The sequence below is a fragment of the Chenopodium album genome, chromosome 18 (genome assembly GCF_948465745.1).
Source record: "Chenopodium album chromosome 18, dcCheAlbu1.1, whole genome shotgun sequence".
Classification (NCBI taxonomy): domain Eukaryota; kingdom Viridiplantae; phylum Streptophyta; class Magnoliopsida; order Caryophyllales; family Amaranthaceae; genus Chenopodium; species Chenopodium album.
This window is the reverse complement of record NC_137851.1, coordinates 33,800,520-33,872,608: the sequence shown is the minus strand read 5'-3', so window position 1 is coordinate 33,872,608 and position 72,089 is coordinate 33,800,520. Positions and strand designations below refer to the sequence as shown.

The 72,089-nt window shown below is 38.8% G+C and overlaps 1 protein-coding gene and 1 pseudogene across 1 annotated transcript; both read left to right on the top strand.

The window, feature by feature from the left end:
• The first annotated feature begins 38,615 nt into the window (after positions 1-38,615).
• LOC145592381 (uncharacterized) lies at positions 38,616-51,255 on the top strand. Its single transcript, XM_081648824.1, has 9 exons — positions 38,616-39,134; positions 39,989-40,148; positions 40,284-40,345; positions 43,788-43,882; positions 46,358-46,471; positions 48,280-48,345; positions 49,036-49,133; positions 49,258-49,673; positions 49,944-51,255. Exons 1-9 carry the CDS (start codon positions 38,702-38,704, stop codon positions 51,041-51,043), a joined length of 2,544 nt encoding a protein of 847 aa, XP_081504950.1. The 5' UTR covers positions 38,616-38,701; the 3' UTR covers positions 51,044-51,255.
• A 5,562-nt stretch (positions 51,256-56,817) lies between these two features.
• On the top strand, positions 56,818-57,630 carry LOC145592078 (putative mitochondrial protein AtMg00310 pseudogene; annotated as a pseudogene).
• Positions 57,631-72,089: the final 14,459 nt, after the last annotated feature.

Genomic DNA, 72,089 nt, shown 5'->3' with positions numbered 1-72,089 from the left:
AACGCTGCGCATGTATGTATGAATTAAATAATAGAATTGAAAACAAAAAAGCAATTCTTTCATTAATGGGCTTTTCATTTACAAAAATTTACAAGTCTCAGAAGTAGTACTTTTTCAAGTTGTCTACATTCCAAGTTCTTGGCAGCCGCCTACCGTCTGGGGTTTCTAGGCGGTATGTGCCGTTTCTTACTTCTTCATAGATCCGATAGGAACCTTCCCAATTAGGAGTTAGCTTTCCATGCACATTGGCCCTACCGGTTGCCTCCATTTTTCGTAGCACAAAGTCCCCAACTTTCAGGGGCCGTTTTTGCACGCTTTTGTTGTAGGCACGGGTCATTCTCAGACGGTATATCTCATGACTCAAGGCGGCATTGCCCCTGCGTTTCGAGAGCGAGTCCAATGCATGCCGCATGGCCTCCCAGTTTGCCTCTTCATCGTATAGCATGACTCGTAGAGTCGGCTCATAATGCTCAATGGGCAAGACGACTTCGGCACCGTAAACCATGAGAAATGGGGTTTCACCGGTTACCCCTTTTTCAGTTGTCCGGATGGCCCATAGGACATGAATTAATTCTTCAGCCCATAAACCCACCGGCTCTTTCACTTTTATTTTAGATGCCGTCTGAGATGAGTTTGTTGAAGGCTTCAACCTGGCCGTTTGCTTGGGGTCAGCTGATTCATGCAAAACAATGTGAGATCCCTTGATCTCCAAACCAAGTCTTGAGCTAAGGCGTTTCAAACTGAGGGCCATTATCAAACACCATAGACATAGGTACCCCATACCGGGTAATGATATTCTTCCAAATGAAAGAGATGACATCAGTTGTCTTGATGCTCTTAACCGCCTCTGCCTCCACCCACTCGGTGAAATAATCCACAACCACCAGAATATAGCGCTTTCCGTATAGTGCAGGCGTATAAGGACCTAAAATGTCCATGCCCCGTTTAGCAAATGAGACTGGGTTGTGGATTGCCGTCAGGTCAGTAGCCGGACGATGGATTAGCTTGCCAAATTTTTGACACTTGTCACATTTTTTTACCATCCTCATGGCGTATGCCCCATGGGTAGGCCAAAAGTAACCCTACCGCCTGGCTCTGATGGCCAAAGATCTGCCGCCTATATGGGAGGCGCAGTACCCAGCATGCAATTCTTCAAGAACTTCTTGCCCCTTTCTGGGGTTACACACTTCAGTAGGGGTTTCAGAAAACCTGCTTTGAAGAGTTCTCCATTTCTCATCTCAAAGTTTGTAGCACGAATCTTTAATACGGCTGCCTCCTGGGGTGAATCAGGAAGTGAGTCGTCTGTCAAATATGCCCGGATGTCATCCATCCAGGTAGAGCTTCGATCAAGTGCTCCAATGGGCTCTTCTTCAGATATACTTCGTTTTCCATAACCTCCCAGAAGACTGACTGAGGCGTACCACAGGAGGCGGAGGATGCCAATTTCGACAGAGCATATGCCTGATTGTTTTCAGACCTGGGCACTTAACTTAGATAGAATTCTTCAAGTGTCCCAGCCTCAGCTTTAACCGCTTGAAGGTATTTGATCATTGTCGGATGGGTGGGTTCATATTTGATCATATGGCTGGGTCAGAGTCCTTGACATCGTCTAAGTCTATTAGCTCCTTCGGCTGACCGGCTGCAGCAACCGTTGGTTTGACGTCTGAGAGGTAAAACTCCCTTACAGTCTTTTGATCCCCATTGAGGGAGCCAACATAGCTATCATCCTTTTCATACTTGAGCAGCATGAGAGCCGGGATGATGATGGCCTTGCACTCGTTCAGAGTGGGTCGGCCCAGAATGATGTTATAGGCGGTCAACTCTTCAACCACAAAAAACCGGACGATCATATGTTGCCCTTTCCCCTTCTGCCCCAACCGGATGGGTAATTCAATTTCTCCGACTAGGTGCACGAACCCTCCCCCAAAGCCAACAAGGGGATGAGAGACGTTGTGCAGGCTGTCCAGCTTATAATTCAGCTTGGACAGACACTTGTACTTGATGAGATCAGAGGAGCTACCAGTGTCTATAAGGATCCGTCCAACCAGCTGGTTGGCGACCTTACATTCAATGACGACCGGGTCGTCATGCGGTCGGCGGTCTTTGCCCCGATCCTTCTCAGTGATGAGGACATCTGAGAATGTACCGCTCGGTGGACACCTGTCCATCATCAACTGAGTGGATCATCTTCTTCATATGATCCTTGGTGCCCCGGATGGTCGGGCCACCACTTGCGAATCCGCCTGCTATAGTGTAGACCGGATCCTTATCGGTATCCGAACTACTAGTAGGCTGGACAGTCTTAGACGACTGCCCTGGATTCGTCTTGACAGTCGTTTTGGACTTCAAGACATAGGATTTCAGCACCCCCTTGTCAGCCAGACGATCCAACGTCCGCTTGAGGCTATAGTAGTCGTTGGTGTCGTGGCCGACTTCTTCATGGAAGTGACACTATTTATTTTTGTTCCGTGACTGGACGGAACTCTTCATTGGATTCGGCTTCTCAATGGTCAACCGGTCCTTTGTCTCCATGATGATAGAGTAGCAGTCTTTATTAAACTCATACCTCGGGACGTACGGTTTGAATTCTTTCTTTTTCTTTTTGGACGGCTGATCAGGCTCATCAACCGCACAGACTTCTTTTCTCTTTTTGCTCTCTTCAGCTTTCTGAGCCGGCTGAGTAGACCGACTCTATTTTTGTTTGTCAGACTTCTTGGAGTCTGACTGATGGCTAGACGAGCAGAGGTCGATAGCTTGAATAAAGCTCTCCGCCTCTATCAACGCCTCTTGGAGGGTGAATACCCTCTTTCGGACGAGGTCAAACTTAAAGGTTGACCCATCCTTCAGACCCTCGAAAAAGTCTGTATAGGCTCCCTCGTCGAACAGCCCTTGAATTTGGATTCTCACCAGATTGAACCGTCTGACGTAAGAGCGAAGTCCTTCTCTCTCTCCCTGCCGTATGGTGCTCAAGTCGAGACTTGTTTTCTTGGCAGGGATGTTCATCAAGAAGTTTGAGCCAAACAGGAAGGCAAGCCTCCTAAAGCTATCAATGTACCCGGCTGGCAGGTTGCCGGACCATTGCTGGGCTATGCCCTTTAAGGTAGCCAGGAAACATCGACACCACATAGCGTCCTCCAACCCCTGTATGTGCATGAGGTTGGCGTAGGCCATGAGGTGATCTTCAAGGTTGGAGGTACCATCGTAGGCACCAACCAACACATTCTTAACCTTGGCCGGCTGTGCTGCCTCGGTTATCTCCTTGGTGAACGCAGAAGTTTGTTCACTAAGTTTAAGCAGATGGAGCTGCTAGTCCAAAGGTTAGACATGATATGCCGCCTGTCCTCCAAAGAGGATCGGCAACATGAAATGAGGGGTGTACTGCCCATATGACATCTGAGGCACATACGGGGCATTCCCAATCATCTGAGGGCCAGTATGGACGGACTTGCCGCCTGTATGGCTCTCGTGCGTGGACTGGGAATTCCTTGCAGATGTATTTTTGAATTTGTTTTGAAAGCTCGAGGTAGAGGCTGACTCAGACAGCTGCTGGCTCCGGTTGTGCTCGATGATGTGTCGAGCATCGGAAAAGGTTTTCTTGCTGCCATCCAGCTGAACAGCTCGGATGACCTTCCTTTTGCCCATCTAGGGCAGAAGGATCTTAGTCCAATCAATGGCAGGCGTAGTCTTCTCCTTAGGATGTGGAGTAGGTTGCATGTCTCTGACTGACTTTCTCCTCTCAGCTTGAGGAGTCTTCTTGGCCGACTGACCCTTGTTAGAGCCAGTCGTTCTCTTATTGATCAGGTCCTTGATTTCACCCTTGAAACTTGTCATGTATTTCATGAGTTCATCTCGGGTTACTGGAGCCTAATCTCTTACAGCCTGGGTGTTACCAGACGGCGGTCCAGCAGTCTTGCTGGTACCAGCTTCATTGTTGACTCGTTCCAGCTTGTCCCTGGAACGGATGTGTTTAGCAATGAGTGACCCGTCAGGGGCCACATATGTTTTGACATCCACATCGTGGTCGTCTTCATAGTCTGTAAAGACCTCCCCATCAACTGTAGGACGGCTGGGGTCTGGCGGCGGTACAGACTCTTGAACCATCTTTGAGGTACTCTCCCCACAGACGGCGCCAAATGTTTTGGGTGTTTTTATCCCTCATGAGAGTTACAGCTCGAAGACTGGTCCGGTGACGCCTGCACCTGCAAAATAACGGAGACTCCGGGTGGTGGGAGTCCCGCCTCCGACGATCAAGTTACAACGCGTTGGAGAATGTGAAAAGGTGCGGAAAGTAAAGTGAGATCTTCTCGGATTCCGAGATCAGGTGTTTTCTCTGATGTGAGAGAATGTAGGGTAGTGTAATAAATGATTGTCGTTGGTCCCAAAATGGGGGAAATCTCCCTATTTATAGGGTCATGGGGATATGTGCTCATTAGGTCATTCTGACCTAATGGTTGCGCCGTTTTGCGGCTTTCTTGGGAATTGTGCCTTAAAGGCCACAATTCCAGCTGATATCTGAGGCTGACACGTGTCAGCTGGTGAGTGGCCCATATGGGACTTGTCTAGGCTTGACATGTGTCCCTCTCTGATTAGGCCACGTGTCTCGGGTATTTTTACCCTAAACAGTTATGATTGAATTGAAAGTGATTTGTGTCTTTGACATATTTTATGATTAGCGGGATTATAACTATGATTTGTCTGAAATCTTTCCCTGAAATATTTGATTATTTTTTGAGAAATTACAAGGATACTGTAATGATGAGTTTTACGGTACAGTGTAAATATTTTATAAAGATATTTTACTATTTTACAAACACTCTAAATAACTGGAATTTCTTTATCTTCTATTAATTTATAAGAAATGTAAATATAATCTGATATGATTGAGCAATAGCTTCCCTAAGGGCACTGACCCATTCTTTTTATGGAGCACTGGCTCCCCCTATATGGAGCACTGGCTCTTCCTGATAGTTGGAGACGTCCTACCCCTGTTATATGTATAACGATTATAATGATTTTATTAAAAAAGGTTATGAATGAAGGTTTATTGAAATGATGTTTTATTACTTGTTTTAATATATTCTACTCTCTCTGATTTATTAACTACAATGAATTGAAATGATGTTATGCTGCTAGAGTAGTACGTTACTGAGTCTTCAGCTCACCGTTTTTATGTTTTTCTGTTTTAGGTACTGCTGGAACAAAGGGAACGCATAGTGGCAAGGATTTTAATTACCTTAAGAAGCTCACTAGTTATTTATAGTTTTAAGATGATTTATTAATTAGCAAGTAAGACTTTAGTAAGTTTACATTAAAATAAGATATTTTATTATTGAAGTAGGATTAATGTCTGTATTGGATAGATTTCTATATTTTATGAATTAAGGTTGTTAGGTATGAATGTTGCCTTGTAACTCTCGTGAGGGAGTTACGGCAACGACGTCTCGACCGAATTAGGTTAATTCTGCTGCTTAGATTACCTTAATACCTGAGTTAGAGGTTGGGGCGTTACATATACTCTCTCGAGATTAGGTGTAGGAGAAATGTGTGGAAAACCAGTCAGGGACGGCTGCGAATAATCGCTAAGCTTGCGAGGTAGAGGTGCAGTCATCTCTAATTCTTGATCTGTACTAAACAAAGAAATATGAGAAACTGTCCCAAAGAACTTGCGTTCTCAAAGACGAAAAAAAATAATCTAGACTCTGATAACAACTAGAAATAAAAATAAAACTGTCTCCCTGACAACAACGCCAAATTTTGACAGGATAAAGTCGTATCACCTAATCAAAAGTAATTCCTAAAACCACTAATTAAAATAGATAGGGAAGTAGGGTCGAATCCACAGGGAAACAATGTTCTTTTATTTCTAATAAATTATTATAATCTAAATTATCAAGTAACAAACATGAATTTATGTAAATTAATCTAAGAGGACTAATTAAACTAAGCAAATAAAACTAAGGGAATAATCAATAATAAAAATCCTAGGGTCTTAGGTTCACCAATAATTAATATTTCGGGATGGAACATAACAATCAATTATCAATGCATAAATTAACCACATTATTAAAGGCTTTCGCTACGTATATATAATCACATAATTAATCTATCAGTATTAAATCGCATCTCTCGAATCTTGACTTAAACATTTATAAATTAACATGCCTATTGAAACTAAGCCTAAACATCAATTCTCATCTCTCGAATCTCGAATCAATATTGCATAACTCATACAATTAAACCTGCGCAAATCTAATTGCATAGCATTATAACAATCAATAGGAAATTAACCCAAAATATTAACAATCAACAATTAGAAATCATCCCTTCGTATTATTCATGGATTTCCAAGAACCCTAGAAATAAACTACTCGTGCATAATTAAAACTAAATTAATCAAAGTGACTAAATAAAGCATAATTAAAAGCAAGAATTAAATAAAGCAATAATAACAACAAGAATTAAATAAAGCAATAATAACGAGAAAACTATAAAACTAAAAACATACGAATTAAATAAACAAAACAAAAATTAAGTATATGACAAAAGCTTAAAAACTAAAACTAAAAGAATATAAGATAAAAAGCTAAACCAAAAACTAAGGGTGTGTTTGGCATCATTGCCGTTTTTGGTTTTTTTGTTTTTTTCTCCCAAAATAAAACAAAACAATGTTTGGTAAAATAGCTTAAAAAACAACTTTACACTAATTTTGGAGAAACTAAAACAGAAAACCTAAAATATCTCAAAGCAGTTTTTCATGTTTTATTTTTTAAAAAATTAAACACTATCAAAACCTGCGTTCATATCTCCTTCAATATTTCATCTTTCTTCCTCAAACCCTAAGAGCAAGCAATTACAGAGCCTTTTCTCTCTTTTATCTTAATTTCCTTTGTAATTACCATACGTTTCTCCCCATTGTTCTTACTATGTTTTTGTTGGTGAAATTGAATTTCTTTGATCAAAATTGTTTATCTTTGTTCTTAAATTTTTCTGAATTTATAATTGTTCTTTGTATAATTTTTATACAATTTATTTTAGGTTCTTGTATTTGGGTTCATGAAAGTTCAGTCCTATCGTCATTGTATAAAATTGCCTAAGTGGTGATGAGATTTGGTTCTTGATAAAGTATGAATTTTTAATTTCATCACCATGGGAAATTTTTTATAGTTGGTACTATCGCCATTGTAAATTTTTGGATACGGGCAATTTTTTAATCTTCTTACTATCACCATTGTTAATGGTGATTGAATTTTATTGAGGAGAAGGACTGAAGAGAGGATAGAAAATGGTGATTCTGCTTTTGTAGAGAGGGTAATAGTTGATTGAAGTAATACCTATAAATTAGTAAGTAGTATAAGAGTTAATTGCAAACTCAAAACTTGTGGAATAGAAACAGTTTTAAAAAACAAAGAATCAAAAACTGAAATCAGTTTTCAATTTTTAAAAAACAAAAAACTTGAAACAGAAAACAATGCCAAACGAACCCTAATCTAATCTACCTCACCTCCGTAAAGAGCTAATACCCTGATTATATAAGAAAGAAAGTCAACTCCCTAATCCCACTCAAACTCAAAGTATTATAAAACAATCAAAAGCTTACAAAACCTATCCTAAAAGCTAGTACAAGAAGATAATTTTTGCTCCTTCTATCACATCATTTTGCCAATATTTGAACTTTGAAGACCGACTTAAATAAGACAACCCCAAAAGAAATTGGACCCGCTCACATTACGCCCAGTCTTACACTAAAGTGCTTTCCATGTTCGGTATAAAAACCACCTATCATGCCCAGTAAAGTTGGCAGGCCTAGTGGTATTATCCTTTTGGGTTTGCCTTAAACCCTTAAACCTTGGACCTAATGTCCTTCTTTCTCACTTGGACCACACAATATGTTGGACTTCTTCACCAATTGAGCCCTTAATCACCGAACCAAATTTCTTTAGCTTGGTATTGGCTTCAAATATTCGATCATAAAATACGATCCGACTCTAATATCTTTGTAGTGGCTAATAATCTTGGGAATTATCATAAATCTGCAAATTCCTACAAAATAATATCAACTCTACAAAAGCACTAGAATACATATAGTAGTAATAAAAATGGCTCCATAGAGCTCAAATAAGCACAAATATGACCGTGGGACGGGGAATAAAAATACATATAAAATAGACTCATCACTAGCCACCGGCCACCGAAACCCAGCAACCCCTTCTCCTCTCCACTGGAATACCCACACCACTCATGTAACACCCCCAAATCTCCCTCTATAAAAATATTAGTATAATACGTATAATTATATCTTAGAGTTAGAATTAGGAGTGTTACCGCCGCGTGATTACGCAAGGCTACTCAAAATACTTAACTCAATAATAAAACTTGCAGCAGAAAACTTAACTTTCTTTTATTAATGCTTATAAAAATATTAACATTGTTATGAGTATTCAAAATAAAGACAAAACCAACATTCCTAAATAGGTGAAGCAAATTCGGGCCTCCCATATGCTCATTCATGACTCTACCTGAAAATAGTCAACACTATTTACCATTACGATATACAGGGTGTGTCAAAACAAATAGGAAATACGGATTAGCAAAATATGCTAAGTACGTGTAGGGAATACTTCAAGCATCCTGCACTTGAGTCCCACTGTGATCATGCACTTAAGTATGGTGGCGTCCAAAGGGAAGGAAGCTAGAGCAAAAGAGTCGCCAACAAGTTTTAGGAACTTGTAAACCCTTCACAGGGTGAAGGTTACACCCCTTCATGATCCATGAGATCACAAACTCCATAGTGGTCTAGAACCATGACTGGATATTCGGGGATGAAGGTACAAATCCAACCTAAAAGAGATTAAACCTGCCCTAATAATAGGCCTCTACTTTATTCTTCTCATATCCATGTGCGCTTTCTGACTAACATACAATCAATAGATTAACCCTAAACCTGTTTAATCTATGTTGGTTGAATTTAATGCACAAACAAAACTATTATTGGCGATCACTTGAATTATAATCATATTAGCCTAAACAAGATTATTAATTATCTTATTAAGCGTGATTATAAGTACAAATTCCCTTTAATCCTGCAAGAGAGTGCGTGATCAAGCACTAACAATAATATATATCAAGCAACATAAAATAATCATCATCTTAATAATCTCAATAAAGCATAATAATATTAGCAAGATCCTAGGCATGATACTAACAAGATTAATAACAAACCCTAGCATGTCATTAAACAATAAAGATCAAAGCTTTATCCCTAACATGATACTAACATAATAGAAGGAAAGAATAGGAAGCATCATACATGATATTAGAAGTCTTAGTTATTACCCTAAACATGATACTAGGAATCATAAAGACCTCCTAACATGATACTAGTATTTTGACCACAACTTCCTCATTATTACCCTAGTATTTTGACCACAACTTCCTCATTATTCATCGGAATTGGGCTTATAATATGTCGTTGGAAAGCTCTTTTCGGGCCTGATCCAACTACACTATTATTGGACCCTTCTCATGGACCAAACTAAACTGTACTGGCTATTTTCATAAATAGAGTAATAAAATAAATGTTTTCAAAAACAGAGTGAGAGATATTTTAATAAAAACAACCACATCACTAGACTTTTCACACTTTCACTTCGTTCGATAATCAAATGACGTGAAAGGTATTCATCACTGGGTTGGGTTTTTGGGGAGACACATTTGGGTGTCTACAGAAGCCCCCACTTTGACTGAGTTTGGAAAAACGCAAGTTTCGAAAACGAAAGTCAAAGTAGCGATAGGGATGGAGAATGATTCAAAACGTTCTGCGATCCTAAATCATTCTTGTAATGCCGATACCTGCAAACTAGCATTAGTTAAACAGATAAAAGAGTTAAGAAATGCGTATCTTGCACCGTCGAGCACACGTCTCTAGAGTAACCAATTTTGTTGCATTTTTGTTGTGACGACCTCCACATTGCCTCGTGAACGCCATCGTCGAAGATCGCTGCTTGTAGTTATCCTCGATTGTTTGTGAAAATCCTCCACAGTACCTCGGGAACATCGTCGAAGGTGACTGCTTGTAGCCATCTTCAGTGCTTTGCTTGAATATTTGTTGTGTTGATGCCTTGGGGGTGATGACAATCCTCTCTTCTTTAGGAATAGTTGCCAACATAACTCTTGAATAATGTACGACAATTCGATTTAGGGAAAGTTGTCAATGCCACATAATAATCAATCCTAGGAAATGTTGCCACGATGAAGCGACAATCCGTATCTCGGAAATTTTGCCAAAATATAATTTTGGGAAAAGTTGCCAATGCTTCGTAACAATCTGTCATAAGAACCTTGCTACGGTCGACAATCCATGTCTTGGAATATAACTCTTGAAAGCAATCCACCTTGGAAATTTTCCAATATTATGCGACAATCCTTTTGGGAAAATATTGTAACAATTGACAATCCGCGTCTTGGAACATTTGCAAAAAAGAGTCTACTGACAATCCATCTCGGGAAAATTTGCCACTACTAAAATGAATGACAACCCACGTTAGGGAACCTTTACCGAAATGTTAAGATGAATAGCGACCTACGACAATCCTTTGGGAATTTTGCCATAGGGAACTTGATGCATGACAATCCAATCTCTGAAATATTGCCAAGGATTTAATTAATGTATGACAATCCAAACTTGGAAAAACTTGCCAAATAGAGAAGGAGCACGACAATCCATGCTTGGAAACATTGCCAGTTTGAGATGACAATCAAAACTTAGAAAAATTGTCGAAGATTTGATGAATGTATGACAATCCGAACTTGGAAAAACTTGCCAAATAGAGAAGGAGTACGACAATCTACGCTTGGAAACATTGCCAAAGGGGACAATCCAATCTTGGAAAATTTGTCGTTGAAGAATGATGCTTGACAATTCACTTTTGGAAATATTGTCGTTTTGGTGATGTGCTTGCTTTTGAACCAATGCCTTGGTGCTTGTAATGAGCCAATGATTAGGCGCTTAAGCTAAGTGAGATGATCGTCGTCAGGCTGATCACTGATTGCGATTGTAATCGAGCCGACTATTAATCATGTCAATTTGCTTATAGGGGCTAACTGTCGTACCAAGGAACCCAATCAATCAATATGACCATTTGACTCTAGTTGATTTGCTAAGTTGTTTGCGTCCTTTTGCTTCAAAATTTTTGTAAAGATCACCTGTCCGTTTGGGACTTAGTGTGCTTGCATTTATATTTTGGACTATAGGACTTTGCTCATGTTTTTCTTAGGGTTGACCTAAGGTTTGTTATACTTGACTCATCGTGATTGACTGACTTGAGGTTGACTTAATGTGTTTGGACACGACATGACTCAATGTGCATGACTCGCGTTTGCATTGTATTGTGATGTGTTTGACTCAAAATGCAGAAAAGCAAAAAATTTCCATCATTTTTTTGGAGGGTACCGACTTTCTCCCAAAAAAGAAAGACACAAAAAAGAATCGAAGTGGGTGTTTGAGGTGCATGTTGAATGACCTTAGTTAAATGTATATGTCGATGTTGTATCTCATATTGCAAAGATTAGTTCATCCTAGGCTATCTCAATTGTTGACTCGATGATGAAAGTATTTGGGTAACTTAGGCACGGAGGCTAAGTACTTCATACTTTGTGATGCAATAAGAATTATGATAATGAGTGATCTTGATATGACAAGGCATGCTTCATCGCTGTGTTAAGATTTCATGACAAAGGGTTCCTATGTGGAGGATTATTTGTCTATGTATCTGTGATGTGTGTGAAAGTGACACTAAAGCTAGGCTGCAAAGGCTAAGGGTATGGAATATTTTTTTGAAAAGAGTCAAATAGCGATGACTCTTAGGCTAGGTAAGTTAATAATGTAGGGATCAAGCCCCCAAGTCTAGCTCTAAATGGATAGGGATGAGCATTAGAGATCCCTTGATATGATCATGTATGAATGTAAATATGAATGTGAATGAATGCATTTTTATTATGGGCGCACCTCAATGTGAGGTTCCCTACGTATCCGTTAGGAATCAGGCCAAACGTAGCTCTAGCCGAACCTCGCACAAGTGTGTGTATACCTCAAAGAGGTCTTTGAAGGGTTGTAACGTGGTTAGGCTAAAGGTTAGAGAAGAAAGGTGATAAAGGCTTAAGACCCTAGATAAGTCCCCAAGGTGTGCAATCTTGCATTTGAAATCTTTATATTCGTATGCTTGAGATTTCCTCAATTTTGAACTCTCTTTTGTTTATATTTACTCTCTCTCTTTTTTTTTTGCTTTTGCATTTTTTTTTTTTGATAAGTGTGGGCAATCCCGATCATGCGTTTTATCACTCACTTGGCATTCATGTTTCTCAGGCACGGTACCTAGCACTCGATAAGAGACGCAATCTGAGACATGTTCTTATCAAAGATATATTCATATCAAAGACATTGGAACACTTGCCCTTTTGCACACTTTTATTATTTTTGCTTATTTTAATTTTTTGAAATTACTCAAGCTTTTATTCTTTGAAAATTGCATAAGTTGCACACCATCCCATTCCAAGGTTAGGTAGATGTGGGTCGAAGAAAGAAAGGCCTATCGTTAGACGAGGCTCAAAGTGGTTTATCAAGAAAGGATTGTATATTTGAAGGGTGAAAGGTAATATGATATGGCTACAAGAGGTGCCTCTAATCATAAGTATACCTTGTGCTTAGTTCAACATGGAATTTTTTTTTTTTTTTATGCAATGCAATGCGATAATCATATGCAAGAAAATAAATGCTCATTTTATTAAAGGGAAAAGAAAGATCCTACAAAATACATCTAATGGAAAATAAAAGGTGCCTATGCTAGACTTATTGGGGAAGGGGTTGAAAAAAGAAGAAAAATGAGGTCACGAAATCTTGTCGTTGAAGCTCGCCTTGTGTCGTTTGCTTGATCATCACCTGGTCTTCTTGCTAGCTAGAGGCAATGGGATCTTGTTTGCTTCTATGAGATCTTGAATGAGATTTTGAAATCTGTAACATTCATCCGTGGTATGACCATTTCCTTGATGGTACTTGCAATAAGAGTTGGGATTCCATCTTGAAGATCGCCTTTCTGGCGTTGGATCTTCAGTAGGGCCAATAGGTTTGATTAATCCTCGATCATGTAGATGATCGAAAGCAACATCATAAGTCATTCCAATGGGCGTGAACTCTCTTTTTGGTTTCTTTTTAGATCCTTGATTATCCATAGCTAAGACATCATTTAGGTCAAAGGTACTAACATTGTTACTAGAGTGGGTGTTTTCAGAAGAAGAAGGATTGTCATTCTTCTTTCCTTTCCAGCCACGGTTGTTGCTATTGTTAGTAGCTTTTTTCTTTGCAAGGTCATCTTTGATTTCAATACCTATGTCGTAGACGGCCTTGAAAGTATTCAAATTATGTTGATATTTCAAATGCTTCAAATACTTGTCTTGAAGGTTCTTGATGAACATCCTTGCAGACTCCTTTTCAGTAGAGACCTCGACCATATTAGCGGAAGTTTCCCTCCACTTGTTAAAGAAAGAGGTGAACCCTTCATTTTCTTTTTGCTTTAGCATCTCAAGTTGTCTATGGTATTTTTCAACTTGAATGTTGCACTTATATCTATCAATGAAAGCGTTTATTATTCCATCCCAAGTAGAGGTCTTCTCTTTATCAAGAGAAAAGAACCCATGTTGACAAACGGTTTCTAGAGATAGTGAGAACAAAGAGTGAAAAATATTCCTATCAATTCCCTTAATGTTCATTATAGTTTCAAAATCCCTTAAGTGAAAATAAGGATTGTCAGTTGGCTTAAACTTAGGGATGTCATTGGCATTGAACTTCTGCGGAAGACGCTCCTTGTCCACTAAAACCCCTTGTGAGCTAATGCCCTGGAACCTATAGTCATTGGAGAGTTTGCTCAAGATTTCTTGCATGAGCTCCATTTGTTGTTGCTTCACAGGGTCATTGATTTGAAGAGCCATAGCCTTCATCATTTCAGTTATGTTAGCCACGTCCTTCCTAAGTTCGTTGACTTCTTCCTGAGACGCCGTTATCTTCTTAGCTTTTCTCTTTTGTCGAATCGATTGATCAAAAAGTAGTACTTGGACAAAAGTGTTATCCTTGATTAAACGCCCTTCTCTCCTTGACCAAGTGCTATGGAAAGGGAAATTGGGAGTAAATTTTATTTTTGACTTCAAGCTCTACTCAACATGTAATAAATGAGAAGAGATCATGGAAGAAAAAGAAGAATGATATGTGTGAAAAAAGTGATGTTGATAGAGAAATATGGGAGAATTAGGAATAGAATAGGCCCCCAACTCAAATGACGGAAAAAACGACACATGCATGAACCTAAAACATGGTCATGGTGACATATACACAAAGTGTGTGCTAAGACTAGTGAGTGACATGCTTTGACTCTTGTGTGAGACCATGGGACTATGTGCTTAGACTGAATTAAAAACATGATTACTGTTATTAATAGACTGGTTAAACTGATTAAGAAAACTGATTAGTTAGACTCGTCATGAAGACTCGAGCAGAAAACTGGACTGTCGCCGGAGCAACAGGACTGTCGCCAAACGCTAAAGACTAGCGCCAGACGACAACATTGTCGCGTGGCGCTACAGACTTTTACGTCATTGCTGGAACATTGGTCTGGGACTGTTTCCAGTATTTTACTCTAAAGGGACAAGCCTAAAGTCGTACTAAGTCAAGTTCGATCAATTTATTTAGACTTTAATCATTTATATTAATTGATTAATTAATTTAGCAAAGTCCTTAGTCATTAATTAGTTCATTTATACTCATTCACAAGTCAAACAAACGGCTAGTGTAAACACATATAAGTTATGCACAAACAAATAATGCACAAGTAGTCAAATAGTCACAATATGATGCAATGAGTTTACAACCTAACCATGGCTCTAGTTCTCTAAAGTTTAAGGATATAGGTTAGTCAAAGAGGGTCCATGGTTATGAGTCCGGATGCATCGCGCGGAAGCCTTACCTTTGGAAGGGTTGGCGCAAGTGGATGGGACCCCGCGAATTAAACTCGCTTCCTCGGTTTGTTGAGTTCACAAACTCGGATGTACCCTTCGTTGCCAGGAGCGTTCGATTGGGTAAATGGAGCGTGAATTCAGAGAGGGTTATGGCCATATGTAGAACACATATGGGTTTCAGAAAAAAGGGAAAAAACTTAATCAGGAAGTAAAATCGAGCAAACAGTACTAGAACTCGTTGAAACAAGAAAGTAGATTTCTGGCTCGGTATGGGAAGAAATCGGCGCGAGACAACAGTTCCTGTCGCCAGACTATGGCACTGTCGCCAGGCGACAGAGCCATCGCTTGGCGATGGCGTTGTTTTCTCAGCGCTAGTTCCTACATGCCTCAGTAGCTTTCTGTTCTTGAATTTTTCAGTTTTTCGCAGCGTTATTTCTATTTTAGTTGTGAAAGATATTTCCCTAATTTCCTACGTGTAAGATCCTATGTTTTTAACGCATTACAAATGGTCTTTCCAATGCGGACCTTTTTATGCATATGCCAATAATGTTAATCAAAATTACGCACATGAAATACTTAGAACTTTTCGAGTCCCATCTACTCATTCTAAATTATTGCCAAAATAAATTTTAGGAATTAAAATAGAAATCTTCCCCACTGGAGTCGCCAAAAAACTGTAGGGAATACTTCAAGCATCCCACACTTGAGCCCCACTGTGATCATACACTTAAGTATGGTGGCGTCCAAAGGGAAGAAAGCTAGAGCAAAAGAGTCGCCAACAAGTTTTAGGAACTTGTAAACCGTTCACAGGCTGAAGATTACACCCCTTCACGATCCATGAGGTCGCTAACTCCATAGTGATCTGGAACCATGACTGGATATTCAGGGATGAAGGTACAAATCCAATCTAAAAGAGATTAAACCTGCCCTAATAATAGGCCTCTACTTTATTCTTCTCATATCCATGTGCGCTTTCTGACTAACATACAATCAATAGGTTAACCCTAAACCTGTTTAATCTATGTTGGTTGAATTTAATGCAAAAACAAAACTATTATTGGTGATCACTTGAATTATAATCATATTAGCCTAAACAAGATTATTAATTATCTTATTAAGCGTGATTATAAGTACAAATTCCCTTTAATCCTGCAAGAGAGGGCGTGATCAAGCAATAACAATAATATATATCAAGCAACATAAAATAATCATCATCTTAATAATCTCAATAAAGCATAATAATATTAGCAAGATCCTAGGCATGATACTAACAAGATTACTAACATTCCTAGCATGTCACTAAACAATAAAGATCAAAGCTTTATCCCTAACATGATACTAACATAATAGAAGGAAAGAATAGGAAGCATCATACATGATATTAGAAGTCTTAGTTATTACCCTAAACATGATACTAGGAATCATAAAGACCTCCTAACATGATACTAGGAATCAAAACTGTTTTGGGTAATTTTACCCATGCCACGTGGGCCAATCAAGTCCTGACACGTGTCATACTTTGGTTGGTCCGAATTGGACCAGTCTCCATTTGACACGTGTCCCTCCTAGAGCTTGGGAGAAAAAAGCGGCCTTCAAGGGCCCAAATCCCGAGAAAGCCATAATACGGCGCAGCCCAGCAGAGCTAGGTCAGAGTGACCTAATCAGGGGCACATTTCCCCATGACCCTATAAATAGGGAGATTCCCCCATTTCGGGACAGAAATGAATTATTGCAGCAGACCCTACATTCTCTTACATCAGAAAAGCACCTGATCTCGAAATCCGAGAAGATCTCACTTTTCATTTTCCGCACCTTCTCCTACCAACATTCAAGTACTAACTTGACTGTCGGAGGCGAAGCTCTAAACACCGGAGTCTCCGTTGTTTTGCAGGTACAGGCGCAGTCGGATCAGTCCTCGAGCTGTAACTCTCCCGAGGGACAAAAACACCCAAAACATTTGGCGCCATCTGTGGGGAGAGTACCTCAAGGATGGTTCAAGAGTTTGTACCGCCTCCTGACCCCAAGGCTATCCAGGCGAAGGTCTTCACAGATGATGAGGATGATGATCCTCAGGTTGAAATGTACATAGCCAAAGATGGCTCTCTCATCACTAAGCGCATCCGTCCCAGAGAGACACCAGAACGAGGCGAAAGCCAGGCGGGTACCAGTAAGCCCTCTGGTCAGCCGGAAGGGGAAACCTAGTCGGCAAGAGGTCAGGCTCCAATCACCAGAGACGACCTCATGAAATTCATGACGAGTTTCAAGGGTGAGATCAAGGATCTGATCGAAAAGAAAACAGCTGGCTCTAGCAAGAGTCAGCCGGCCAAGAAGTCTCCTCGAACTACGAGGAAGAATCCAATCAGGGACAGGCAGCCAACTCCGCATCCAAAGGACAAGGCAGCCGCAACCCTTGACTGGTCCAAGATCCTTCTGCCCCAGAAGGGTCCAAGAAAGCCAGCCGGGAGCAACAATCGGTGGGTAACAAAAATTCTACCCCTGACGCTCGACAAATCATCGAGCGCAGGAGAAGTCAGCAGCTGTCTGAGTCAGCCTCTACTTCGAGTTTTCCAGACAGCTTCAAAAACACATCTACAGGGAATATTTAATCCTTGCATGAGAGCCATACAGGCGGTAATACCGTCCATTCTGGCCCTTAAGTGATTGGGAATGCACCGTATGTATCCCATATGGTCTACGGTCCGTATTCTCCTCACTTCATGCAGCCAGCCCTCTTTGGGGGTCAGGCTGCATATAACGTCCTACCCTTGGACTGGCAGCTCCGTCTGCTCAAACTTGGTGAACAAACTTCTGCGTTCACCAAGGAGATAACCGAGGCGGCACAGCCGGCCAAGGTTAAGAATGTGTTGGTTGGTTCTTATGATGGTACCACCAACCCGGAGGACCACCTCATGGCCTACTCTAACCTCATGCACATTCAGGGGCTGGAGGATGCTATATGGTGCCGGTGCTTCCCGGCTACATTGAAGGGCATTGCCCAACAATGGTTTGGCAACCTGCCAGCCGGATGTATCGACAGCTTCAGGAAGCTTGCCTTCCAGTTTGCCTCCAACCTCTCAATGAACATCCCTGCCAAGAAAACAAGTCTTGACTTGAGTACCATCCGACAGGGAAATAGAGAAGGGCTTCGCTCTTATGTCAGGCGGTTCAACCTAGTGAGAATTCAAATCCAGGGGCTGTCTAACGAGGTACCCTATACAGACTTTTTCAAGGGTCTAAAGGACGGGTCAACCTTTAAGTTCGACCTTGTCCGAAAGAGGGTCTTCACCCTTCAAGAGGCGTTGATAGAGGCGGAGAGCTTTATTCAAGCCACCGACCTCTGCTCATCCAGCAACCAGTCGGACTCAAAGAAGTCCAACAGGCAAAAGGAGAGTCGGTCTACTCAGCCGGCTCAGAAAGCTGCAGAGAGCAAAAAGAGAAAATAAGTCTGGGCGGTTGAGGAACCTGATCAGCCGTCTAAAAAGAGGAAGAAGGAATTCAAATCGTATGTCTCACAATATGAATTCAATAAAAACTGTTACACCATCTTTACAGAGGTGAAGGACCGGCTAACCATTGAGAAGCCGAATCCCATGAAGAGTTCCGTTCAGTCGCGGAACAAGAATAAATACTGTCACTTCCATCAGGAGGTGGGCCATGACACCAACGACTGCTATAGCCTCAAGCGGATGTTGGACCGTCTGGCTGATAAGGGCTTGCATAAGTCCTATGTCTTGAAGTCCAAAGCGGCTTCTAAAACGAATCCGGGGCAGTCGTCAAAAACTGTCCAGCCTACTAGTAGCTCGGATACCGACAAGGATCCGATCTACACTATAGCAGGCGGATTTGCATGCGGTGGCCCGACCATCCGGAGCACCAAGGATCATCTGAAGAGGATGATTCACTCGGTTGATGATGGACAGGCGTCCTCAAGTGGAACATTCCCAAACATCCTCATCACTAAGAAGGACCGGGGCAAAGTTCACTGATCGCATGACGACCCGGTCGTCATTGAATGCAAGGTTGCCAACCAGCTGGTTGGCCGGATCCTCATAGACACGGGTAGGTCCTCTTATCTCATCAGCCACAAGTGTCTGTCCCGGTTTAATTACAAGCGGGACGGTCTGCGCGACGTCTCCCACCCACTAGTTGGCTTTGGGGGAGGAGTCGTGCACCAAGTCGAACAAATTGACATTCCCATCTGACTGGGGGAGAAGGGACAAGGGGGGCACATGGTCGTCCGGTTCCTGGTGGTTAAAGAGCTGACCGCCTACAACATCATTCTTGGCCGACCCACTCTGAGCGAGTGTAAGGCCGTCATCATCCCAGCCCTCATGCTCCTCAAGTATGAAAAGTATGATGGCTCTGTTGGCTCCCTCAACGGGAATCAAAAGACGGCAAGGGAGTGCTATCTCTCAGACTGCTGCTGCAGCCGGTCAACCGAAGGAGCCAACAGACCTTGAAGACGTCAAGGACCCTGATTCACACCCTCCAACAGCCGCAAAGAAAAGAAAAATTGAACAGCTGATGGAGGTGAAGAAGGAGAAGAAATAGCAATCACTGACCGGGGAACGGTCAGATGATCTCTGTCCCCAGCCGGCTGGTGAGCACATTAATATTCCTCTAGACGACAGCCGTCCAGAGTGGACTATTAAGGTGGGGACAGCTGCCTTTGAAAGGCTTGGTGCAGACTTGCACCTTCTGCTGAAGGAATTCAAAGACATTTTTGCCTTTGAAGTGGAAGAGATGCCAGGCATCAGCCCGGATCTCGCTATCCACAAACTCGCCATGGATCCAAAAAAGAAGCCCATCTGGCAAAAGAAAAGAAACCACGGCGAGGAAAGAAGTCAGGCGGCAGTTGCCGAGGTCAAGAAGCTGTTAGACGCTGGGTTCATTCGGCCATGTAACTTCCCTGATAGGGTTGCGAATGTGGTGCTTGTTAAGAAGCCGAATGGAACTTGGCGCATGTGTGTTGACTACACTGACTTGAACAAGGCATGTCCAAAGGACAGTTACCCCCTTCCAAAGATCGATAGCCTTGTCGACTCTACAGCCGCGCATGCCTTGATGAGTTTTATGGATGCCTACTCCGGCTTCCATCAGATACCCCTGTGGAAAAAAGATCAAGAGAAGACGGCCTTCGTCACTAATCAGGGGTTATTCTGTTATACTGTGATGCCGTTTGGCTTGAAGAACGCGCCGGCTACTTTCCAACCGGATGATTAATACAGTCTTCATTAATCAGATTGGAAGGAATGTAGAGGCGTACATTGATGACATGATAGTCAAATCCAAGCTACAGACGGATCACCATGCTGATCTCCGAAAAACCTTCACCACACTCAGGCGGCATAAGGTCATGTTAAATCCCAAAAAGTGTGTTTTTGGTGTTGAGTCTGGGAATTTTCTCGGATTCCTGATTGACCAAAGGGGGATAGAGGCTAACCCCGAGAAGATACAGGCGGTGATACCGGTTGCCTGGCTGCACTTGGGAGATTCCTCAACCGATCAGGTGACAAATGTCTTTACTTCTTCTAGGCAATCAGGAAGAAGAGTAGATTTGAATGGGGAGATGATGCTGAGGCGGCTTTTCAGAAATTGAAAGATTATTTACACTCCTTGCCAAGGCTTGTTAGCCCTCTACCAAAGGAGACTCTCTTCATGTACCTAGCCGTCTCAGATCATGCCCTCAGTGCTGTTCTCCTTGCTGAGAGAGACGGCAATCAGCTCCCAGTCTATTTCATTAGCCATGTGCTCAGAAATGCCGAACTCCGGTACCCCATGGTTGAAAATTTTGGCCTCGCTCTTTACATGGCTGTTAAGAAGTTAAAACCATACTTCTTAGCACATCCGGTGGGATCTACACAGATCAGCCCCTCAAACGGCCAATGACAACCCTGGACTCATCCGAAAGAATGCTCAAATGGGCTATTGAAATGCAAAGTCTTGAAATCACCTACGAACCAAGAAAGGTAGTGAAGGGTCAGGCATTTGCCAACTTCATTGTCGAAATGACAAGGCCGGTTGCTCCAGATAAACTTGATCAGGTTCGGAAGGTGCATGTAGACGGGAGCTATACTATGAATGGTTGTGGTGCAGGCATAATCTGTGAATCCCCGGAAGGGGACAAATATGAGTATGCACTACGGTTCAAGTTCCAAGCCTCAAACAATGAGGCGGAATATGAAGCCCTGCTAGCCGGTATCCGCATGTGTAAGGCGACAGGGGCAACAAAAATTGACGCCTGCTCTGATTCTCAGTTTGTCGTTAGTCAATACCATGGTGAGTATGAAGCCACCCATCCGGCTATGATCAAATATTTGCAGGCGGTCAAGGCTGAAGTTGGGACACTTGAACAATTTCATCTAAGTCAAGTGCCGCAGTCCGAAAAAAACCAGGCGGCTGCTCTGTCTAAGTTGGCATCCTCCGCCTCCTACGATACGCCTCGGTCAGTCTTTTGGGAAGTAATGGAAAAGCGAAGCATATCTGATGATGAGCCCATTGGAATTCTGGACCGAAGTTCTACTTGGATGGATGGCATCCGGGCGTATCTCGTAGACGGCACGCTCCCTGATTCACCCCAGGAGGCAGCCGTGCTGAAAAAGCGTGCAGCAAACTTCGAGATAAGAGAAGGAGAGCTCTTCAAGGCGGGTTTTCTGAAGCCCTTGCTAAAATGTGTTACCCCGAAAAAGGGGAAAGAAGTTCTCGAAGAGTTGCATGCGGGATACTGCGCCTCTCACTTAAGCGGCAGATCCTTAGCCGTCAGAGCAAGGCGGCATTATTTCTGGCCCACTCTGGAGTCAGATGCCATGGAATTTGTTAAAAAGTGTGACAAGTGTCAAAGATTTGGCAAGCTCATCCATCGCCCGGCTACTGATCTGACGACAATCCACAGCCCCAGTCCCGTTTGCTAAATGGGGCATGGACATTCTATGTCTGTATACGCCTGCACCAAGCAGAAAACGCTATATTCTTGTGGATGTGGACTATTTCACCAAGTGGGTGGAAGCAGAGGCGGTCAAAGGCATCAAGACAAAGGATGTCATCTCCTTCATATGGAAGAACATTATCACCCGGTTCGGGGTACCTGTGTCTATGGTATTTGATAATGGACCTCAATTTGAGACGCCTCATCTCAAAACTTGGTTGGAAGATCAAGGGATCTCACATTGTTTTGCATCAGTCGGCCGACCCCAAGCAAACGGCCAAGTTGAAGCCTTCAACAAACTCATCTCAGACGGTATTAAGAAGAAAATTGAAAGAGCCGGTGGTTTGTGGGCTGAAGAGTTGATTCATGTCCTATGGGCCATCCGAAAAACTAAAAAAGGGGCAACCGGTGAAACACCATTTCTCATGGTTTACGGTGCTGAAGCCATCTTGCCCATCGAGCATTATGAGCCGACTCTACGAGTCATGCTATATGATGAAGAGGCAAACTGGGAGGCCATGCGGCTAGCATTGGACTCACTCCCAAAGCGCAGGGGCAATGCTGCCTTGCGTCATGATATTTACCGTCTGAAAATGACTCGTGCCTACAACAAGAGAGCGCACAAACGGCCCTTGAAAGTTGGGGACTTTGTGTTACGAAAAATGGAGGCAACCGGTAGGGCCAATGAGCAAGGAAAGCTAACTCCTAATTGGGAAGGCCCCTACCGTATCTATGAAGAAGTAAGAAACGGCACCTACCGCCTGGAAACTCCAGACAGCAGGCGGCTGCCTAGAACTTGGAATGTAGATAACTTGAAAAAGTACTACTTCTAAGACTTGTAAATTTTTGTAAATAAAAAGCCTATCAATGCAAAGTTGCTTTTCGTTTTCAATGTTAATTACTTTTTATATATACATGCACAACCATAATGCTACCGCCTGTTGAAAACACAGACGGTCTATTGAATAAATAAGCTAGGTTAAAAACAAAGCTAAGTTAAGAGACTTAGTGGCTAAAATAACATTCAAACCGAGGCCAATGGCCGGATGCAAACTTATTTTATAAATTCAGCTGCTCCTATTTGAGTATGGCGTCCGACAACGCCCCTCCGGGTGTTATCGTCGCAGAGGGCATCCTATCGTTTGCTCTACAAGCATATGCAGACAGCAAAGATTGAACGAACAAATTGGTCAACTCATAGCTGTCTGACCAAAACAGTCTAAAAGAATGATTAAGCTTAACACCGGATGTCAAGTGACATCAGCCGGTTAATTACTGAAGTTCTCTGTTAGGTTGTTCAACGAAATTGTACCAGTCACCCCAATGGGGCAGACGAATCGGGTGCAATGGATTGCAGGTATCCCAGATGGCCATTAAGCTGTCCGGGGTCTATCAGGCATGCGGACTATATGTTCCTTGCTCCACTAACTGTCAGGCGGCAATTTCCCATCTGGCTCACAAAGAAGTTATATACGAATACCCGGTTGGGTAAAACGGCTGTGTACTTGGTTTGGGGCAATAACTATTGTGATTGATTGACTTAGGAATATTTCATACTCTTTAAAGTATCAAGCATTCTAAAGTCAATCAATCAAAGTACTGAAACCAACCACACAGCCGCTAGGGGCAAGAGTAGCTGGTATACTATATGAATTGCCGCATGCTTTAAAAAGTTAGGCAAAAATTCGAAAATTGAAACAAAATAGCAAATTCATCAAACCGTCTCACTCGGCAAATTTCATTCAAGCCGGTAAAAACCGAATACTAATGTTTATCGGATAACATCCGGGATAAAATAAAAATTTTCACCTGACTCCTCAGTCGGTAAAAATACACAAATACTTGGCACATAGGCCGGAAAAGCATAAATTTGGCATACTGCCGCAGAAAGTTCAAGGCTGGGCCGCCTGGTTCTCCTCTATGGGATTCTCCCCATCAGATTGAAGCTCAATGGCTTCTCCTTCTTCGGGAAGCTCCTTGGCAGGTTCCTCAAGCTCAGCGTTTGCTCAGGCCTCGAAGGACTTGGGCTCCGGCTCCCCCTTCTCTCTTAAATACACTACATTTTCAGCATATTGAAAAGCCAGAGCCCACAAACCATAGTCCTTGTTGGGGTAGAGAGCTTCCCAGGCGATCTTCATCCGGGCGTCGGAGTCCGCCTCATTTTCAGCAATCAGACGGTCTTGCTCCGCCTCGATTGTTACCTTGATATTCATTTGGACTAGCTCCGCATCCTTCTTCAGCCTCTCAACCTCCGCCTTGAGCTTTACATTCTCCTGGGAGGCACCCTGCAAGGCCTCAAGGTCTTCCTCCGCCTTCTTGAGGCTGGTTTCAGCCGTGTGGGCCTTCTCCTTAGCCTCATCCAGGCCTTTTTAAAGACCCTTGATTTGTTCCGCCTGTTGCATCAATTCGGCTTTAGTTTCAAGTTCATTAATTGTACATTGATATTCAGCAACATCTTGAGAATCCCTAGCTGATCTAGTGGCTCTCTTTACCTCCTCCCTCTTCCGGGCATATGGCCGTTTGAGTCCATCAACCCTGAGCATGGCCTGTAGACACAAACGGTGTCATTCATGCGGGAGAAATTATACTTAGTTCTAGCAAAGGGGAATAAGGTATACCTCAGACAGGAGTGCAGTGATACGTTCAACATTAAACATCTCAATGTCCGGGATGGCATCCTTTTCCTTCTTGGGAACGGCTGCCAGCATGGACCGGGCATGCGCCTGGACATTCGGCCATCGGGGGGATTGATCTGCACCATATGTGAAAGGGGGTGAGTGAGCTATATAGGCGGCACCAGCTTGATGCCGGCTGTCAGACGAAGAAGTCTATTGGGAGTGAGATTTCACTCGCAACGGCCATCCCAGCTCAGGCGGGGATTTGAAGGGATTGTATTTACCTTCAGGAGCTTGGGGGATTGCACCACCCCCATGCGCAGAGAGGCCTGATGGGACCATATCAAAGCCCACTCCAAAGCCTCCAATGGTGACATTTCTCCCCCCGACGCGGAGGCGGGTCCTCTCAAAAGAGCCTTCAGGGCCCGTCTTACCTGAAGCCGCTTTGGCGGATTTTGCAGGCTTGGTTTGGGTGGAGACGGTCTCGTCCCGTCCCCGTTTAGCTAAGTTCTTAGTAAAGGACCTAGGTGCCTCTCCACCCTACAACTAGCGAAGTATTAAATATACAATCGGCAATGTCTGTTGGAAACAATAGTCCAAGGAGTTAGATGGTTCTTACCTCGGCCTTCAGCTTGGCGGCTTTAGCCTCCTCCAGGTCCCTCCGGATTTGTGCAGAGGACCGCTTGGGAGTCTTTTCGTCAGCCACCATGTTCAAAGCGTTGCAAAAATAATGAACGCATGATTAGTGCAAAATCATAATTGGCTAAAAATAGTACAAGCGGAGTTAAACCGGATGTATATCAAACATACGCTTTGGAAACATCATGCTAAGCCCACAGGCGGATAAGAACGCCTCATCTATAAACCATGCGCACATGGGAATCCAATTATTATGGACCTTTATTACGTCCTCGGTTGAGAGTGTCTCCGTATGGAGCTCAAAAAACTTGGTTTCCATGATAGCGTCATAGTCGTCCCCTGGAATCCGGGGAAGGGCACATTTGCGACCTAGTAGGTCGGGCTTTTTATTATACCGGCGCAGCTCCCGGTTCTCTCGACAGGTTGGGGCAGACAGCAGATAGAAACGTGTTTTCCAACTGTCACATTTAGACACTTTATCCAATGTCATTTTGTACTGAGGGAGAGTGGTCAAGGTGTACCACGCCCTCCAACCACCTGGGTTGCGGCTGAGATAGTGCATGTGAGCAAAAGCCTCCCAACTGGGATTCAAGTCTTGCATCTCACAGGCGGCAACATACCCTAGAATATTAGCCCATAAATTCGGGGAGAGCTGCCAAACGCCCAGGCCATAACCCCTGAGTATGGCTCTCACAGCATGGTGAAGCGGGAACCGGAGGCCTGCCAGGAATGCCGCCTCATAGCATCCAAAGTAGGCGTTGGCATTCTCCTGGTCATCTTTCCAGGAGATGGTTCCTAGCTCAGGCGGCACCTGGATAGTATATCCATTTCCCAGAGGTCGTTTCTGTACAAAGCTTTCAATGCCTATTAGCATTGCCCGCCTGTCTTTAGCGGAGATATGGATCTGAAAGGGATCATCCTTTGCTTCCCATTTTTTCCTCTCTTCGGCCTCACTATCCTCAAGCAGGGAAAAAGAGGCATCACTATCATCCTCAAAGCTAAACCCTGAGGCGGACCTTTCGCCGTCTCCCGTGTTGCCATCTGACCCCGATGCAGACTCTTCCCCGTCTCTATCTTCAGGGCCAGTTTCATCAAGGTCCACCTGGGAGATGGCTCCCTCCCCGTCTCCAACCTCATCGTATAGGATTGTGTCACTTGGGGTTCTAGGAATCCCAGATGGGGAATACTCCCCTGAGCTTTCATTGCTCTCTGACCCCTCAACCGGGGTTACCTCATCAGACGGCACTTCCAAAGTACCATCTCTTCGACGCCTTCTGGTGGCTGTCTGTTTAATTCTAGCCATCGTGTCCTGCACAGACACATAGATGGTCGGTTGAGGAGTATAAAATTGCTCCATGCACCCAGAGCCGGCACTCCCAGTCCTAGACTCAGTCGTACCACGAGACCGGCTGACTACTGTAGACACCCAAATGTGTCTCCCCAAAACCAAACCCGGTGATGAATACTTTTCACGTCGAATCATAATCGAATGAAGTGAAAGTGTGGAAAGTCTAGTGTTGCGGTTAGTTTTTATTTCTCTTCTTTCTCTCTGTTTTCGAAAACCTAATTTATGAAAATAACCAATCCAGTTTAGTTTGGTCCATGGCAAGGGTCCAATAATAGTGTAGTTGGATTGGGCTCGAAAAGAGCTTTCCAACGATATATTATAAGCCCAATTCCGATGAATAATGAGGAAGTTATGGCCAAAATACTAAATTGGGCCCGGTTTGACATTTATATGCGGCCTAATGATCTAGAGGAGGGCCTATTATGATTCCTAATGCAATTAGGATTGATTATAGTCTTCTAGAATCTTCTAGAAGGTTCTTTTGAATCCTAATGTGATTAGCATTGATAATTGAGTTTCTTGAGTTTTATTTAGAATAAAAGAAGTGTTTTAAATAAAATTACAGTTTTACCCCTCGTACGCTTAATTTTATCAGAAATATGAAAACGTGTGGAAAAACTGCCTACAGCGCCGCACCACAGGCTGTTTAAAGGGAATTTGTACTTGTAATCACGCTTAATAAGATAATTAATAATCTTGTTTAGGGCTAATATGATTATAATTCAAGTGATCGCCAATAATAGTTTTATTTGTGCATTAAATTCAACCAACATAGATAAACAGGTTTAGGGTTAATCTGTTGATTGCATGTTAGTCAAAAAGCGCACATGAATACGAGAAGAATGAAGTAGAGGCCTATTTAGGGCAGTTTCAATCTCTTTTAGGTTGGATTTGTACCTTCATCCCCGAACCCTATTTGGTTCAAGACCTTTTGGAGTTGACGATCTCATGGATCGTTAAGGGGTGTAACTTTCACCCTATGAACGGCTTACAAGTTCCTAAAACTTGTTGGCAACTCTTTTGCTCTAGCTTCCTTCCCTTTGGATACCACCATGCTTAAGTGTATGATCACAGTGGGGTTCAAGTTTGGGGTAATGCTTGAAATATTCCCTACCATCTAGAATTAGGAGATTGAGGACAGTGTATTATATATTGATGGCATGTGCTAATGTAAAGTCAAGCTAAAGTTTATCTCTTTACAGTCCCTCCCCTCCCAAGGTTAGTCTATTACACCTATCTAAGTGGTTAAGTTATTACGGAGTAGTAACATTTAAGAAAAGGAGCAGTTCCAAAATATGAAGTAATGTGCTTTGTATTCCCCTTTTCATCCATACGCTATAACCAATAACTAACAGAATTTAATTACAAACTACAACAAGATAATTCAACATAATTAATTACAAAATTGCAAAACCCTCAGAAAATCAAATCAGTTGTTTATACTTCTCGAAATCAAAAACTTTAAAACACAAAAAATAATTGTGTCAATGTATCATCTTGATATGTCAATGTATCATCTTTTCGGGTGGCAGTACGAAGCCAGCATGTTGTCGCCTCCTTTTATGATTGTCAAAACCAGTACAACAGATCGGCTGTGGGGGGAGGGCACGGATGTCGATCAAACAAGTCTTCTTTCTTGCTTCATTGTACTTTTGATAACCCTCCTTCAATTTTCTCTTAGTGTTGTCCAATTTTGCTGTCAGTAGTCCATTATTATTATTTTTGGCGGAGTCAATGCAAGAAGAAGATTTCTTTGATGTGCCGTGCCGTGTGTGTTGGTGATGAGTCCATTTATTGAATGAATTGAAGCAAATGTAAATGAGCTGAAGGGAGTAGAGGCGGTACCTTACGTTTGTCTCTGAAAGGGGGGCAAACGGTGCTAAAGTCGACTTTGCTTGCTTGGGGCACAGGCGGTTGTAAACCGGCTAATGCAGGCGGAAAAGGAACAACGCTTGTGCACGCGGGCAGACGGCAGATTTTCTCTCTCTAGGATTGGTGATTTTCTCTCTCTAGAATGTTTTGGAAACGTCCAAAATGAGGGGGGTAAATTGTGTATTTATAGAGGGGTAAAACACAAGGGCATCCTGGTAATTTCCCCGGAATGTAAAAGGTTAAATTTTCACAGTAAAAAAAATAAAATAAAATAAAAACTATTTCCTATGGCTGAGTGACATGCGTCACAGATGCCACGTGGCACGCCACGTCACATCTGTGAGGGGCAAATATTTTGGGTAATTTTACCCATGCCACGTGGGCCAATCAAGTCCTGACACGTGTCATACTTTGGTTGGTCCGAATTGGACCAGTCTCCATTTGATACGTGTCCCTCCTAGAGCTTGGGAGAAAAAAGCGGCCTTCAAGGGCCCAAATCTCGAGAAAGCCGTAATACGGCGCAGCCCAACAGAGCTAGGTCAGAGTGACCTAATCAGGGGCACGTTTCCCCATGACCCTATAAATAGGGAGATTCACCCATTTTCGGGACAGGAATGAATTATTACAGCAGACCCTACATTCTCTTACATCAGAAAAGCACCTGATCTCGGATTTGATCTCGGAATCCGAGAAGATCTCACTTTTCATTTTCCGCACCTTCTCCTACCTACATTCAAGTACTAACTTGATTGTCGGAGGCGGAGCTCCAAACACCGGAGTCTCCATTGTTTTGCAGGGATCAGTCCTCGAGCTGTAACTCTCCCGAGGGACAAAAACACCCAAAACAAAAACAATCAAAGCATGATTTCTATATCAAAATAATAACAATTAAATTACTTACTTGGATGCCTCATATCTTTTTCTAATAACAAAATACACACGTTAGTAACTTCAAAGAAAATAATAAACAAACAATTAAATCAAATAATTAAAATAAAGATTTGGGACCAAACCCTCAGAAATTATCAACCTTTTACGTCTAGGGCGAAGGCAACTTCGAACTTGGCTAGGTGTGTCTAGAATTTGTGAATGTGGAATTTTGTATGAAGGGAGGTTTAGAAAAAGAAGAGAGAGAAAGCTTCTAGCTTTTAAGAGAGAGAAGAGAATAGATGATTGGTGATTGTTAGTGAATGAAAACGGGGAGATACGACCCCTATTTATAGAAAAATAGTCCGAAAACGATAGAAAATACTTCAAGTTCTATACGGAATAAAACTGGCATCTGTCGCCAGGCGACAGACGTTAGCGCCAGGCGACAGACTCTATCGTTTGGCGCTAATTAAAAGATAAAACGCGCTTTATACGCGGAATCCTTTTCTTAATATGATTAAGCAGCAAATTCCGTGTTTATCAAATTAAAATCGGATTTATCACAAAACACTTATTTTATTCCAAATAAAACTCTTTAAAATATAAATAATTATCAATCCTAATTACATTAGAATTTAAAGAACCTTCTAGATTATCCTAGAAGATTAAAATCAATCCTAATAAATTTAGGAATAATAATTAATAGGCCCTCCTCTAGATCATTGGGCCTCATATAAAATTCATTTCGAACCCAATTTAGTATTTTGATCACAACTCCTCATTATTCATCGGAATTGGGCTTATAATATATTGTTGGAAAACTCTTTTCGGGCCCGATCCAACTACATTATTATTGGACCCTTATCATGGACCAAACTAAACTGGAATGGCTATTTTCATAAATAGAGTAATAAAAGAAATGTTTTCAAAAACAGAAAGAGATATTTTAATAAAAACAACCACATCACTTGACTTTTCATACTTTCACTTTGTTTGATAATCAAATGACGTGAAAGGTATTCATCACTGGGTTTGGTTTTTGGGGAGACACATTTGGGTGTCTACAGTACGATAAGTGCAAGATAATAAAAACTCAATTTATTCACAAACATGCTTTTAAAACCAATTTCAGTAATCAATCCAATAAATTCTAAACTCATGATTCAAAATCAATTCTCAAATATTCTCAAAACGATTCCAATAACTCAATAATAATGATTAATAAAATCAATTATTTTCAAAAACTTTATCTTCTCTCTAAGTGTGCACACTCCCTAAGCTAGTATCCTACAATTTCAAGGCTATTCTTGGAGAAAGACTACGTCATACAAAGTCCATAGTCTTCAATGAATCTGCATAGTGTGATTAATATAAAAATCACGCTTGTAAAGCTTTTATAAATAATTCAATAATTCCTCATAAAATTTCTCTTTGAATAAAATCAACCTTTATAATAGGTTAACTCAAAACTCCTTTTTATTTAATTCAACATGTTTTCAAAATCAACCTTTTAATAAATACTTGAGAATTAAATCTCATATAAATAACTTTTCAAAATCAATAACTTTTCCTTTGAAAAACCTTTTATTCAATTCATCAACTTTTCAAATCAACTCCTTTATTTAAAAGTGATAAGTGATTCAAACCATAATTCAAAACATGATATTAAAATCAATCCTTCAAATACATTTAGTAATACAAATATTAAAATCAATACCTCCAAACATAATTTATTTCATAAATCATAATTCAAACCAATATTGTTCAATCACCAATAAAATCATATAAAACATGTTATTCAAACCAATCACTTTTAAAGGTATCTAGCCACCTAAACGTACCTTGATTCCAAATGTCAATGAACACTTCGCACTTTGAAAGTTCAATTACGAATACACCTTGCAATTAACATAACTATAAGGTCATCACAACATCTTTAGACATAAACTCAAATCTAATGTGCATGGACTATAAAACTCTTTTAAGAATAATACTTTAATATAAAATTATAATTTTGAAATAGGTATTTATATTTTAGAAAACTAATCATGAAGAAAAATAAAAGGAATAGGATTAAGGAGATTTAGATTTGCGTTGGAAAGAATAGGCAGAACTTGCAGAGGTCACAACTTCTTCAATATAACTTCGAATTGGGTGATTCTTGAGCAAGGATTTTTTGAGAGGAACAATCTGTAACACCCCCAAATCTCCCTTTACGGAAATACTAGTATAATCCGTATAATTATACAGTAGAGATAGACTTAGGAGTGTTACCACCGCGTGATTACGCAAGGCTACTCAAAATACTTAACTCAATAACAAAACTTGCAGCGGAAACTCAACTTTCTTTTATTAATACTTATAAAAATAGTAACATTGTTATGAGTACTCAAAATAAAGACAAGACCAACATTCCTAAACTAGGTGAAGCAAATCCCTAGACTCCCATACGCTCATTCATGACTCCACCTGAAAATAGTCAACACTGCTTACCATTACGGTAAACAGGGCAAATCAAAACAAATAAGAAATACGGATTAGCAAAATATACTAAGTACGATAAGTGCAAGATAATGTAAACTCAATTTATTTGCAAACATGCTTTCAAAATCAATTCCAATAATTAATCCAATAAATTCCAAACTCATTATTCCAAAATCAATTTTAATGATTCAATAATCAAAATAATTAATAAAACCAATTCCTTTAAAAATCCAATTCCTTCATTATGAACCAATTTCTTTTAATCCAATTCCTCACCCAAGTGTGCACACCCCCCAAGCTAGTCTCCTTGTATTACAAGGCTATTCTTGAGGGAAGACCCGGTCATACAAAGTCCAAGGCCTTATCAATAAACCAAATCCGCATAGTGGGATTACCAACATGCTTATAAAACATTAATAATAATAATTCAACGGTTCAATAAATCCTTTTAATGAATAATAGTTCCAATATTATTCAAAATCCTTTTTATTAATTCCACATACTTTCAAAATCAAAACCTTTTAATTAGATACTTGAGAATAAAATCTCATATTAATAACTTTTCAAAATCAATAACTCTTCCTTGAAAAACCTTTTATTTAATTCAGCAAACCTTTTAAAATCAATTCCTTTATTTAAACACGATAAGTAATTCAAACCATTCAAAACATGATTTAAAAATCAATCATTCAAAATACTTTTATTTAAAAATTATAGCTTTGAAATAGGTATTTGTATTTTAGAAAACTAACCATGAAGAAGATAAAAGAATAGGATTAAAGAGAATTGAATTTTCGTTGGAAAGAATAGACAGAACTTGCAGAGGCCATAACTCCTTCAATATAACCCCGAATTGGGTGATTCTTGAGCCTAACCTCAAGTATTTTTTGAGAGGAACAATCTTCTGTGAAACATCAATACCCCAAAAACTGACCAAAAGTGCCCGAAAACTGGTTTCAAAGGTATACGGGATAATATTTGTATAAAAAGAGGAGAAGAAAAGTATGAAAAGGTTTAGGAAAAAGAAGAATAAGAGAGAAGAAGAGAATTGGGTTTTTGGTGTGAAGAATATGAGAGGTATGAAGGGGTATTTATAGGGTAGCTCATGCAAGAATTATGGCAAGAGAATGTGGGAAAAATTATGGTAAAAAGAATTAAGGAAATTACTTGGAGAAGTGAATAAAGAAATATGAAAACTTTTGATATCAAGATGATTAAGAATAATAGAATTTAGGATAGTGTATTTGTCATGAAAATAATATGGCAAAAGAGATTGCATGGGGAATAATCAAAGATGAAATAAGGTAGGAAAATAAGATGATCAAACCTTTGTGAGATGGAAAAATAAAATTAAGAAAAATAAGAGATTTTAAGGAAATAATTAAAAATACAATTTAACAAAATAAATCACCCAAAATCCAATCAAAGTGGCCGAAAATTTTTGAGCTTCCATAGCTCCAAATTTTCGGACCATATTAGTAGTGTTTAGGAAATTATTTTGCTAGATTTTAGGCTTAAAAATAATTGTGTAAATAATATATTTTGTATAAAATAATTAATTTGAAAAATACCAATTATTCACTAATTAATTTAACTAAGAAAAATCAGAATTTCTACTTAGAAAATCCGAATATCTTAGTTAATTAATTAGGGAAATTTGGCCCTTTTAAATTAAATAAGAAAATATAATTTTTTTATTAAAATATTCGAAATATATATAAATAATCCGGTTTTTAAAATAAATTAAATGGATAATAAATCCTATCCAAAATCCAAAATATTTACTAAGTTTTAAAATACTTTTGGCACCAAAATTCAAATATCATTTTGGCTCCAAAATTCAAATAGTAAAATAAATTACTAAAATACCCTTTTAAAAAAAATACTAATTAATACGTTTCAAAAATACGGGGTATTACACAGTCTTCTGTGAAACATCAAAACCCCAAAAACTGACCAGAAGTGTCCGAAAATTGGCTTCAAAGGATACGGGCTGATTTTCTTTTAGAAAAGAGGAAAAGAAAAGTAAGAAAAGGTTGAGGGAAAAGAAGAACAAGAGATAAGAAGAGAATTGGGTTTTGGTGTGAAGAATATGAGAGGTGTGAGGGGGTATTAATAGGCTCATGAATGAAAGAATTATGGTAGGAGAATATAGGAAGAATTATGATAAAAAGATTTAAGGAAATTACTTGGAAAAGAGAGCTAAAGAATTATGGAAAGTTTAATATTAAGGTGACTAAGAATAATTAATTTAAGGAAAGTGTGTTGTTATGAAAAATAATATGGCAAGAGGGATTACTTAGGGAATAATCAAGGAAAATATAAGGTAGGAAAGTAAGATGATCAAATATTAAGGGGATGGAGAAATAAAAATTAAGGAAAATAAGGGATTTTAAGGAGATAATTAAAAATACAATTTACCAAAATAAATCACCCAAAATCCAACCAAAGTGGCCAAAAATTTTGAGCTTCCATAGCTCCAAATATTTAGACCATATTAGTAGTGTTTGGAAATTATTTTGCTAGATTTTAGGCTTTTAAATAATTGTGTAAATAATATTTATTGTATAAAATAATTATTTAATAAAATACCAATTATTCACTAAATAAAATAACTAAGAAAATCAGATTTTCTACACATAGAAAATCCGAAAATCATAGTCATTAAATTAGGAATTTTTGGCCCTTTTAAACAAATAATAAAATATAATTTTATTTAATTAAAATATCAAATGGATAATAAATCTTATCCAAAATCTAAAAATAATAATTAGGTTTCAAAATACTTTTGGCGCCAAAATTCAAATATTATTTTGGCTCAAAAATTCAAATAGTAAAATAAATTACTTAAAATACCCATTTTAGAAAATACTAATTAATTAATTAATTAGAAAATATGTTTCAAAAATACGGGGTATTACAACTCTTCCCGCCGACCAGCCGCCCCTACACTGTAGCAACACACGCTACACGCAATCACCAATTTGCACCCATAATCACAACCCAAACACCCTCACGCACAACCCACAACACCAAACAACCACCATCACCACCAACCCAAAACTTTATAATTGAACAACCCATCACAACCACCATCACCACCAAAACAAACTTTATACCACCATCACCCGCACGCAAATCCCAATAGATTTTCAAAACAAGATACCAACAATCTATGGTGGTTGGTGGGCTTCGAACACGATCGTTGAAGGCGACCTTGAGGGAGTAGGCCAATTCCGTCCAACATGCTCCAACACTTTCAATTGTCTTTTTTCATGCCCTACAACTTATTCATCACTAAAATATAGCCACTGCAAGCATATACGTCACATTCATCATCACATTGCCACAAATGAATCACTCACACCAAGAGAACAAATCGAAAAAAGATGGTTTTTTTTGGTGGATTCTCGTACCAAGAGAATAAAAAACACGGTTGTTTTGTTTGGTTTGGTGGTTTCGTCTTGAGGTGAAGGTGAGGTGGTGGTGGTTTGGTTTTATTTGGTAGGGTGGCAGTTGAGGTGGTGACGGTTGGGAGGTGGCTAGGTGGGGAGGCGAGCAGGGGCTGCGAGGTGGGTTGTTGTGTGGTGCCGAAATTGGTGGCGCCGGTCGTTGCTACTTGTTGTTTTCGTTTTTGAGAAAAGAGGAGAGAGAAAGAGGAGGAGTGGGAAGGGAAAGTGAGAGAATTAAAAAAAAAAAAAAAAACTTTTTAACTTGTTTAACATGTTAAAGATCAAATGGATCTATTGGAGAATGTGGGGTATAAAGGTTGGATTTTTGAGAAAAAAAATGAAGGTTGGATTTTTGAGAAAAAAATGAAGGTTAGATTTTTTTAGATAAAAAAGTGCAAAGGTGGGATTTTTAATTTTCATTTTTCCAAAAAGAAAAATCATCTTTTTTTTTTAATTTTTTTTTATTTAAAGGAAGAAAATCATTTTGTTTTGGGTTTTTATATATAGTAACCCTGTATATTACACTTTTCTACGTGGTGCCCCAATATATATCACTTTCTATACTGTAATCCAAATATACATTTTGTTCCCATACGGTAACCTTGTCGTTATCCCGCCGTTAAAAATTCCATTGGTGGGCCCACTCTCTATTTATTAATATTTTTTTTATCGATTTGCGCATTGAAAAATGTTTCGTTAAAGGTTTTGAGGGCTATTTGAACTCTTAAGGGTCCAAATTGAGCTCAGATTTCGCAAAAAAATGACTTAAATGCCTTGTTTTGCTTCCCTACCTTGTAAAAAGTTCAAAAGAACTCTTATGAATAGTGTGATGCCTTTTTTACCCCTAAAACCCATTTATGTCATATTAACTTATTAAGTGCGTTTATGGCCTTTATGATTCCCATACTTGTTTCTCCTCTTTAATCTTCCTTCCCTTCCAACTTCCAACCTTTTCCTCTCTTTTAAACACCCTTTTTCTCTCTCCTTCCTCCTTTACTTCCCTACTCTCGTTCTCTCCTCTATTGAAGCGAATGAATCCTCCATTAAAGCGCCTGCTGATGGATAAAATCCACTTTGTTAGTATTTTCTTAAATTTAAAAAAAAAACAAAAAACATTCACGCACACGAACCCATCGAAATCACTCCCACTGTGTTTTACTTACCTCATCACCTAATTAGACATTTTTCTTTTGAAACGTTCTCCGTTAACTTTTAGTTGTAACATTTTAACTTTCACGCTTGTCAATGCATAATTTTGATCTTCCGTATCTCTGATTATAGACGTGTAAAAATTCTAAAGATTAAATATTTAAAACATATATATAGAGATGAATCTAATAAGATCCCACATGACTATTTTGCCCAACAAAAAAAAGTCAATAAAAATAAAGATCAGTCATAAAATGTGAATAGTGTATATATATTTTCAAGTGTTGCAAATAAAAGTGACGGAGGATATATATTATACCTCGCAACCCATATTACAACACAAAAAAGCTTACAACTAAAATATGAATAGTGTATATATATTTTTAAGTGTTACATTTCCGTATCTATGTAAGGCTATGATTGTCAACAATTTATTTCTTAGTATATACATTCATAAGCCTAGCCAATAATTTTTGGGTGTCATGACAAGCTATTACAACTCAATCATTTAAACTAATTATGTCGCGCGCATCGCGCGCGTAGGCTCCTCTAATATCAAGAAATGAGAAGGTATTGCGTGTGTACAAACGCACGAACTGTTTGGTGCGGGAGAGTTAGCTAATATATTTTACTCATTGGCTTATATGTTTTATATGTTGGCTGATATGGTTTTTTTTTATTGGCTAATATATTCCTTTTGTTGGCTGATATGTTTTATTTTCCTTTTGTTGGTTGATATTAGACATAATTTGGCTTATATGTTTCTTTAGTTGGCTGATATATTTATTTTGTTGGCTGATATATATATATTTTAATTGTTGACTTATATGTTTCATTTTATTGGCTACTATGTTTATTTTGTTGGCTTACCTGTTGTTTTGTTGGCTGATACACTTCATTTGTTTGCTGATACGCTTCATTTGTTGGCTGATATGTTCCTTCTGTTGGCTTATATGTATATATTTTTTGTTGGCTGATATACTCCTCTTGTTGGCTTATTCATTTGTTGGCTGATACGCTTCATTTGTTGGCTGATATGTTCCTTCTGTTGGCTTATATGTATCTTTTGTTGGCTGATATACTTCTCTTGTTGGCTTATACAGCTGATATACTCCTCTTGTTGGATTATATGTATCATTTGTTGGCTAATATGCATATGATATATTTTTGTTTGTGTTCTCTCTCCTGTTTCCCCTCTTCCTCTCTTTCTTTCTCTGTGTTTCAAGTGAGAATCCATTCTCATTAAGTCATTATCAACAAATAAAATCTTCATGCCATCACAAAATCCACTTACTGCTAACCGTTACTAATACAGGTTCTTTGGTTTTTGTAATCATTGGATTAACTTGGAGCAATATTCCACTATCTTATTCCATTAGTTGTGAATTTGTGATCATAGAAGTACACACATTATGAATGACCAACAAAAGGGGAAAATTAAATTTCCTTACTCTAACTTCATAATTTCCACCTAAATCCAAGATCTTTACTAGCTTCGAAGGCGAGAACATCAAACCATAATTGTAATGCAAATCAAACATACTCATAACTTTCTACAAGATCTAACCACTAGATTTGATACTCAAACGCAATAATAGCCACCATAATTGCCACCCAATTGCACCCCCAAATTCACACCACCTCCAACCAAAATCACACCACCTCCAACCAAAATTGCAGCCCAAACACCACCTCCAACCAAATCGCACCACCTAAAAATCGAACCATTTGAAATCGCAGCCCAAGCGAACTAAAATAGTAGATCGTTCATCGTCATCTTCGTCCACCGTCCATCGCAAATCGCACTTCGTCATCTTCGTTTTGAGGGGTTTTCGATTCAATTAGTAAATGCTCTTCGATTTGGTTGCCTAATTTAAACATGATGATCTTTGTTTTGTGAATTGTGAGCCCTAAAATCTCAATTTTCTTTGAGAATTGAAATGAATGGGTAATCTGTTTGAAGGGAAGGGTTGCCGCAGGAACTGTTGGATGTGTTAAGAAATGTCTCGATTTACATGTTCACGTTTTAATACGCAAAATGAGACATTTACGTTATTTTTTTTGTGAAATATGAGTTTAATTTGATTCCTTAAGTTCCAAAATAACCCCAAATGCCTTAAATTGAACATTTTTCAACGCACAAATCGAATAAAAAATATTAATTAATTGAGAGTGAGCCCAATGAAATTTTAACGGCGGAATAACGGTAAAATTACCGTGTAGAAACAAAATGATGTATCTTAGAGTTACCGTTAATAAGACAACAAAATTCGCTGATCAGTTAAGGCCAACCCTCCTGCTATTCGTCCTTCCAATCCTCGTTCCCCTCTTCTCCAAACTGCTCACAATGTCAAATCGATCGTCTAATCACAGGCATGAAAACCCCAATTTCACCGGCAACAGGGGTTTTCGTGGCAAAACCCAGAAGCAATTCGTCCCCAAAACTAACCATAATTCAGCAACATCAACCCCTCAAACCAGTAACCCTAGTTTCTCTGCTTCTGTGCGTCAATCTCAATCCTCAAATTCAGCGTCATCCGTTGCTCATTTCAAGGGTGGCAGAGTTCAATTGGGCGGTAATGGTGAGTGGGTTTCCAGTAGCAACAATGGTGGTGGGGGCAATTTCGTAAATTACCTTTCTCAGGATGAAGCTGTAGCTGTTGGTTTGGGTGCAGAGGAAGGTGGTCTAGATCCCCTCGAGTCTCAGAGAGTCGTCAATCTTCTTAACAGAGAGTTGGCTAGGTTGCTCAAGTTAAAACCTAGAGATTTCTGGCGTGAAGGTTATTAATTTCTAACTCCCTTTTTCTTTATACAAATAATTTGGTTATTTTATATGCCACTGAGTATTATTGTCGTTTTGGATATCACCTTCAAGACTTTAACGTTGTGTAAAATGCTACTCCCTCTGTCCCTTATTTACCTGCCTATTTCTCTTTATTATGTGATTAATAAATGTTAGAAATTGGCATGTAAATAAGGGACGGAGGTAGTAATATATATCGCATTAGCAACGCTACATGGATGATGGTGTATTTCATAATGAATCATTATAATTTGGTACTGTTTGATGAGATATCATTGATTTGAAATGGTTGTCAAACATAAATAAGCAACAGCTTTCAACTGTTTCTTCAAGGGCACGAGATTTTGTTGGTAATAATCATTCCATTGTTGAATACCCAATACATTAGCCAATAAGTAAAATATGAAATTTTTGAGATTGTTGAGTAAAGAGTTGGGCACTATATTTTCTCCATACTTACGTTTGTGCTGATTCTTGTTTAAGCACCTCTATTAATATCTGTATTGAAATGTGAAATTTTTGCTTGTTGTATGTCACTATGTCTATGTTAGATAATTTATTATTATGTCAATCAGCTTGACTTTTACCTAAGCTGCTTAGCCTCGATCTATCATCATAATCATGATTTCAGGCAATGGCATGCAATCTGTAAAAATGAGTTCTTCAAACTTTTTTGGTGAGGAAATGTTACTTGGCACACATTTTGTTTTGGAAGTAGATAAGACGTTTTCTCATGTTTTTGTAGACATGCATCTAATACTGCAGTTTTCTTTTGCTTCTAAGCATTGTTATTCATTCTATTTGGTATTTTTGCTGCCTTTTTCTCCTCAGTGGCGGTAGATACCTCCTTGCACGAATTTCTTGACAGTTTCCTGCAGTTTAGAAGTAGATGGTATGATTTCCCTTATCATGGAGCCAAGGGAATTGTTGCTGGTGTTATTGTTGGGGACTTAGAGCTAAGCCGCCGTGTTTTCATGTTATTGTATAGGATGTGAGTTTTCAGCTTTAATAACCTTGCTAAATATTGTAGCATTTATTTCTTTTCTCAGTCTGATTCTATTTGTGAAGTTTAGTCATATTGTGTTATATGATTATTATTTTGGAATGTATCGAACTTTTATTGCAGATCTTCTAATAAGGATCCTGGTTCGCCAGCCACAGAAAGCCTAAGTCAAAAAGATCACCAAGGTGGGTTGTCTTAGATGCTATTGGAGTTGTAATGGACCATTCAATGGCATGGCTCATGGCTATATAAGATAATCATACTGTGCTTAAGCTGCACTTTGCACTATAAACTGTGCAATTGAAAGAGGATGTGTCTTGATTTTCTGCAACATAATCTAACCTTCGTTGGGATGTTCTTTTGCAAGGTCCAAATGACTGTTTTAATTTGTATCTTCTCAGTCATTGCCGGAGTATATGATGTCCATAATCTCCATGTCATCTGCACTAAATACTTGGTTAATAGTTAAAAATTGGTTGAAGTTTGAATCAACATGTTGAACATTGTGTCTCTAGACTAAGCTTCGAACTAAATTATGAATATTTGTCATGAACTCTAGTGTTATTGATTTCGTAAGATTTGAGCTCTGAAAATCTAGTGGGAGCTCAATTTTAGAGCTCTAACTTCCCAACCTTGGTTAGGAGTTTGTTTCCCATTGCCTCCAAGTTGGGGATATTTATGTGGTGGAAATTTTCTGGGTAAAAGTTCTACTTAGTTATAATCTAATGAATGATGTTTTCTTGTGGTTTTCTGGGGAAAAAAAAACCCTGTTGCTCTGGTGTTGCTGACTTCATAACTTCTGTGCGGTATGGAATGTATATGTATACGTATTTTAATACATAATGGTTAGAAAACTTCTCATGGGCTGTGCTAATAATGTTTAGATTAGAGCACTGCACGATGTGGAGTAGTGAAGTAATCCCTGGTTAAAGCTTTACAAGACCTGTAATTTTATAATTGTGAAGCAACCTCTGGTAGTTGCTTTACCTGTTTTGACATGTTATGTTAGGATTCTCTACAGATAATTATCAGAAATTTTAAATAATGAGTTTAGTTCTGTATCTATATTATGCTACTAGATTGTTTTCCCTGCTTGGAGTAAGCAGTACCATAACATCATTACATTGCCTATAGTGGATCTTGTTTGCAGTGAGTTAGAGGTTGTGTCCTGGCGTCAAATTTTTGTAGTCTTACCTATACTATCGCAAAAGGCATTTCAACCTGACCACTGATATTCCAAAAATGCTGCTCTTTGTAAATCCTTGCTGCAAAAGGCATTTAAATATATGGTAGATTGATTATAAATTATTACATGACAGTTTAGTGGGCCATTTGATTTACTCTATGCTAAATTGCTAATTGGGAGTTGAATTAAAAGCCTTTTGATCGTAGAGACTTTCGGACTATGTTGAAGATGGACACTTACTATTGACTTAGGTCTTTGATCAGAAGAATGTAGAGTTGGAGCCATACATTTAGTTTGATGTTGGGATATTATCTTTTACTTGGCTTCTACTAATGCTGTTTGTTTACCAAATCTTTAAGTACTAATGATAGACAATGGAATTGATTTGTTTTATTATTTTTGTTCTTTGCTAACTAATTGTACGCATTTTCTGGTAACATAAACCCTATCATGCTGTTGTCTTAATTTGGCGAGTTGGTTAGACTATGTTTTTTTCCAAACTTGAAACTCAAGAGAATTTTGTTTCAAATACTTGAGGGTTCTTTGCTTATTAAGATTTTGAGGAAAGCAAGGGGTGCCCTGAGTCACCCCTTTAAGCACTCTTAATATGTGAACGTTGACGCCAGGAATGGATAGAAGACCTATGGGCTAGGATATTGGTCCTCACACCAGAAATGGTTCCTTGCTTTATGGGGATTTCTTTGATTTGTTTATCTTATTTGAGAATGATTGGCTCACTGTTAACTTCTGACAACAGTTTATTTATTTTATGGTACATCTCTTTGGTCTTTCTAAAAGCTGTCTTGTCTTTCCTTTTAAGAATAAATGTTAAATGATGTAATCTTGTATTTCCTTTTCTCTTTATTATAACCTCTGTGACTTGCACTGCTTTCTATTTCTGTGTTTTTTTTTTTTTTTTTTTTTTTTTTTTTTTTTTTTTTTGGGGGGGGTGGGGGTGGGGTGTTGGGAGTGGGAGGCGGGCCTTTAGAACCTGGGTATTGAGTGTCAAACCCATTCTGGTACTCCACCTATAACTCTAGAGCTTTCACTACATTGTCATTATTTTTGTTAAGAATGAGAGGTTTCAACTCTAGAACTTTCACTACATTATCAGTATTTTTCTTAAGAATGAGAGTTAGGTTTCAACTCTAGAGCTTTCACTACATTGTCAGTATTTTTCTTTTTAAATATTTTTTCCTTTTGAGTCATGCTTCTGAAGGTTTAACCTATGCTGTGGCAATTACAAAGGTAATGAGAATTTGAAGAGGAAATCAGGAAATGCAGTTATAAACTTATCAAGTTTGTATGACAATTTCATAAGTTATTCTCATTGACAAGGCCAAAATCCAAATTTATTATATTGCAATTAGAGTCTATGATCCAAATATGGCCAAATGACTTAGATCATTCTCATTTCTTGTGGAATTGCTCATAGGATCATTTAAACACTATAAAAACTCTATATCCTTAGATTGCCCTCTTGGTAATGCTATATTTTAGTGAGTGGCTGAGTGTTACATTCTCGAGTCTTGGACCCTAAAGCACATACAAAAGAATCCTTTTGACTCCCAAGAAAGTCTTTTGGTCTCTCTCAGTTGCTTCTTATTCCTTGAAACTTAGAGTCTATGATTAAAAGAAAATCATAAATTACATTAATACTCACATACTAGCAAATCAATATGCAATTAACTACTGAATGAACTATTAAAAGATTTGAATTATAAAGTTGCTTTTCTAATATGACAAATAATAACTTATTTAATTGTAATTTTTGAATTATGCAATGTTGTAGGATCTTATCTTACCTTATTATTTAAGTAATAACTTTTTTGAATTTTATTCTTAATTCTCTTTTAAAACTCCCTTAAATCTTTCTTAAATGCTCTTTCGTTTACTCACTTTACTCACCTTTTTTCAAACTCTTTTAAATGATGGTTTTGTTTTGTCCTTTTCTATATATCATACAATTTCTTATGACAGATTCATGTTAGCCGACCCCAAATCATTTTGGGACTAAGGCTTTGTTGGTGTTGTTGTATGCAAATGTTGTAGGATCTTATCTTACCTTACCTTATTATATAGCTCCTTATGATCTGGAGTAGAATGCCAATTCTAATTACATTGCCTAAGCCATAATTGTATTATCAATAGGCACATTAATATTAGAAGCTTGTGATCTTATCAAACTTGAACCGAGCTGTTGAACAAGTGCGTGATTATGCACGCCTGCAAGTCAACTAAATTTTTGTAACAAAACTTGCATTTCTTCCACTTATATTTGATAAAATTTGTATGTGACAGATGATGACACATTATGTGGTGCTTGAGTATGCCTGTGAATTTGTTCCATTCTTTATCAATGTGCCATAGCCATAGCAATTAGTTTATGGTAAAAACATTTTTGGTAAGTGTTTGCTTTTAATGCATTGTTCTATGTTTAGTCCTTTTGCAGGAAAAAAAATTGCTTGATTTGCCCAAGTTGTTGGATTTATGTGCAGTCTATGGTCATGAAAATGAACATTTGACCAGATTGCTGGTGAGATTTTATTTTTATTGTTTTTTAAAATTCTTTTATGCCTGTAGTGTAACTTGAAAAAAGTCTTGTCATACTGCATCTGCTCTATTCTTGATCACTAGCTGCGATTGCAGAATTTGTATTTTTTTTTCCTTCTCTAGTACTAGCATAACTGTGATTACATTATTTTCCACTGCACCACTTGTCATATTATGCCCAGTCTCCACGAACATATCTCAGCGACTAATCTTTCCTTGTAATGCAATTTCCTACATTTCCAATAGTCTTTTTGTATCATGGCTGGATTAAGGGGAATAATAGCAGAATAATTAAGGAGTTAAAGTTGGGGATGGAATGAGAAAAGTAATTATATTGGGTGACCTCTCACAATGAAAGTAGCAATTACCCACCATTCTCTGGGTTACTTTTCTATTCACCTTTCTTGACCTCTTCTCATGTTCATGTCTGCCATGGATAACAGTTCTCCAAGGACTCCAACCATCCTCTGGAAACAACCCAATGTGCCTGACTGCTCACCATACTTCTCCTGCAACCTGAGAACAGCCATCCTCTAGTAGTTCTCAACCAATCTTCTCATTTCTCCCTTTACTGGAATCTATAAGTCTTACTACTTTACTAGTAGGGATGGCAATGGGGCGGGTCGGATGCGGATGATGGTACCTCCATACCCATACCCATACCCATACCCGCCTAAAAATCTTATACCCATCCCTGCCCCACCACCCGTGGCGGGTACAATATCCACATCCATAACCGCCCCATCGGGTACAAGATAGGATCCATCCCCGCCCCATCACCCACTTGGATATTCATACCCACCTCATACCCGCCCCAAAATCGTCCCAAACCCATTGCCATGATGCTCTATTGTATCACATTAATGACAATTATATCAAATTAGATTAAGAAATTTGGGACTTTCACTATTCAAGCTTATTGGGTCTTAGGGGGTATCAAGTTTCATAAATTCTAAACTTTTCTAACTGAAATATGGTGCGGGTATAAGGTGGGTACGGGGCGGGTCTACTCTAAAATCCATACCCGCCCCATCACCCATGGCGGGTACACATTTTTACCCATCCCCACCCCATCACTCGCCAAACCTCCCTCCATTGGGTGGGGATGGGGCGGGTCTCCCATTTAACCCGAACCACTGCCATCCCTAAGTCTTACCTCCTCTTTTAGGTGGTAAGACTTAATTAATCTTGACAAGTGTCAAGCTAGTACTTTGTGGGTTTGTTTAAAAATTGAGGGCAGAGGCTGGAGAGAGAGAGGGAAGAGATAAAGAAGCTTGTATAGAATATATTACTCCAGAAAAATTTCCATAAATTGTTGAAAGAAAAAGTTCCTCTTTTATAAATCTTTTTGGAGTAATTCTCTTTCAATATATTAACTTATTAACCTCCTAATTATTACTCTATCCGTATTTTATTACTTGCTCCATTTCTCTGGACATAAAGTTTTTGGAGGAACAGTAGAAATATTATTTAATGATGCAAGTGGGGTTAGTTGAAGAGTAAAATAAATCCGAAAAAGCAAAAGTATAAATGGGGAGGAGAGAGAATATGAAAAATATTAAATTATGATAAGAGGGGACCACTAGTGGGGAGGAAATAGTAAATATTGTTAAAAGTTTTCAAAAAAGGAATTGGAACTAGTAATAAAATACGGCCATAAAAGGAAAGTGGAACAAATAATAAAGTATGGAAGGAGTACTCGATAGTAGTGAATCATTTACCACTTGATTGGTATTAGGATCCGGAATATTGGTGACAAGTTAGAATTTATTGGTAATACTACTTTTTATTAACAAAAGAATAAAATACCCCTTTGAATGCTTATTCAAATTGGAAGTTGCTTCATATTACTTCACTCTAAATATTCAAGTCATGTCTATGAGCGATATAAGGTGAGATATCTATTACCAAGGTTACTTCCCATGGTGATTAAATATTGGATAAGCTTTTTTCTTCTGTATTTTTGAGTTAGATTAATCTTATAATGCTTTTAATTTCTTTGTTATTAATTAAATAAATAAATATATTGCAGTTGCCTTTAAAAAGTTACTTTCTACAGATAATATTGTTTATGCCTTTTTGTTCTCTATTTTTGGCTGTGTACTCTGTTTCTTGTCCTTACTTGAAATTAGTTCCTGACATTTCTTAGATTATTACTATATGGAAATATATTGTGGTTTGATAAAGCATGAAAAAAAAAACTTCTGTTTTGGATGCTGGGAGTAGGCACGTTTTGATGGAGATACATATTTAATAGTGCATGCTCAGTAAGAAATAAGTGCCTCATATATTAGGATTCTGCATAGTTACCATAGAACTTCCACTGCATTAAGTATCATGCCGGTGGAAGTGCAATAGCCCTTCTAGGATACATTATTGATCTGCTGTGAGCTATGCCTACAAATACTAATGCTTTCCTTTTTATGAGACTATAAATAACTATTTTCTTCTGATCCAGGTTTTGAATGCAATAAATGCACAGCCTGATATCTACAGAAGTTTCACTACCATGTTGTCGCATTTCTTGGGCATTGTTCGCACAATGTATGAACGTTGCAGTTCATCTTTAGAGGTAATTTTTTGCATCTTTTGGGTTTAATAGTTAATATTGAACAAATGACATCTGACTAAATGTAAGATGAATAAGTTTGTTGAAGAGCTTTTTGGCTGGAGGATGAATTTAATCTGATCAATCAGTTGATCAGTTCATCTGAACCTGAGCTACATAATTTGTTTATGAATTTGCTGATCTTCCTTGTTCAAGTGTTGTTTGTTCATTTACTGCTGACAAAGCCATGAATTTGCTATGTTTTACTTACTGCCTTACTGGTATTACCCCAAGCAACCCTAAATATTATACTTTTTAAATTCCATGGTTAGTGTAATATCTATTTTATTTATGCTGCTGCTCGGAAAACGTTCACTTATTGATTTAATTAGAATACCACTTGTACTTTATGTGTTTGTATTGTCGGTGTAGTTTTAGAGGTACTTTTAGCATATCTAAGATAAATCAGTTCTGATTTCTACTTTCATCTAAATGAACTAAAAAAAGATTTGTCATAATAGCAATAGTAAAGGGTACACTCTCTATGAGCAGGGACCAAATCATCCAATCTTATATGCCAGCCATTAAGACAATCCACTCATCGAAGAAGCTACAAACAGCAGTAAAATCAACTAATTAATGAATAAGTTATTTTCTTAGTCTTTAATTTCAAATACCCTAAACTAAAGATTCATGAACTAAATAATTAGTTTAATACTTTCTGTAAGTTCAAATTATCCCATGTTGATTAAAGGCATTTCACATGAATTTTCAAATGAAACTTTGTTTTGTTAATCATCTGTCTTAGACATATCTGTATTTTCTTGGCTTTTGTGACATTCAATGAAAAATATGTTAGGTGATGATTATCTCTTGTGATATACATTCTCGGTCCTTAAAAGATTGCTCCATACTTTATTTGGTAAAATTTTCTAATTTCAGTTTGCTCTCTCCATCTCTCTCCTCGTCAATAATTGTGCTCATCCATGTGCACAAACTGAATCTTGTGGCAATCTTTTAGGGATGGAGGGAGTACAAAGTTATCCTTTTATTTATCAGCTCATAGTTATCCTATAAAATGGTTCCTAGATACCTGCTCAATTTTTAGAACCTCCCCTTTGCAGGTGTGCATAGCTACTTTCCCAATAGCTTGGGTAATTTTTTTTATCATAAAACATTCAGTGGCAATTTAACATTGTGACCTTTTATACTACTTAACTCAGACCATCTTAGAAAAACACATAAAGGGGATAGCTCTACATAGATCCTCAATTCCTTTACTCTAATATTGATTAAAAAATGTAGAAAAATTGTGAGAGCTTGGTTAAATAAAAAGGTCAACAAGGAACAAAATATATTGATTTAATACACTTTCATGCAAAACAATATACATGTAATTGAAACTGGTGAGGGACTCTCATCATGAAATTTTTGGCATTAGCAGATGAAGTAGTGTGACAAACTTGGAAAGTTAATTCTAATATTTCATAGCTTTCTTGTCTCGTGTAGTTGACAGTATCCCCTATAAAAGTAGCTAGCTGTTCTTGTACGAAGATTTAATCATGGCTTCTGTATATTTGTATAGACTTGTCGCTGTACATAGGTTACTTTTCAAGTTTGACGTTGACTTCCCTGTCTCCTTTCAAGGCTTTTGACAACTTATCTAGTAATCTTATTATTATTATTTTTATTATATCAAACAGTGCATGCTTGTATTGGGGAGGTGATCTAAGCTCAGTTGAACTTAGAGTATACTTAGTATGATTTACTCTTCTTAGATTGTTTCCTATCAATATTTATAAAAATCTAACTCAATTCCTTTCCTTGAACAGGTTTTGATTTCTGCTTGTGGCCGTGTAGACAATGGACCCAGTCAACGACATATAGAATACTTAGAGGTTGGTTAATCTCTTCACTTGGTTTTTTCTCCTCCCACCTACAAGCGAGACTTCCTTCTGCTTGCTATTTGCCTCTGATCTAAGTTGATTGTGGCAATATCAATTAAAAGTAGCTCTATCAAGTAGGAAAATACGCAGCAAATCAGCCCAAAATTCCCAATCAATGCCACAAGGAACACAAAGGGCAAGTAGGGATTGTGTATCCAAAGTTAGTTACCGTAAGTGGAGGTTAGGAAGTTGGCAGGAATGGCGTAGAGCAAGCATCCAAGTAGTGGATGATGATATGATTAATAGGAGAGGATATTCAGAAAACTAGAGAGAGAAACCTTATAGTTGCGTCCACCTCTTGAATGTGGAGGGATTCTAATTGAGTTTGATCAATTTGATGTTCAATTCAACCATATCTTAAGCTCCTGCTAATTTTTTTTTTTTTCCTTTTCCAGTTCCTAAACCTTTTTATCTTAAAATCCTATAATAGTTTGTCCATGTCTGATTGTGAGAAACATAGCTGTATTCCTAGCAGAACTGTTTCCAATTCTGGTAAACGGTAACAACAATTTCTTTTCCTTCCTCCCCCCCCCCTCCCCCCCTCTGTTCACCAGAGTCATCATACTGTTTCCTACTTTTGCATTAGGCGGGTTTAATGTATAGGCTTTGTGAATGGTCTGCCATGTTTGTTCTTGTTTGTAGGTGATGGATTTTCTAAATGATGCTGTTGTATCCATGGACACATTTGTTAGTGCTTATAAGCCTGCAGCTCTTTACCTTGCATGCCCTGTTGATGCTAGGTACCAATTGTATAATTTAGATTTTACTTGCCTGTTTTATGCAAACAGTTATTATTTGTCACTTTATAAACTGGTAATGACATCCTTTTGTTTCATTAAAAAGTTAGTTGCTCTGTTTTTGCAGTCGCAGTAACGAGGAATTGGTCAATGTTCTTGCGACTTTGCATGACTCTCTGCTACCCTCGTTACAACAAGGGCTTCAAATCATATTAGCTGCAGGAAAGGAAACATCTCCCATGCTTTCTGATGTTTCTCTTAGTTTGAAATTATTATCTTCAAGATTGGTTGATCTTGGTTGGAAATTATTAGATAATTGCTACCTGAGCAAGGAGTTATTTAAAAATAACCTTCCCTTTCCTGCTGCCATGAAGATGTTTCCTGCTAGTGTTGAGGATCCTGTTATAAGGGCTGATATATTGGTTCAAACGTTTAAGGAGATTGCTGCAGTTCCTCAGGACAAACATCACAGGGGTACATTCCTACAAAACATTGAAAGAAACTTTCAAACCTTGCACAGAATTCAGAGCCTCAAACAAAGTGGTAAATACTTTTTTAGACAAAGCCGTGTTTATTGAGAAATATTTTGTTTCATTTGTAATTTCTTAACAGTCTCTTCTCTGTATGACATTGTACTGTCCTTTTCTGTGTGCTCACCACTACTTTTCCAATATAATAAATTGGTTTTGGGCATGACTTCTTAGCCTCAACATGAATGACTGAGATAGCATTGTTATGTGTATTCAGCTGTTTCACAAATGGAGAACATTTCTCAAATTTTAATGATGGCTATATGCAAATGTTTTGATGCAGGATGGGTATTCATAGATGATGAGCAATACCAATACTTGACTGTGATGATGACACATCCATTACCTGCCGTTTCTAGAAAGTTACCCAGTGCTCCAAACTCTGGTAGAAGTGATGGCTTGCAAGTGGCAGAAGATGCTGCAATTGCAGAGTCAAAGATCAGTCAAGTGAAAGACCTTTTCCCTGATTATGGAAAAGGATTTATATCAGCTTGTCTTGAAGCCTATGACCATAATCCTGAGGAGGTGATTCAAAGGATTTTGGAGGGAACTTTGCATGAAGATCTGCAGAAATTGGATACTAAATTGAAGAAAATTCCACCTAAGTCTGCTCCACAGTTGACAAAAAAAGATAAAGGAAAGGGTATTTTTGTGGAATCTACAGAATTGCCTACAACAAATTCAATCATAAAACCTCAGAAGCCAAAGCAAGCAGCAGTTTCTTCATCAGGGTCCTCCATATCATCTTCTGTTGGACGATTCATCAGAAAATCTAAAGATGACCAACCTGATCATGATACTTTGGGTTCTAGAGATGAGAAGCACATGGAAAAGACGACTGCTTTGTTGTCACAATATGAATATGAAGATGAGTATGATGACTCTTTTGATGACCTCGGCATGACTGTTATGGAATCGGGTGTAGAGGAGACGGAGATTTTAGGTGAGAAAATTCGTTCAAAATTGAGTGTGTCCTCTGGGGCTGAAAGCCATGGTTCTGGTTCCAGCGCAGCTACATCCAAATGGAATTCTAAAAAGAAACCTCAGTTTTATGTCAAGGATGGTAAGAACTACAGTTACAAGGTTGAAGGATCTGTTGCAGTTGCTGACCAAAAGCAAGCATCTTTAATTAATCAAGCCCAGAAAGAACAAATACATGGACTCGGACGTGGTGGTAACCGTCCTCTTGGTGCTGTTAAGATTCTAGAAGAGCAGAACCAAGTAGAAGTGGAGGAGTCTGATCCTTCGGAAATGGATGGTGGAGGTAATGCTGGAAGAGGAAGGGGAAGGGGCCGTGGAAGACGGGGAGGAGGAGGAAGGAATAATCATTACAGAAAAGATAGAGCCATGAAGAAACACATAACTGGATTGGGTGGTTTTTAGGTATATACTAAAGCAACTAAAGGTTGTACAGCCATTTAGTTTTTCTTAGTTTTGGAAATTATCCAGTGCTTTTTTAATATTTACCTAATTCTTACAACGCCAGTACAACGACATTAATCAAAATCATAAAGAAAAGTACATATAAATACTAAGGAAAAAAAGAAAGAAAACTAGGTTTTTGATAATATAATTGTTTTTCAGCATCATTTTTTACTTTACAGTATTCTTATACTTCGTATTAACTTTGATTACCAAATTTATTATCTTTATGTAACTTGTACTGAAGAATGGTTTACCCTGCTATTGATGATGAATTGAGAGATGCAATCGATTTGGGGTCTATTGATCCTAAAGAGGATGAATCGAATCTAACCCTAATGCTGATGGGTAAGATTTTGACGGAGAGATCATACAATTTTGAAGCTTTTAAGAGAACAATGACAAATATTTGGGCACTTGCCCATGGATTGGCGATTTGAAACCTGAACCCCAATTTCTTTGCAATCCAATTCTTCCATTGGAGGGATAAGGAGAAGGTGTTGGAAGGAAGACCTTGGTGTTTTGACAACATGTTGATCCTGTTAAAGGAAATTAAAGGGGACGAACAGCCGGAAGATGTAAAATTAACCCATTTTCCATTCTGGGTCAGAATAAAAAATCTCCCTTTTAGTTGTCGATCGAACGCCTATGTGTAAGCACTAGTGAAGGGAATGGGGGAGATCATTGAGATTGAGAAGGATGTGCTACCGCAGGGTAAAGGTGATGCTTGACACCTCAGTTCCGCTGTGATGTTTTCAAAAAATTATTGACAAGAAGGGGAGGGAGACGAGGGTCGACTTCGCTTATGAACGATTGCCTTATTTTTGTTTTGCTTGTGGGGTTTTGGGGCACTCGGAGAGAGATTGCCAATCTGTGACGGAGGAGGAGAAGAAAACAAATTGGGATTGGGAACCTCGCTGAAGGCTACTCCCCGAAAAAGGAGGTCAAAAGAAGTGGAGGAGATGGAGAATATTGTGAGCAGGAAGAAAATTCTATTTGTGACAAGGGACTATATTGAGGAGAAGGAGGATGGAAACAAGGGGGTGAAGGAGGATAAAGGTATTCTGTTGTTGGAGAATGAGACAACACAAAGCGACAAGGCTGATCCTGCTGCAGGACTTAAAGTGCAGAATGTGAGTAGGGACCGGCTTTAGAGTGAACCTATTAAAAATCACCATACTAAACAATCACACAAGATACCGGTGGAAATAGAACCTCAAGCCCCAATGTTTATATTCAGAGTAGAGGCAAAAAGGAAGAAGAGGAATGCTAAGACCTGGAAGAAGCTAGCCAGGGTGCAGGGGCTAGTCAGTATGGAGGATGACCAAACAACTGTAGTGTTGAAGCGATCCCTTGAAATTGAGGAGATGGAGGTAGAAGACTATGGAGCTGGGAAACGCAACAAGAGTAATGCTTTAGAACCTTTTAATGTATCGGCGGAGGTTGGGGATGTCCAACCCCGCCAGGATCAATGAATCTCTTATGTTGGAACTGTAGAGGTATGGGTAATCATCGAGCAGTTCGTCAACTCCGTAGATGGAGCAATTAAATTAAAGTGAAATGGAAACTATGATAAATTAAAGTGAAATGGAAAATTTAAAATACAGGTTTGGGTGCTCTAATGCTTTTGGGGTAGCCAGTAGGGGTAAAGCGGGAGATCTGTGTCTTTATTGGAGAGAAGGGGTTGATTTCAATCTTGCGTCATTCTCACAAAATCATATATGTGGGGATGTGATGCAAGAGGGGGTGGTGGTGTGGCGTTTCGTGGGGATTTATGGGTGGCCGAAGGAGGATGAAAGACACAAAACTTGGGCTCTTTTAAAAATCCTTTGCGGAGAGAGTGAGGTGCCTATGCTCTTTGGAGGGGATTTTAATTAAATTTTAAGATACGAAAGAGAAGGAGGGAGTTACGAACAGAGTTCGAAGAGAGATGGATGGGTTTAGAGAGGCCGTTGACACTTGCTGCTTACGTGACCTAGGCTATGAAAGACAATGGTACATTTGAGAGAGGGGCAACTCAGCTGAAACCAAGATTAGGGAGCGTATCGATCGTTTCCTAGCAACTTCTTCTTGGCTTCATCTCTATCGAAGAGCATTTGTGGAGCATCTGGTTCAGGTCAGGTCAAGTCTGACCACGCTGCCATACTTCTTCGCCACAAAGTTGAAGTGAAAAAGAAGAAAAAGAAGAAGAGGGGCACCGACTTTAGATTCGAAACAGGATGGCTTCTTGATAAGAATTGCGAGGTGACGGTTAAAAAAGTGTGGGACATGGCGGATGGAAGGCCTATTGTTGAGAAGCTTGCTGCGGTAGGCCGTGGTTTGATTAAATGGAGTGGATAACGCCTTCACAATTTGGGTGAGCAAATCGACAAAACTGAGCAGAAACTCCAAGCAGCCCAAAGAAAACCAATCTCGAAGCAGAGTTGTGAAGAATGTGTGATGCTCGAGGGTAAACTGGAAAAGTTTTGTGAAAGACAAGAGGCGTACTGGTTTATTCGCTCTAGAGTTTTTGAAGTGAGAGACGGAGACCGAAACACAAAATATTTTCATCATTGTAGACACCCAAATGTGTCTCCCCAAAACCAAACTCGGTGATGAGTACTTTTCATGTCGAATCATAATCGAATGAAGTGAAAGTGTGGAAGGTCTAGTGCTGCGGTTAGTTTTTATTTCTCTCTTTCTCTCTGTTTTCGAAAACCTATTTTATGAAAATAGCCGATCCATTTTAGTTTGGTCCATGGTAGGGATCCAATAATGGTGTAGTTGGACTGCGCTCGAAAAGAGCTTTCCAACGATATATTATAAGCCCAATTCCGATGAATAATGAGGAAGTTATGGCCAAATTGCTAAATTGGGCCCGGTTTGACATTTTATATGCGGCCCAATGATCTAGAGGAGGGCCCATTGTGGTTTATAATTCCTAATGCAATTAGGATTGATTATAGTGTTCTAGAATCTTCTAGAAGGTTCTTTTGAATCCTAATGTGATTAGCATTGATAATTGAGTTTTATGAGTTTTAAATAAAATTACCGTTTTACCCCCCGTGCGCTAAATTTTATCAACAATAGGAAAACGTGTGGAAAAATTGCCTGTAGCGCCGCACCACAGGCTGTCGCCTGGTGACAGGCTCTTTCGCGCGGCGACAGGGGCTATTGCGGCGACAGCGTTGTGTTTTATTCCTTTTCGAACTCTGATTCTTTTTTATCATATTCCGACTGATTTTCGTTATAAATAGGCTCCTTAAACCTCCGTTTTTAATCATCAATTCTCATCTACAATCATCAACTCTCATCAAGAATTTCTTGATACTCTCTCTCTCTTTCTAAACCAACTTTTCACAAACAAAATTCCGCATTCACAAGATCTAGACACACCTAGCCAAGTTCGAAGTTGCCTTCGCCCTAGACGTGAAAGATTATAATTTTTGAGGGTTTGGTCCCAAATCTCTATTTCAATTATTTAATTTAATTGTTTGATTTTATATTTTCCTTGAAGTTACTAACGTGTGTATTTTGTTATTAGAAAGAGGTACGAGGCATCGAAGTGAGTGCTTTAATTGTTTAATTGATATTATGATATAGAAATCATGTTAAGATTGTTATTTTGGTTCCTAGTTGCATGTTAGGATGCTTTCCTTAGTATGATATTTAGGGTGATTTGCTTATATCAATTATGATTTCTAGGATGCTTCCTATTTTCTTTCCTAATAGCATGTTAGTATCATGTTAGTGCTAAAGCTTTGATTTTTATTGTTTAGTGACATGCTAGGATTTGTTATTAATCTTGTTAGTATCATGCCTAGGATCTTGCTATTAATATTATGCTTTAACATGATTATGATAATTATGATAATTATGATTATTATTATGTTGCTTGATATTATATTATTATTGTTATTGCTTGATCACGCCTTTTATGCATGTTTAAAGGGAATTTGTACTTGTAATCACGCTTAATAAGATAATTAATAATCTTGTTTAGGCTAATATGATTATAATTCAAGTGATCGCCAATAATAGATTTATTTGTGCATTAATATTCAACCAACATAAATAAACAGGTTTAGGGTAAACCTAATGATTGCATATTAGTCAGAAAGCGCACATGAATACGAGAAGAATGAAGTAGAGGCCTATTATTAGGGCAGGTTCTTTCTCTTTTAGATTGAATTTGTACCTTCATCCTCGAACGCCAGTCTTGGTTCTAGACCTATTGGAGTTGACGATCTCATGGATCGTTAAGGGGTGTAACCTTCACCCTGTGAACGGTTTACAAGTTCCTAAAACTTGTTGGCGACTCTTTTGCTCTAGCTTCCTTCCCTTTGGACGCCACCATGCTTAAGTGTATGATCACAGTGGGGCTCAAGTTTGGGGTAATGCTTGAAATATTCCCTACAATCATAAAGCCTCTTAACGGAAGAAGAAAAACCGTATTGCTGGTCTCTATGACGATGCAGGAGTTTGGAAGACAAATGAAGAGGACCTTGAGGGCATTATTTCAGATTATTATGAGGAACTTTTCACAGCAAGTTATGGTTCCCAATCGGATGTGCAGGAGGTTCTTTCTCTGGTGGAGCCGTGTATTTCTTAGCATGTAAACAATAATCTCTTGCAGCCTTTCACAAAGGAGGAGGTGTACGGAGCACTCAATCAAATGCATCCCTGTAAAGCTCCAGGGTCGGACGGTATGCACGCTATTTTCTATCAATGATTTTGGCACATTGTGGGAGATGACATTTTTAATTTCGTTAGTAATATTTTACATGGCATCACTTCTCCTAGTTGTGTAAATACGACTAATATTGTCCTCATCTCGAAAGTTCAATCTCCCATTTCTATTATGGAGTACCGGCCAATAGCTCTTTACAATGCGATTTACAAGTTGCTGTCGAAAGCTTTGGTAATTAGACTTAAAAATTTTCTTCTTCATATTGTGTCGGAAAATCAGAGTGCCTTTGTTTTAGGGAGTCTTATTACAGATAATGCTCTTATTGCCCTAGAAATTTTTCATACCATGAAAAAATGGAATAGAAGCAGGAAAGGCATTGTTGCTATGAAACTTGACATGAATAAAGCTTAAAACAGAGTAGAATGGGGTTCTTACAAAAGTTTTTACTCACGATGGGTTTTGACAGGAGGTGGGTCAAGCTGATTATGAACTGTGTTTCAACGGTTTCCTACTCTTTTGTGGTGAATAGTGGAGTGTGTGGGAATGTGACCCCTACTAGGGGTCTCAGACAGGGAGACCCCTTTTCTCCGTATTTGTTCAACTTGGTTGCAGATGCTTTTTCCAGAATGATTCAGAAGAAAGTTCAGGAAAGAGTGCTCTATGGTGCCAGGGTATGCAGGAGTGGGCAAGAAATTTCTCACCTTCTATTTGCAGATGACAGTCTCTTTATCACAAGAGTGGGCTCAAACATTGTTGATATTCTCAACCAGTATGAAGCAGTTGCCGGAGAGAAAATTAATTATGAAAAGTCGGAAGTCTCTTTTAGTACGGGAGTAAGTGTGGAAAGAAGGGAGGAACTTATGATGATTCTGAAAATGAGACAAGTTGACAGGCACGACAAATACTTGGGGATCCCAACTCTGGCTGGGAGGTCGAAGAAAACGATTTTCAGGGCTCTCTTAGATAGGGTATGGAAGAAGATTCAAGGATGGAAGGAGAAACTCCTTCACGAGCCGGCGAAGAAATCCTTCTAAAGTTGGTAATTCAAGAGATTCCTACCTATCTCATGGGGGTTTACAAGCTCCCAACATCTGTCATTTCTAGCTTACATTCGGCCATGGCCCGGTTTTGGTGGGGTCAAAGTGATAATAAGTGGAAGGTTCATTGGAAGAGATGGGAGTACATGTGCACTCCGAAATGTTTTGGTGGGATGATCTTTAGGGATCTCGAAATGTTCAATTTAGCTCTGCTTGGGAGGCAAGGGTGGCGCATTCTGCAATATCCCAACTCACTCTTGGGCAAGGTTCTAAAAACCAAACACTTCCCTAATTGCTCTTTCCTTGATGCGTCTTTGAGCCAAAATTGTAGCTACTCATGGAGAAGTATCTTGAGTGCTAAAGAGCTAATCAAGAGTGGAACCTCATGGAGGGTTGGTAATGGTTCGGAGATAAGCATTTGGAACGACTTGTGGGTGGCAGATGACACAAGCAGGTTCATTACTTCCCCTGAAAATCCAACTGTTACCAGGGCGCAAGACCTTATTGATTTCTCAAGGATCGACTGGAATCTTGAGCACATACAGGAGGTGTTCGATGAGCGAGACAGAAAGTGCATCTTATCTATCCCACTTAACTGCTGCAATCAACAAGATGTCATTACTTGGGTGTTTAGCAAAACAGGTGAGTACATAGTGAAATCAGCCTACATGCTCGTAAAAGGGTGCAACCTGGACTCTTTTCATAATGCTTTTGTTGATATTTGGGGTGTGGATGTTACACTAAAGGCCAGACATTTTCTATGGCACCTGTGCACAAACACCCTGCCGGTTCGTGAGCTGTTGCAGCATCGTCATATGGTGGAGAGTGCTAGCTGCCCCTAGTGCAACATCGAGAGTGAGTTTGTTGGGCACGCAATTATTTATTGTCCAAGAGTTCGTGAGCTATGGCATGATTGTGGCTGCTTGAACACGACTGACTGGAAAGCGCATGAATCTTGGTGTGATCTGAGAGCTGGCAGAAAATTGATCCAAAGATGAGACAAAGGGGCATCTTTCTTGCTTGGGTTATCTGGGTGAAAGGAACATGATGGTATTTGAGCATAAATCAACAACTAATTCCGTTCTCATTGACAGAGTGAAGCGAATGGCTGAGCAACAGGGTAAATACACTGAAAGAATTTACAAGAAGTCACCCACTAAACTAAAGGAGAGTCCTAAGGCCTATAAGCCACCCCCCAGGGTGTTATAAAATTAAATACGGATGCATCTTTATCAGACGAGGGGTGGGTGGGCTTGGGAGTTGTTACTCGAGACTATAGAGGCGAGGTAATTTTTGCAGCAACTCGGAGGGTTCGTGCTCACTGGTCTCCGGAGGTGGCAGAAGCTAAAGCCATGGCCATGGCAATTAGACTTGGAAGAAGGTATAGGTTGGCTGACATCCTGTTGCAAAACGGACTGCCAAGTTCTTAAAAATCGGCTTGACAGGGGTGCGCTTTATATGACCGGGCTAGACACTGTGTTGGGAGAAATTTTATCGTTCTGTTGTGCTTTTAATTCTTGTAATTGGTCTCATGTGAGATGAGATGGCAATTTTGTTGCGAATTATATTGCTAAGCTAGTTCCGTTCGGGGTTGAACACGTGTGGGAGAATTTCCACCCCCCCGGAAATTACTCCTTATGTATTAATGGATAACTTATCAATATAATTCTAGCTTGGTTTCAAACAAAAAAAAAAAAATCATGGTTTAAAATTTTTTGTAGTCAATGTATTAGGTCTGTTCAAAAGTATCCGAAAATCCGATTCGCATTTGATCCGATTTTTTGGATATCCAATCCAAAAAAACGGATATCGGATACGGATTCGGATATCGTTTTTCAAATTTTCGGATATCCGATATCCGAAAAATATCCGAATGTTTTCTGATATCGGATATCAGTTTCGGATATCTGAACCGATATCTGAAATTGTAAGCTTGGAATAATGAAATATACGCTAGACTGCTAAAGTACTATAGTACATATAAAATTTTAAAAATATTTAAAATGTTCCTGATTTTTTATAATATTATAAAATAATTATAATATGAGAATAATACATTCACCCACTAACCCTAGTGAGCCCCTCACTCACTTTCGCCTCTATTTCATCTCTCTAAAAGGAACCCAAAATTCCCCCCTCTCTAAGTTGCGCAGCCGCCGCTCACAGCCACCACCACCTTCACCCACCTCTGCACATTTTTTTTTTCTGGTGGTCACTTAGTCTTATTTTGCTTCGTAATCTTCGCTCTTCGTTGGTCTAAAGTTACTTCATCGGTCTTCTTCAACCTTTGACTAGATTGGTCCTTTTCAACATTTGCCTAGATCGATCTTCTTTGTGGCCTTCTCACTCATCGTTGCCTCATCATTCATCAGTTTCTGACTAGATCGATCTTATTTTTCTATGGTTTTTTTTTGTGTAATTTATCATTTTATATGTTTTTGGGTATATTGAAGCTTGTTGGGAAAATATGGCAATTGATGATTCATTGATTTGTGTAGTTATGTATAGAAGAATTGACAAAATTTACTCAATGAAAAAAACATAAGTAAATTAATTGGGTACATCATGTTATTGTACTGTTGATGATAGTCTCCATTTGTAAAACACCCAGAAATCACCATAGTTCTAAGGTTTTATTGAATTTCATTAACTTAGTGATAAATTAACCAAATGTTATCAATAATGGATAACAGATATCCGCAATATCCGATCCGAAAATTTTTGGATATTGGATATTAGATATCCGAAATTTTCGGATCGGATTCAAATACCAATTTCAAATATTTTCGAATTCGGATATCTGATCCAAAATCACATTTCGGATCGGATATCCGATTCGTGAATTGGCCTACAATGTATTATGCCGACAATTAAATGTGCATATTTGAAAAAAAAAATGGAGAGTGACAGGAGAGAGGACGGTGGAGTTGATAACGAAGAGGAGAAACAAGGATGGTGGTTGATGTTTGAAAATTATGGTGATGGTGGTGGAATGGTGGCTGCCAAGGAAAAGTGGAGGAAGTGGAGAAGAAGTTGATAAAGGATATTCTAGGTCGTTGAATTCTAAAACACCTTCAATCAAACACAAATTTATAAAACATAAACCTATAACACTAAACACGAGTCTAGTGGCAAGTCAAGGTGAACCCAAGGGAGAAGCTAATGCACTATGATAACTACCAACAACTAATCTGGCTCGGGATAAGGAATGAGTAAAATAAGGTTACTAAAGCAAGGAATAAAGTAAACTAGTAGCAAGATAATTAAGACACTAAGAGAATAGTTTAGACAAGCATTCACTCAAGCATGAAAATGAATTGAAATGTGAATTAAACAACTCATGTCAATGATTTCAAGCACAATATAACCACTGTTTTGGGTATTTTTACCTTGTCACGTGGACCTCTCATAGCGTGACACATTTCACCCAAGGAAGGTCTCCAAATGGAGCAACCAGGGTACAACATGTGGTAGGCAGATACCCCTTCATGAATTGGCGGCCTTCAAGGCCCAATTCCCGAGGTCGCCGTAAAACGGCGTAGCCCATGATCCTAGGTCACCAAACCCTAGAACAAAGGCAAAAACTTCTAGGACCCTATAAATAGAGAGATTTCCCCCATTATTAGGGCAATTTACTATCATTACATCTACTCTCGAAAATAGAGAAACACCTGATCTAGAAATTCGAGAAGATATTTACTTTCCAAACCTTTTTACTTCGAACCTAGACTAACTTGACCGTTGGAGGCGAAACTCCAACCTACCGGAGCTTTCGTGGTTTTGCAGGTACAGACGACCCCGAAACCAGTCTTGGTGTTGTAACTCTTCCGAAGGACACAGAATACCCCGAAACATTTGGCGCCGTCTGTAGGGAGAGTATCTCTAAGATGGTTCAAGAGTATGTGTCTCTTTCTGAACCCAACCGGCCTCCGATCGATGGGGAGGTCTACTCAAACCATGATACAGACAACGACTTTGAAGTCGAAACCCATGTGGCCCCAGATGAGTCACTCATAAGCAAGCGCATCCGTCCCAAAGATAGATTAGAATGGGGAAAAAACCAAACGGGTTCGAGGAAATCCTCTAGATAACCGGCTGAGGAAACCCAGGCAGCAAGAGGGCAAGCTCCCATCACTAGAGATGAACACATGAAATTCATGACTAGTTTTAAGGAGGAGATCAAGGACCTCATCAAAAAGAGGACAATTGGCTCTAGCAAGGGTCAGTTTGCCAAAAGATCTCCACATGTTGAGAGGAGAAAGCTAGTCAGGGACTGGCAGCCTACTCCACACCCCGCCACTAAGGAGAAGGCCGGGACCTTGATCGATTGGTCCAAGGTTCTTCTGCCGCAGACAGGCACGAGAAAAGTCATTCGACACGTCCAGCCAGATGGCAGCAAAAAGTCATTCTCCAATGCTCGACATATCATCGAGCAAAAGAGAAACTGACATGCTAAAGTCGTATCGCCTAATCAAAAGTATTACCTAGATCCTCTAACTAAAGTAGATAGGGAAGTAGGGTCGAATCCACAAGTAAACAAGTCTTTCTATTCCTAATTAATTAAAGCAATCTAAATTATTAAGTAACAAATTATTATTATCGAATGAAAATAAAATTACTAAGATTAAGGGTAGAGAAAAATCAATGAATAAAAGACCTAGGGCATAGGTTCACCAATAAATAATACTCCAGGGTAAAACATAACAATCAATCATCAATACATCAATTAATCAATCATAAAGGGCTTTCGCTACGTATTACAATCACAAAATTAATCTACCGGTATTAAATCGCATCTCTCGAATCTTAACTTAACCATTTATAAATTAACCTACCTATTGAAACTAAGCCTAAACATCAATTCTCATCTCTCGAATCTTGAATCAATATTGCTAAACTCATACATATTAAACCTGCGCAAGTCTAATTGCATAGCATTAAATCAATCAATAGGAAATTAATCTAGCATTGATAATCAAGAACAATAAATTACCCCTTCATATTATTTATGGATCCCCACAAACCCTAGAAATAAAACTACTCACACATAATTAAATCTAAACTAATCAAAGCAATTAAACAAGTCATGATTAAATAAAGAAATTAAATTACTGAAAATTAATAGAGAAGGAATCGTTACCAAAATTAACAGAAATAATGGACTTAATTAAGAACAAAGTTTTAGAGTTGTAGAGAGAGAAAAACAAGAGAGAAGTTTAATCTAAAAACTAAGTAGAAAGAGAAAAGCTAAGAGAAGAGGTAAATTGTACCAAAAACACTAAAACATATTTATACAAAGCCTCTAAAAATCCTAATTAGAAACTAAGTAAAATCGTCGGAAACGAGCTCTCAAAACACGTGCCCGGTCGGGCGAGGCACTGCCCGGTCGGGAGCGCCTTTTTGAACCTTGAAGCATCTCTCGCGCCCGGTCGGGCGCGAGCTCGGGCGAAGCAACGTCCTTCCTTCTTTCGCCCCGCCCGGCCGGGCGCGCCTTCGGGCGGAGACCCTTGAGCCGGGCAAGGCCAATTGGGCACTTCTTGGACCCTTGATTGGGCTCCGATTGTTCGGCCCAATCTAGATTTCCTCTTTTGGGGCTTTAATACTCGGTCCAATGCCTCGGTATCTCATATGTTGAGCCCTTAATCACCAATGTGTGTTTAAAGCAGGAATCAAACTTTGCTTGCCATGGTTCGATCCTAGATTAACTTTAATGATTTACAAATATTGTTTTGAGGATATACATATATTAGAACAACAGTTGTGAATAAACTAAACATAAACTCAACCAAAGCAATTGAGAAGACGTCATAAGAGTTATGAATTGGAAATGTTTCAAAAGTTGTCTTTTCTAAACAAGATTAAGGGTTATGGAATCATTGTAAAATGTTTACAAAGATGACATAATAGACCCTAAATCAGAAAATAGTCCTTTGTGGGTTTTCCCATGGAAACTAAAAGGTATTATTCCTACAATCGCTAGATAGCAAAGTGTTTGTTGCTCGCGATAGTGTCTTTATAGAAAGAAATCTCTTCCTACAAAGCCAAGTGGGAGTAAAGTTAGATCTCGATGAGATTCGAGACGAGCAACAAATGGATGTGGATAACACTACATCAGAGACGAGGGTGTATGAAATCAGCTAATTTGATAAATCATATGTCGAAGCAAGTTAATTCAACTAGCGAGGCTTCTATCGTCCTACTTGAATGAAAGGCTTCAAAGAGTTGAAGAGAATAATTCTATTGTTGCTTATACCTATCGTAGGTTACTTGGGATCAAAACAAACAATTTGTTAAAATTATGAGAAAAGGTGGATTCTAAAATTTTCCTATTGGAATGGTTAGAACCCATACCCTACAAGCAAGCTTTGGTAAGTGCTAACTTAGAAAGTGGCTTAAGGCCATGAAATCCAAAATGGACTCCATGTCTGTAAAGATGTGTTAGTCCATGATAGCCTTACAAATGGGGTCAAACCTATTAGATGCGTAAGCCTATTCGGATTCTTCAAGGGATTGCTGATTTCGATTACGAAGTTTAGCATTGGAGATCAAAATCACCTTCTTGAAATGTTCTTGATGGAAGAAATGTATATGATACAACCTAAGGGTTTTGAAATCCAGAAATCATAGAAAGTTTTGCAAACTTCAGAAATTCATTTAATGGATTGAAGTAAGCATCAGGGAGTTGGAACATTCGTTTCGATTATGCAATCAAACAGTTTGATTTCCTCAAAGAACGAAAAGGAATCTTGTAGAGACAAGAAGTTTAGTGGGAGCTATTGGTATTCTTAGTTTTTTGTGTAGATGACATACGGTTCATATGAAATGACATATCAATGCTTGAATAAGTCAAGCAGTGGTTAAGGAGTTGTTTCTATATGAAAGACTTATGAGATGTTAAGTACATATTGGGAATCAAGATCCACGAAATGAGTCTTGAAGAATGATTGGACAACATCGAGAAACTTATGTTGATAAGGTTCTTGACAAGTTCATGAAGCAAGACTCTAAGCGAGGATATCTTCCCATGTTTCATGGTATTACGCTCAGAAAAACTCAGTGCCTTCAAAAGATAATGGAGTTGAGTTGTATGGATAGTGTGCCTCATGCTTTTGCAGAAGGGTCCATTATATGTGTCATGATATGTACAAAGCAAGATGTTACATATGACTTTTGCATCTGTAGCAGATTTCAAGAAAATTCAGGATAAGCATACTGAAAGTTACCAAGAACAAATCCTTAAGTACTTGAGAAGCACTAAAGGATTGTTTCTAGTTTATGATGGTAAAAGTGAACAAGTTGTCAAAAGGTTATACAGATGCAAATTTCCAAATAGGCAAGATGACTTTAGATGTTGATCTAGATGTATTTTGTGTATGTATGGAGAAGGACAGTAAGCTTGAAGAGTTCAAAGCAGAATGCTGTCGCATACTCAATGTCAGAATATGTGTTTTAGCTATAGTAAGAGTAGTTAAGGAGGAAGTTTGGATCAAATTGTTTTGTGACTAAAAGGACACCTTTGCCAAAATAAAGGAGCCAGGGGTCACATCACAAATCCAAACATAAAGATATGAGATATGACCTCATTTATGAGATCTGACTTATGGAATGTCATGATCTGCAGAGTTTTATTATGAATGAGAATATCATTCGTTAAACCCCTTCCACAAACTAAGGTATGAGAGTCATATTAAAGTCTTGGATTGTAGCAAATTATATTAATTCAAGTTGTGTATGTTTTGAGAAAACTTTTTGCATAAGGAAAGCATATATTTACAGAATTATGTTTAAACAGAAATTATTATTTCTCTTATTTAATTATGGTTTTGGAAATTAAATAAAATGTCCAAAATAATTATGAATTGATGGGCTCATCAGGTTGAGGACCTGGTGAATGAAACCCCACAGGTGAACAAAATTCATATATTATTTAAGTTCCTAATTCAAAATCATTAAAGTGGACATAAATGATTTTAATGAACGGACTAGCATGTAAGATTGATTGGATAGCGCATTTCATGGGCTATAGGGACATAGTGATGCTCGGTCAATCACTTGGATATGCATGAATGATGCATGATCGAACTATTGACCTACTTTGAAGTTCAAATATAGATCTTCCGGATATATTAGTGGATTCCTTTGACATGAGTGGGACATTAATTCTATTCAATGATTGATTTAACTGTGGTACATTCAAACGTCTACCCATAACTGGAGATTATAAAGGATGTTTCCTGGTTACTTCAAAAGTTGAGTGGGAGCTTTGTTGCTACAAGATTGAATTGAGTCTACGTATTAAATTAGGGAATGTGTCATAGCCGCTTGAAGAGGGAGAATTCAGAAAATACGTGGCCGCGTTCAAATGCATTATCAAACTGAGATTTCAAGAAATGATTTGTAGATTAATATGATCTCGACATGTGATGCAATCATATTATCAAATCGACACACACTAACTTAAGGAATTTGAATATTTCACACTTGTCTCATACAAGTGGGATATTGAAGGATTTATGTCTTCGTCGGGTGTAATTACTAGATATATAAATGGATCAAATTATGGTGATAATTAAGTTCGTACATTTGGGTCGTCGTTATATCATAGCTAGAGGTACTAACAATCTTTGGGCTAGTAAAATAGGCCAAAGCCCACTTGGACGGATCTTATAAGGTCACACAAAGGGCCTAGATTGAGCACGAGAGGACGAGGCCCATAATGGGCCTTATCCCCTATTATGGCCGGCCATATGGAGAAAGAAGGAGTGTTTTGGGATTCTTGACTTGGTATAATTATAATATGATTATAAATAGACTAAGTGCCTAGGGTTTTCAGTAGAGCTATTCAGTGATCAGTTTGGGGCTCTATTCTCTCCCTGATTTGCTTGTCGAATAGCTACGTGGAATTCACGCTTCAAAGGTATGATTATGTGTCTTGTGTGTTATGCATGCGATCTTGGGATTAGGTGCTTTATGAATGTGATTCATGATTTTCCGCTTTATAGTACTTATAAACTCCTACAGTCTCTATGTCTGTGCAGGACACTATGGCCTAAACAAAACAAACAACAAGACGGTGGAACCCAGATGGCTCCTTTAGGGCGCCTGTCAGTGGCATCTCTGACTATCCATCTGATGCCCCAAGTACCCCTAGCTCCTCAATTTTGGAAGAGTCTGAGGAGGAGTTAGAAGAAAGTGTTTTCGGGCCGGTTGATCAGGCTTTGGAAGAAGAATTAAGGGAGGATGCTTTTGGCCCTAGATATTGGGCCCCTATTTGGATCTGTAGCCCTGGGTTTTATCTTTCATTTGGCGTTGGTTTCGTCCAATTCAGAGTCACAGATAAAAATTTATGACTGAAATACTACAGCCTGTCCAATTTAGTGCACATACGTGAGGTCTTAACTTAGTCTTTGTTCGAGTCTAATCACATGTCTAGTCACATGGTCATGACACGAGTCTTGAACATATCACTTACACTCACTAGTCTTAGCACATACTTTGTACATACTTACTTCACACCATGATCATGTCTTAGGTCCATGCATGAGTCGTCTTTTCCGTCATTTGAGTTGGGGGTCCACTCTATTCCTAAATTCTTCCTAAAACATCTCTCCATCTATATCATCTTTCCACTTTCCACATGATTTCACCGTATATGTCGTTCCCCTCATTCTTCCATGATCCCTTCCCATCTATGCATGTTGAATCGAGTTTGAGTCAAGCAATTAACAATAAGTATCCATGACTTCCCTTTCCACAACACTTGGTCAAGGAGAGAAGGGCGCTTAATCAAGGACAACACCTTCGTTCAAGTTCTACTCTTTAATAAGCCCATTAGACACAGGGAAAAGTTCGTACTAATGTCTTCCTAACAAGAAGTTGATGAGTTGAGGCAAAACATGAATAATCTAACTGAGATGTTGAAGACTCTCGTTCTTCAAGTTAATTATCCTGTCAAGCAAAAATAGCTTGAGCGCATGGAAGAAAGCCTTAATAAAGTTTCCAATGATTATAAGTATCAAGGAATTAGCTTGTAAGGGGTCTTAGTTGATAAGGAACTTATTCCGCAGAAGTTCAATGCCAACGACATCCCTAAGTTCAAACCAACTGATAACCCTTACTTTCACGTACTTGAGAGCTTTCGTGACCATAATGAATATTAAGGAGATTGATAAAAAGGCCTTCCCCTCAGTGTTCTCATTATCTCTTGAAACTGTTTGTCAACAATGGTTTTTCTCCTTAGGCAATGAGAAGATTTCTTCTTAGAAAACTATTACAAATGCTTTCATTGATAGGTACAAGTGCAACATCCAAGTCGAAATTGAACGTAGACAACTTAAGACGTTGAAACAAAAGGAAAACGAAGGATTTACTTCTTTCTTCAATAGGTGGAGGGAAACTTCAGCTAAGATGGTTGAGGTTCCTACTGAAAAGGAGTCCGTAAGAATGTTCATCAAGAACCTCCAAGAGAAGTATTCAAAGCATTTGAAATACTAACACAACTTGAATACTTTCAAGGCTGTCTATGACATAGGTATTGACATTAAAGATGACCTCGTAAAACAAAAAGCTACTAACAATAGTAACAACAGTGGATGGAAAGGAAAGAAGAACGACAATCCTTCTTCTTCTGAAAACACCTACTCTAGTAATAATGTTAGTACCTTTGATCTTAATGAGGTCTTCGCCATGGATAATCAAAGACCTAAAAAGCAACCTAAGAGAGAATTCACACCCATTGGAATGACCATGATGTTGTTTTCGATCGTCTCTATGATCAAGGATTAATCAAACCTATCGACCCCACTGAAAATCCAACGCCAGAAAAGCGATCTTCAAGATGGAATCCCAACTCTTATTGCAAATATCATCGAGGAAATGGTCATACCACGGACAAATGTTACAGATTCCAAAATCTCATTCAAGATCTCATATATGCAAACAAGATTCCGTTGCCTCTAGCTGGCAAGAAGACTGAGTGATGATAAGAAGAAGACATAAGGCAGATTTTAATGACAAGATTTCATGATTTCTTTTCTTATTTTTTGATTCCCCTTTCCCATTAAGTCTAGTATAGGAACCCTTTATATGTCTTAGATTTATTCCATAGGTTTTTTCTTTTTCCTTTAATAAAATGAGTATTTATTTCCTTGCATATGATCTTCACATCGCATAAAAAAAAAAAAATCCACGCTGCATTAAGCACAAAGTATACTAATGATTCGAGGCACCCTTGTAGCCATATCGTATCACCTTTCACCCTTCAAAAATAACACTTTGAGCCTCGTCTAACGATAGACCTTTCTGTTTTCAACCCACATCTACCTAATCTTAGGATGGGATAGTGTGCAACTTATGCAAGTTCTAAATACAAAAGCTTGAGTGATTTTACCTAGATCTCAAAAATTCAAAAAAGAAAAAATAATAAAAGTGTGAAAAAGGGCAAGTGTTCCAATGTCATTGATATGAACATGTCTTTGCTATGAACACGTCTTATTGAATCTCTTACCGAGTGCTCGGTACCATGCCTGAGAAATATGAATGCCAAGTGAGTGATAGACCGCATGATTGGGATTGCCAACACTTGTCAAAATAAAAAAATGCAAAAGCAAAAACAAAAGAGAGCAAAAATATATAAACAAAAGAGAGTTCAAAAGTGAGGAAACCTCAAGCATACAAATAAGATTCAAAAGCAAGGTTGCACACCTTAGGGGCCTATCTAGGGTCTTGAGCCTTTATCCCCTTCTTCTTCGACCTTTAGCCTAACCACGTTATAACCCTTAAAAGACCTCTTAGAGGTATACACACATTTGTGCAAGGTTCGGCTAGAGCTACGTTGGCCTGATTCCTAACGGATACGTAGGCAACCTTACATTGGAGGTGTGACCGTAATAAAAATGCATTTACATTTGTATTCATACATGATCATATCAAGGGATCTCCAATACTCATCCCTATCCATTTAGAGCTAGACTTGGGGGCTTGATCCCTACACCATTAGCCTACCCAACCTAAGAGTCACCATCATTTGACTCTTCTCAAATACTTTTCCACATAGTTAGCCTTTGCAGCCTAACTTTAGTGCCACTTTCACACACGTCACAGATACTTAACCAAATAATCCTTCCTTTTGGAACCCCTTGGTCATGAAATCTTAACACAATGTTGAATCATGCCTTGTCATATCAAAATCACTCATCATCATAATCATCATCGCATCACAAAGTATGAAATACTTAGCCTCCGCGCCTAAGTTACCCAAATACTTTCATCATTGAGTCTCAACTGAGATAGTCTAGGATATTACAATCTTTGCACTATAAGATACAACATAAACACACACATTTGATTAAGCTCATTCAACATGCACCATCAAACACTCACTTCGATTCTTTTTCGCGTCTTTCTTTTTCGGAAGAAAGTCGGTACCCTCCACAAAAATGACGAAAGATTTTTTGTTTTTCTGCATTTTCGAGTCGCACGAGCACAATCACAATACAATGCGCACACGAGTTATGTACACATTGAGTCATGTAGTGTCATCACATCGAGTTAAGTCTACAAACACGAGTCATGTACACTTTGAGTCATGTCTGGTTATCATATCTAGTTACACATCGAGTCAAGCAAAAATGTTAAGTCTTACACAATGAGTCGAGTAAACACTGAAACTTGAGTCAACCTTAAGCAAATCAACTGTCAAGGTCCTTTGGCAAAATTTGATCTCTTTTACAGGGCTTAAGAACATATTTTTCAAACGACAATTTTTCTAAGATTGGATTGTCATCTCTAATTGATAATATTTCCAAAAGTGAATTGTCGCGCATCTTCTTCAGTGACAAATTTTCCAAGATTGAATTGTCACCTTTGGCAAGCGTGGATTGTCGTGCTCCTTCTCTTTTTGGCAAGTTTTTCCAAGTTCAGATTGTCATACATTCATCAAATCTTTGATAATTTTTCAAAGATTGGATTGTCATCTCAAACTGGCAATGTTTCCAAGCATGGATTGTCGTGCTCCTTCTTCGTTTGGCAAATTTTTCCAAAGTTCAGATTGTCATCAAATCCTTGGCAATATTTCCGAGATTGGATTGTCATGCACCAAGTTCCCTATGGAAAAATTTCCCGAAGGATTGTCGTAGGTCTCTATTCATCTTAACATTTCAGCAAAGATTCCCCAACGTGGATTGTCATTCATTTCAGTAGTGAAAAATTTTCCCAAGACGGATTGTCGGTCAACTCTTTTTTTGCAAATGTTCCAAGACGCGGATTGTCAATTGTGGCAATATTCTCCTAAAAGGTTTGTCGCATAGCATTGGAAAAATTCCAAGATGGATTGCTTTCAAGAGTTATGTTCCAAGGCGTGGATTGTCGATCGTAGCAAAGTTCTTATGATAGATTGTACGAAGCATTGGCAACTTTTCCTAAATTAGATTTTGGCAAATTTTCTGAGATACGGATTGTCATTTCATCATGACAACTTTCCCTAAACCGGATTGTCGCTCATCATTTAAGAGTTGTGTTGACAACTGTTCCTAAAGAAAAAGAGGATTGTCACCACCCCCAAAGTACGCATTCAACAAAACGAATCATCAGCAAACCGAGAAACACAAGGTATCGAGGTCTTCGATGACTTTCACTAGGATGTGAAAGTTGTCAATCAAATGATCGAGTCGTAGCACAGACAAGACTCTGAAGATAGCTACAAGCAACGGTCTTCAATGATGTTCCCTAGCTTGTGGAAGATAGTCACAACAAAATGGAAGATGGCTACAAGCAGCGGTCTTCGGCGATGTTCCCTACCTTGTGGAAGGTCGTCACAACAAAAATGCAGCAAACAAAATCGGTTACTCCAGAGACGTGTGCTCGACGGTGTAAGATACGCGTTTCTAACTCTTTTATCTGTTTAACTAACGCTAGTTTGTAGGTATCGGCGTTACAAGAATGATTTAGGATCGCAGAACGTTCTGAATCATTCTTTGTCCCTATCGCTACTTTGACTTTTGTTTTCGAAACTTACGGTTCTCCAAAATAAGTCAAAATGGGGGCTTCTGTAGACACCAAATTGTGTCTCCTCAAAAACCAAACCCAGTGATGAGTACTTTTCACGTCATTAATTATCGAACGAGGTGAAATGTTGAAGAGTCTAGTGATTTCTCTATTTTTAATAAAAATAATTCATTTCTGTTTTCAAAAATCATTCATTTCGTATCCTATTTATGAAAAACGTCCAATCCAGTTTAGTTTGGTCCATAATATGGGTCCAATAATTGTGCAGTTGGATGGGGCTTGAAAAGACCTTTCCAACGATATACTATAAGCCCAATTCCGATGAATAAGGAGGAAGTTTTGGCCAAAATACTAAATTGGGCCCAAAATGATTTTATACATGGCCCAATGATCAAGTAGAGGGCCCATTAATTATTATTCCTAAAGTTGTTAGGATTGACTTTAATTCTCTAGAATAATCTAGAGGATTATTTTAAGTTCTAATGGAATTAGGATTAATAATTATAATTATACTCTTATTTAGAAAAGATAATAATTTTATTTGGAATAAAACAAATATTTTAATGATAAACCGATCTTAAATTAATGATAAACACGGAGTCTAATCGTCTAATTATATTAGGGGAAGGACTCCGTACAACTGTTTTATCGTAGCCGCACCATCGCGCTGCGAGGAGTCTATCGCGGCGCGATAGTCCTATCGCATCGCGATAGGGGCTGTTTTACTTTGAGTCAAATTCTGACTCTTTTCTAAACATTCCGGATGTTTTTACTATATATAAGGTCGATTTCCTCCGTTTTAATCACTAACAATCATCAACTATCATCTTTCTATTCTCTCTCTCAAAGCTAGAAGCTTATTCTTTCTCCCTCTTTCTAAGCCTTCCCTTTTCAAAATACAATACCGCATTCACGAGTCTTAGACGCACCTAACCAAGCTCGAAGTTGCCTTCGCCCTAGACGTGGAAGGTTGATAATTTATGAGGGTTTGGTCCCAAATCCCTATTTCAATTATTTAAATTAATTGTTTGATTTAATATTTTCATTGAAGTTACTAACGTGTGTATTGTTTTGATAGAAAGAGGTATGAGGCAACAAAGTAAGTAGTTTTGCCATATTTTTTTATGGAAAGTATGCTTAGATTTTAATAATTCCTAGTATCATGTTAGGATGTTATTTATTGCTTTCTGGTATCATGCTTAGGTTGCTTCTTATTTCTTTTATCATGTTAGTATCATGTTAGGAATAAATCTTTGATCTTTATTGTTTAGTGACATGATAGGATTTGTTATTAATC

Bases quoted from the DNA above. Each gene is read 5' to 3' on its own strand.
- LOC145592381 (XM_081648824.1), top strand. From the start codon at position 38,702: ATGTCAAATCGATCGTCTAATCACAGGCATGAAAACCCCAATTTCACC. The intron at 39,135-39,988 runs GTTATTAATTTC...TTTTCTCCTCAG, and splicing joins TAGAGATTTCTGGCGTGAAG to TGGCGGTAGATACCTCCTTG. The intron at 40,346-43,787 runs GTGGGTTGTCTT...TTCTATGTTTAG, and splicing joins AAGTCAAAAAGATCACCAAG to TCCTTTTGCAGGAAAAAAAA.